Source organism: Lepidochelys kempii, chromosome 1, assembly GCF_965140285.1.
Source record: "Lepidochelys kempii isolate rLepKem1 chromosome 1, rLepKem1.hap1, whole genome shotgun sequence".
Classification (NCBI taxonomy): Eukaryota; Metazoa; Chordata; order Testudines; family Cheloniidae; genus Lepidochelys; species Lepidochelys kempii.
The window spans coordinates 105,497,609-105,569,697 of record NC_136380.1 but is presented as its reverse complement, the minus strand read 5'-3'; positions in this window follow the sequence as shown (position 1 = coordinate 105,569,697).

The window sequence follows — 72,089 nt, the reverse complement described above, 5'->3', positions numbered from 1 at the left end:
CAATAGACCATCCTTAATGTTTCATTAGGTTAAGCAGCCGTGGCAGGAAGAGCGGCGGAATTGCTGCTGCGGGACACGGACTGCTGCCCCATTCTAAATGCTGCCCCAAGCACCTGCACACCGCACCCTAGTAACTCTAACTCAGGAACCAATCCATGCAACAGACCTCGATGCCAACTCTACCCACATATCTACCCCAGCAACACCATCACAGGACCTAACCAGAGCAGCCACACCATCACCGGTTCATTCACCTGCACATTCACCAATGTGATATATGCCATCATGTGCCAGCAATGTCCCTCTGCCATGTACATTGGCCAAACTGGACAGTCCCTATGTAAAAGGATAAATGGACACAAATCAGGTATTAGGAATGGCAATATACAAAAATCTGTAGGAGAACACTTCAACCTCCCTGGACACACAATAGCAGATTTAAAGGTAGCCATCCTGCAGCAAAAAACCTTCAGGACAAGACTTCAAACAGAAACTGCTGAGCTTCAGTTCATTTGCAAATTTTACACCATCAGCTCAGGTTTAGTCATGCGTGACTAATCTAATTGCCTTCTTTGATGAGATAACTGGCTCTGTGGATGAGGGGAAAGCAGTGGACATGTTGTTCCTTGACTTTAGCAAAGCTTTTGATACTGTCTCCCACAGTATTCTTGCCAGCAAGTTAAAGAATTTGGGATGGATGAATGGACTATAAGGTGGATAGAAAGCTGGCTAGATTGTCGGGCTCAACGTGTAGTGATCAATGGCTCCATGTCTAGTTGGCAGCCAGTATCAAGTGGAGTGGCCCAAGGGTTGGTCCTCGGGCCGGTTTTGTTCAATATCTTCATAAATGATCTGGAAGATGGTGTGGATTGCACCCTCAGCAAGTTTGCAGATGACACTAAACTGGGAGGAGAGGTAGATACGCTGGAGGGTAGGGATAGGATACAGAGGGCCCTAGACAAATGAGAGGATTGGGCCAAAAGAAATCTGATGAGGTTCAACAAGGACAAGTGCAGAGTCCTGCACTTAGGACGGAAGAATCCCATGCACAGCTACAGACTACACTACAGTTCTGGGTGTATATAAATCTCCTCACTGTATTTTCCCCTGAATGCATCCGATGAAGTGAGCTGTAGCTCACAAAAGCTTATGCTCAAATAAATTGGTTAGTCTCTAAGGTGCCGCAAGTACTCCTTTTCTTTTTGCGAATACAGACTAACACGGCTGCTACTCTGAAACACTACAGACTAGGGACCAAATGATTAGGCAGCAGTTCTGCAGAAAAGGATCTTGGGATTACAGTGGACGAGAAGCTGGATATGAGTCAACTGTGTGCCCTTGTTGCCAAGAAGGCCAATGGCATTTGGGGATGTATAAGTAGGGGCATTGCCAGCAGATCAAGGGATGTGATCGTTCCCCTCTATTCAACATTGGTGAGATCTCATCTGAAGTATTGTGTTCAGTTTTGGGCCCCACACTACAAGAAGGATGTGGAAAAATTGGAAAACATCCAGTGGAGGGCAACAAAAATGATTAGGGGACTGGAACACATGACTTATGAGGAGAGGCTGAGGGAACTGGGATTGTTTAGTCTGCGGAAGAGAAGAATGAGGGGGGATTTGATAGCTGCTTTCAACTACCTGAAAGGGGGATCCAAAGAGGATGGCTCTAGACTGTTCTCAGTGGTAGCTGATGACAGAACAAGGAGTAATGGTCTCAAGTTGCAGTGGGGGAGGTTTAGGTTGGATATTAGGAAAAGCTTTTTCACTAGGAGGGTGGTGAAACACTGGAATGCTAGGGAGGTGGTGGAATCTCCTTCCTTAGAAGTTTTTAAGGTCAGGCTTGACAAAGCCCTGGCTGGGATGATTTAGTTGGGGATTGGTCCTGCTTTGAACAGGGGGTTGGACTAGATGACCTCCTGAGGTCCCTTCCAACCCTGATATTCTATGCTTCTATGATTAAACAAAGACTGTGAATGGCTAGCCAACTACAAAAGCAGTTTCTCCTCCCTTAGTGTTCACACGTCAACTGCTAGAAGAGGGCCTCATCTTCCCTGATTGACCTAACCTCATTATCCCTAGCCTGATTCTTGCTTGCATATTTATACCTGCCTCTGGAAATTTCCACTACATGCATCCGACAGAGTGGGTATTCACCCATGAAAGCTTATGCTCCAATACATCTGTTATTTTATAAGGTGCCACAGGACTCTTTGCCGCTTTTGTTGGATCATTGGCACCAGCCTAATTCTGTAGCAAAGCCTAGCTAAAAAGCTCCAATCACAAATCTTTAACCATCACTGAAGTATGCGCTCTGCAGACAGAGATAATTCATGTGTGTGTCTCTAGGAGTGTACATATATACTCTGAGGTATGACGCAATTTTTTTCTGCACACAAAGACAATGCAATATCCAAACATTTATGATGGTTTTAATTTTGTACTAGTTGAGTCCAAACTAGACCTCGGGGAATATGTCAGCCAGAACTTTTATTCCAGCTAAAAATGCAAATTGGGGTCAACTGAAACATTTAGTGATTTCATGTCAATTTTTATTTAACAAAAACCCTGAACAAATTTTTAAAAAATTAAATATTTTGAATGATTTTTTTTTGATTTTCTGATTTGCCAAAAATTCTGAAAAAAACAAAACAATTTTTTAAATTTTTATTTTATTTTTCAGAACTGCCCCTACTGAAAAATCCATTACTTGCCCAGATGTAGTTCAAACATGGTTATGAACAAATATAATATTCACTGAGGAGTATTCACATAAAAGATACACGTTTCAGCCATTTTTTGAGTTAAAAAAAAGAGTGGCAGCTTTATATAGCAGGAACTGTGTAATTTCCCCCCTTCCCCCATGCACAAAATTCAAATATGTCTGAACGGGTTTTCTTCAGAAATTTCAAAATTTATCTTTGGTCATAGACTAGGTGTAATGAATCATGGTTGTGTACACCCAAGTCCCAGGGTCATCTTCATGTATTTTTAAGCACCTAAAATGCAGGTCTTTATCACTGGAACTAAAGGAGATAAGTACTGGAGACTGGAAAGATTTCTTTTGGATGACTGTATAGTTGTACACACCAGTTCATTACAAAATGATACCCAAGATGGTGACTTGAACTCCTATGTATCTCAGACACTCAAGATTATTTTGTCTAGCAGGGGGACTATAGTAATGAAGTATAAAAAGTACTTGCTTAAGGCGTGTGATCATGTCTCTCTCTAGTGGCAGGCCTTGGAGAGGTTAGTTCCCACTACTTATTGATAGACCATGGAGATGCTTCTATATCGCAAATGGCACAAGATCCCAAATTCAATCCCCATTCATCACTGAGGTGCCTGCATATAATGCAAATGGCCACCATGCACAGCTCAAGCCTGGGCATCCATCAGCACAAGAAGAGAATTTTACAGCAAGTTAAAAGAAATGAAACTGAGTTAAAATGGAAAGTATTCTAACCTTATAGTATTTACTATCTAGTGAATGCTCTAACGGTGGATACTGGCTCACATAGATTACATTAAGAGAAGAACAAGAAGAGCGAGAGAGGCAGAGACTAGAAAGCCTAGGCAGTGCTACCAAAATAACAGCAGCATGCTTCCTGAATATAGCAGCAACAGCAATATCAAATGTTATACCTATTAAGGGACTGTGCCCAGGTCCAGCCCCTAGAGTTGCCTCTGGGAGACAGAGTACTGCTCCAACATGTTATTAGAACTTCTAATTTATCACATGAGTCACTGGAGTCTTTGGAGACAGACACCCATAAGGGCAAGGCCAGTGGGTGAAAGTGACATTATGTGAAAGTGACACTGATGACTTTGAGAGAATAATGCTAAGATTAGTTTGAAATGAAAATAACTCCCTGGCAGACTAAAAATGTAAGGGTACAAGTCAGGCAGAGGATGAATCATTCTGTGTCCACTTTTAACTATGAACTGTGTCACTTCTCCACCCTTAGGCACCAGGGCAAGGGGAAAAGAGCAGCACTGCTCATTGCTATGATTTTAACTTTAACATGAAGCTGTGCAGCAGTCTGAAATAGCGCTGAATAAAGTTATTGGTAACAACTAACCAGCGTCATAGTTCTTTCAGTGTGAAATTATATACAATCCTCACTAAATTCCTGACTACAGTGGGGACTCTTATTCTGAAGCTCGATTCTGCACCTTGAACTCCATTGAACTTTGCCCACTGAGTTAAGTGGGAGCTGAATCAGGCCCATCATCTTTGTTTCACAGCTCTGCAATCCCTCTAAAATTTATTTTTAAGAAAAGGAAGCATCATTCATCCGCAGCAATAGAAGCAGTAGAAGACCCTAATTCAGTAAAAAGTGTGAGAATTTTCAAAGGGTCATTGTAGCCTGTGGGAAACAGAGGTAAAGGCATCATATAATCCTCAGCACCATGCACCTTCAAAATGGATAATCTAAGTAGCCTCCCTGCACCCCTATTAAAATATCTGGGAGCTGTTGCTTTAAAATGTCATTAAAATGTCTGAATTCCCATAGTAAATTCACTCCGAGGGAGGCAGACAACAGATCAACACAGATTATGCTCATTCTGAGTTTGGTAACAGATAAGCTATTGCAGTGTCACCTAATGAATATGATGAGACTGAAGTTGATGTGTTGGAGAGATGGAGAGTAACAGTGGGGTGATTAGGAGGGTGATTGGGATACATTACAATTTGAGAAAATGAACGTGCAAAATATTACTGCCCAAGAGGAACCACCTTTGTCCTGTGGTTTTCTATGTATTGAGGTAGAGGGGAGCCTGCCTTTCCCTGTACCCTGAAGATTGGAGGAATGAGGAGAAGGCTGGTGTTAAAGATAATTCCTATTGTGTAATATATCAGTTTTCACAAGACTATGGGGACCATCAGTTTTGGTCTCCCTTCAGTATGGTCAGCTGGAGAGCTCAATGGAAAAAAAAATCCAAAAAAATCCAAATTCCACAGACAGAAGTAATCTAATAAAAATAAGAGTGTCGAGACTCAGTGTATAGTATTGTAGGGATGTAGTGCAAGAAAGTGGAATGTAGACAGAAAAACTTAGCAGTACCTAGGAGGAAATATTTAATCTGCAAAACATTTTTGTATTTAAATTGAAAATAATTGACTGAAAACTTAGTTATTTTCTTTTAAAAAAAAATTCATCTTTGAAGTCATTACAGCCTAATTGCAGATGCAGACCTGTATGTGTTCTAGAGACATGATCCTGCAAGGTGCCAAACATTCTCAATTCCCACTGGCTTTGGTGGGAGCTCCTGGTGCTGAGAACCCCTCAGGATTGGGCCCTACATTTGTGCACTTTGTCTGCACTCAACAATGATGTAAAATTAAATTAGTTGTCAAAAATTACAGCTTAATCATTAATTAAGAAACCTTAATGTCTTTAGCTTGCCAGAGGATAATAATCTAGTTAGTTTAGGTAAGTAGGTATCTCAAATGCTAAAGGGTCTGTTCCTAGGAAAGCTATACAGTCTTATGAAATGTATTATGAGGAAAATTAATATAACAAACAAGTTTAAAATCATCTTGGTAATCTCATTTATTTATGTATTGTGCTGTCGTAGCAGCATGAAAGGCAACTTAATCTGTATTTTTGAAATGAGTAATGGCTCTGTATTTCTCTGCTCTGTTTATTACAGAAATGACCCTAAATAGTTTAAATAGCCCGTCATTTATGCTTCATTTAGCTTCAGGTGGAATATGTGTGCAGATAGGAGAACAATTTACATTATTTTCAAATGTTATTCCTAAGGATCCATTTCAGGGTTGTGCAACATGAAGCCACTATGCCTGATTACAAAAATTGCTAAAAGGCCAAAGTAACTTACTTCTCTGTAAAGTGAAAAGTTTTCTGCTCCCAATCAGTACAACATATATATTTCTTCTTGCACAAGTTTTACTCCTTGGCAATGTCGTTCTCTGGAATATGAAGCTCAGTACTATGGAAACTTTCCTCATGGGCTGGGAAGAGATGTGATCCATGTGAGAACCTGTTAAGAAGCAGTCCACACTATTAAAAAGTTGGAGGATCCCTGACTTATAATATAAAAGAAAAGTTACCTCACACCTAGTTTCTTTTCCATGTGTGGTATGAGGTTGTGCTATTTGGCATTGACTCCATTTTGTCTGAGTTGGCATGCAAATTAGTTTCTCAGAGCCCAAAATATCCCTGACTTAAAAGGTTGTTCTAGTTCATCCTGGCACAGTAAAGTGGTAGAGCAGGACAGAATTTAGCCCGTGAGGATAGTAAAAATTAGAAGAAAAGCAGGGCATAGCAGAAGAGTCAATATACAAAGTTACTGAAGAGACCTGCAAACAGAAAAAAATATACCGAACTGTATAACGGGAGGTGTTTTTTTAAAAGAACTATCACAGTAGCAACCAGATCAAATGGCTCTGTGTGGTACCAAATGAGACCATCACAGTTACTGTTTAAGTAATGATGGAAACAGAAGTGCATTTGCCGTAAAGTGTCTGTTATCATGGTCCCAAAGTATGCAGAGGCTTACGAATGTTTAGCATATCTGGCACATAAATACCTTGCAATGCCTGTTACAAAAGAGCCATGCAAATGCCTGTTCTCACATGCAGATGACATTGTAAATAAGAAGAGGGCAGCATTATCTCCCGTAAATGTAAACAAACTTGTTTGGCTGAATAAGAAGTAGGACTGAGTGGACTTGTAGGCTCTGAAGTTTTACATTGTTTTGTTTTTGACTGCAGTTATGTAACAAAAAAAAATCTACATTTGTAAATTGCAGTTTCACAACAAAGAGATTGAACTACAGTACTTGCATGAGGTAAAATGAAAAATATTATTTATTTTGTTTTTCATATTTACAGTGCAACTATTTGTAATAAAAAATAATATACACTTTGATTTCAACTACAACACAGAATGCAATATATATGAAAATGTAGAAAAAACATCCAAAGTATTTAATACATTTCAATTAGTATTCTATTGTTTAACAGTGTGATTAAAATGGTGATTAAGCGTGAATAATTTTTCAGCCGCGATTAATTTTTTTTAGTTAATCATGTGAGTTAACTGCGATTAATCGACAGACCTAATTAAAATTAATGTAGATTTTTTACATCCTTAGGGACAAGTAAAAGTTAGTGGTGATGCAAATCAACCTGATTGCCTCAGGGCTTCTATCACTTAGGAATGTATTACAAAGCAGTGCAACTGAAGTCAGAGGTAAAAAGAAGAGAGGTTCCATGCATGCCTTCATGCCAATAAGGCTGCTACAATTAGCTACTGATTAACCTATTTGTGAGAGGGCCTCAAGTGCTGGGATTCTTCACAGAGAAGCAGAGTTGTTTCTGCTGATTCACCTGACAGCCAAATCAGGAAGGTCCTGTTAATTCTGCTGAGGTTGAAATTTATGGGCTGAAATCTTGAATTAGTATAAAAGTTTTTGTGCCTTTAACATTTTTTAAAATTGTTTTTGTGGGCAGTAAGCAAAATCAAGACAGTGGCCGTGAAATGCTAAACCCAAATCACTGTTAATGTTATGCCATTACTAAACAAGGTAACTGAAAAATGATAACCTAAAAACACCAGCTGATCCTCACAACACTGCAGCCTAGCAGTACAAAAGCAGTATTAAAAAGCCTGTATTAGGGAAATTTGTGAATATTTTCACTGGTGTAGTTACAGTACTGCAAATTTCTCTGGTGCCCTTAAAGTATCTCTCTAAGGCAGAGTCAGATAGGGACAGGGACATATGGGTAGAACCATAGGAAGAAGCTAAGTTCTGGAGGAAAGTTTTATTTTCTTTTTAGGGATAAATAAAAGCCCCAGGAGAAGGGGAGAATTTTGATCACAACACATTCACAATGGGTTAATTTGGAGAGTTCTGTCATAGATTCATAGATTTCAAGGCCAGAAGGGACCATTGTGATCATCGAGTCTGATCTCCTATATAACACAAGACATAGAACAGGGATTCTCAAACTGGGGGTGGTGACCCCTCAGGGGTTTGCAAGGTTATTACTTGGGGGCTCACGAGCTGTCAGACTCCACCCCAAACCCTGCTTCACCTCCAGGATTTATAGTAGTGTTAACTAGTTAAATTTTTTTTTTCTAATTTATAAGGGGGGGGCACACTCATAGGCGTGCTGTGTGAAAGGGGTCACAAAAACAAAAGTTTGAGAATCACTGCCATAGAACTTCCCCAAAAGAATTCCTAGAACATATTTTTAGAACAACAGTAAATCTTGATCTAAAAATGGTCAGTCATGGAGAATCCACTTTCTTTCTGTATACAATATCCCTTTCAATGGTGGATTGTGAGATGAATCAAGTTTTTCATTTTCTAATTGTGGGTGTATTTTGTATAATATTCTTTGTTCCTAAAGCTTTACAGCATGTTTCAAAGTCCTCTGATGCTGTTTCAAAACTTAGGCATAAATCATATAACTCTAGAAAGTCAGTCAGGGAATGCTGCATGAGGACAACAGGTTTTTCTATTGTACAAGTGTAAATTTGAAGAAGAGGATACAGAGAGTAGCAAACTGAACAATGAAAGTGAAACACATGCAAATAACAGAGCAAAACAAACAAACTGGACATTAACATCTGTGATTCAAACTAATGTAATTTGCGAAATATAGCCTGAAAAAGTGTGATATTTCTAAAATGAATGGATATAATTATGAATATACTGATTAGCTGTAGAGAATATAGTCTGGTTGAAATAAGATAGGATGCTTTGTTTCTGGTCGGTTAGCCAACAAAGCTATATATTGCCACATAGCATTTCCAATTTTTTATTTTGGCTCGAATAGAATGATGCTGTTTGACCTACTGGCAAAGGCACCTAGTTACACTGCCAATATCCTTGCTATTCTTTCTCAGCCATTCAGTTCCATCATGGCAGGTGGGCTCGCTTTATAACAGGAATTAATGTTCAGTCATTATCTTGCTTTTGTTACAAATTCTCAGGGTATTCAGGCAACTCCCGTTTTTCAAATGCAGTCCTGATGTTACAAAGCTCAGTCTATGGTACAGTCAAAGCAGCTAGGGAAGGAAGGGATGCTGCAAAACACCATGGTATTGATTCAAATTAAGCAGCTGGAGGTGATTAATGTTAACTAAATATGCAGGTAGGCCAAAAAAAAGTAGTTTCCACTGTAAGTTTATTTCTTGGTGTAATGAACTCACGTTTCAGCCTGCCTACAGAGGACTTGAGGGACTTCAGCTTGAATGTTATTAAATTGGTACTGGATGGGAAATGTAAAATAAATTGACACAAAGAATGTGGTTTATTTTGGCTCTAAAATTCTCTGATGTTCTGGCGCCAACGGCATTTAGAAGAACATCATTAAGCTAGCACAAAGGCACAAACAAGTGACCTGCTCAGAAGTGTCTATGAAACAACCCTATAGGTATAACTTGACCATTTCCATCCCACCATCAACCTCAGCCTGGACCAGTCCACACAAGAGATCCACTTCCTGGACACTACAGTGCTAATAAGCAATGGTCACATAAACACCACCCTATACCGGAAACCTACTGACTGCTATACTTATCTACATGCCTCCAGCTTTCATCCAGACCACACCACATGATCCATTATCTACAGCCAAGCTCTACAATACAACCGCATTTGCTCCAACCCCTCAGACAGAGACAAACACCTACAAGAGCTCTATCAAGCATTCTTACAACTACAATACCCACCTGGTGTAGTGAAGAAACAGATCGACAGAGCCAGAAGAGTACCCAGAAGTCACCTACTACAGGACATGCCCAACAAAGAAAATAACAGAACGCCACTAGCCATCACCTTCAGCCCCCAACTAAAACCTCTCCAACGCATCATCAAGGATCTACAACCTATCCTGAAGGATGACCCATCACTCTCACAGATCCTGGGAAACAGGCCAGTCCTTGCTTACAGACAGTCCCCCAACCTGAAGGAAATACTCACCAGCAACCACACACCACACAACAGAGCCACTAACCCAGGAACCTATCCTTGCAACAAAGCCCGTTGCCAACTGTGTCCACATATCTTATTAGGGGACACCATCATAGGGCCTAATCACATCAGCCAGTAGTGATCAGCCAAGGACACTTTGTTGGTGAAAATAAATGTCAGCATCGGACACATCAAAATACAAATGCCAAAAAATAATTAAGGGCAGAATTCTGCTCCCTTTTCTATATATGCCATCTCTAAAAATTGGAATGGGTTATGCATTTGAAGAAGTGACAAGAAGCCTCTATACTCAAACAGGGTGAACTACTATTCAAACATTTCCGCAAAAGTGCAAATATTCAGATCAGCATATGCTGAGGTGTTTACAATGATGAAATGCTCAGTGCTATATACTGCTCTTCAGTGGGTTTTGCTTTCATGCTATCATCTGAAACAAAGAGACCTTGAGTTAATTTTACAAGCATGAGTTGTGTGGTGTTTAGATGTTGCTTGTAATTATTAGAATTGGGAGCACTGGCTGTTGGGAGTCTCAAAGGACAGGAAACAGGAAGGAGGGGGGAGGAGTTGAGAGGCTGGGAGAGATTTACAGAGGGTAAATCTGGGGGGGATTTGGGGGAGAGGGATAGCTCAGTGGTTTGAGCATTGGCCTGCTAAACCCAGGGTTGTGAGTTCAATCCTTGAGGGGGCCATTTAGGGATCTAGGGCAAAAATTGGGGATTGGTCCTGCTTTGAGCAGGGGGTTGGACTAGATGACCTCCTGAGGTCCCTTCCAACCCTGATGGTCTATGGTCTATGATAGGGTGAAGTAGCAGCTTTGTAAAGAGGTTTCCACTTTGGAAATAAAGTCCTGTTGAAGCTTGTTAGTACCTTGCCTGGTTGATACAACATTTTGGCGACGAGGATGGATCTTCTGCTTCTGAACCCACCTGCACCCTTTCTGCAAAGCCCAGGTGAGCCTCCAATTGCTTTTACTACCTGGGTCCATATGTTTGAGACTTATCTGCTTGCAATAAGTGCTACAGAGATTTCTGAAGTGAGAAAGTGTGCTGTGCTAATCCGCTGCCTTGGAGCAGAAGGGCAGCATAGATTTTACACTTTTCCCCTTGCAGATGATAAATATGAGACTGCACGCACTGCATAAAAGAATTTTTTTGTGCCAAAAGTGAATGTAGTAGTTAATCGCTACAGATTTCGCCAGAGTGAGCAGAAACCAGGGGAAACTATAATGCAGTATATTGCTTCCCTGAGGAGTCTGATTGTAATTTGTGATTTTGGGAATATGGCAGATGAGATGATTAGAGACCAGCTCATTGAGAAAACAACCATGCTTCATGTAAGAGAATGCTTACTTCTAGAACCACAACTTACACTAGAAAAAGCAATAACCATTGCTACTCAGATTGAGTCAGCTACAGCTGAAGCCAAAATAATGAGCATGGATACAGGAGGCACAGTCCAGGCTGTGACTCCTTTGCAGAAAAGTTCACTACCACTGCAGACACACAATTGCAAGAGAAAAACTAATGAAAAACCACCAAATCAGCAAATTCAAAATACAGTAAAAGCATGTTTTCGCTGTGGATCCCCACAACACCTTGCAAGCTACACATGATGTCCAGTAAAAGTAGCTCAGTGCAATCATTGCAAAAAGATTGGACATTTTGCTAAAGTATGTCACAGTAGCCAGTTCAATCAACAGGTGCATCCAGTTACAATATCAGATGTTACTGTGCTGAGAGTGGACAAAATCACTACTGCACGTATTCCAGAACAGATAAAGTGCACTGTAAATGTTTCTGCCATACCCTCAGGCAAACCAAACTCTATTCAGCTAATTTTGGACTCTGGCTCAGCAGTATCTATACTACCTGATTCCATCTATCTGCGTTACTTTAAAGATGTTCCTCTCACTGAACCCAAACTTCACTTGGTATGCTATTTGAAAAACCATATTCCAGTACATGGCTGCTAGTAATAGTTTTGGTGATAGCTGTGTAACTGCAGAGTTCTACATTGTCCACAAAGGCACTCCTATCCTTGGCAGAGATTTATTGGCTGCTTTAAATCTCAGGGTAGTTAATGGATTAATTGATTTTCCTCAGCAAAGCACTCTTGTGGTACACACACCAGTTTCAGCTGGGACCCAACACCAGGTTGAGGAGAAATTCTGCTGTGCTTATGGGTTTCTGCATAAAGTTAAAATGCAGAATAATGTGTTGCCTGTACGACAGAAGTTACGGCGCTTACCATTTTCAGTCAGGGAAGCTGTTTCAGAGGAACTTAGAAAACTTGTTCAAAAGGACATTATTGAAGAGTTCAACTCCTCGGAATGGGTTTCACCTATAGTAGTGATGCAGAAGAAGGGTGGAAGCATTTGTCTTTGTGTGGACTTAAGGGAGCCAAATAAAGCTATTGTGATTGACAACCATCCTCTTCCTCACATAGAAGAAGTATTTGCAGAATCCTGTGGAGCAAAGATGTTTTCTACTCTTGATTTGCAGAGCGCATACCACCAGGTTATGTTACATGAAGATAGCAGAGCATTTATTACACATGAGGGACTATTTCGTTTTAAATGTGTTCCATACGGTCTCGCATCTGCCCCAAGTTCCTTTCAAAAAATTATGTCATTGATTCTGAAGAATCAACATGGAGTTCAGTGCTATCTGGATGATAATATCATGTTTGGAAATACTTCTGAGGAGCATGACAATAACCTGCAGTCTGTACTAAACTGCATCAGCACAGCAGGCCTCCGGCTCAATAGGTCCAAATGCAAATTTAGACAAACTGAACTCTCCTTTCTGGAGCATACAATTTCACAGGCTGGACTAAAACCTGATCCAGATCATATCCTGGCAATTTCAAATGCTCCTCCTCCAACAGATTTTCAAACCTTCGTTCCTTCTTGGGTCTTACCTCCTGGTATGCAAAATTCATTCCCAATTATGCTTCTGTCATTGAACCGTTATGGGAATTACTACGGAGAAGTTCAACCTTAGTGTGGACAACTGTGAAAGACTTGATTGTACATAGCCCAGTACTTGCATTATTTGGTCCTGCATTGCCCACAATTGTAACTACTGATGCTTCTGATTATGGACTTGGGGCTGTTCTCACACAACTGCATGAGGACAACACAGAGAGGACTGTTGCATTTGCTTCAAGGACACTAAGTAATGTTGAGAGAAACTATTCTACAGTCGGAAAAGAAGCACTTGCTTGTGTCTGGGCTACTGAAAAATGGAGAACTTACCTGTGGGGCTGCACATTCAAGTTGCACACAGACCACAGCCCTTTGACGACGTTGCTCACTATGAAAGGATTGGGAAGAGCAGGATACCGTATTGCTCAGTGGTCTGGAAGACTACTCTCTTTCAATTATGAACTGGAATATAAGCCTGGAAACCAAAATGTGGTTGCTGATTGCCTTTCTTGCCTGCCTTTGCCTTCACCAGATGGTCCACCGGAAGATGAGGATGTAGTGGTTGCACTTATTACAAACACTCCCACTGCAGTTACAAGAGAACAATTTCAAGCTGCTTGTTCAGCGTGTCCAGTTCAACAAAAACTACAGGAATTTTTGACAAAGAGATGGCCCAGTCACCCTAAAAACCTTGACCCAGTTTTGCTGCCTTATTTTAGAGTTCGGGATGAACTTTCTTTGTTTGATGGCTGTGTGCTACGAGGTACACACCAGCTCCTTGTGCCAGAAGAATTACAGTCAAAAGTCATACACCTGGCACACAATACTCATCAAGGAATTGTCCGAATCAAACAACGACTACGGGATCTGTATTGGTGGCCAGGGATGGACTCTCAAACTGAAGCACTCATAAAATCCGGTGTCACTTGCCGAATGCATGAAAAGACAGCAGTGACATTTACCCCTCCATTACAGCCTGTTCCTCTTCCTGAATCTGCATGGGAAAAAGTGGAGATTGACCTTGTAGGACCCTTTGATACTGCTCCAATTGACTGCTGTTATGACATCACTTTAATAGACTTTCAGTAAATGGCCTGAGGTAGCGTTTACATCGCAAATCTCTTCTGCTCCAGTAATTAACTTCCTCTCTTCAGTTTTTAGCAGGGAAGGTAACTCCAAAGAACTGGTTTCAGATAATGTTAGTCAATTTACTTCCCTGGAGTTTGAAACTCTTCTAGCACAGAGGAACATTTTACACAGAAGGTCATCCCTATACTACCGTCAAACCAATGGGGAAATCGAAAGGTTTAACAGAAGTTTGAAAGAGAGTTTGCAAATGGCTAAACTGGAAGGGCGACTGTGGATACCCTTCACTACTGATTTCTTTCAAGCATACCAGGCTACACGACATGCCACAATGCAAAGATCACCTGCAGAGTTACTGCATGGGAAACAGATGAATACTAAACTGAACATTGCTGGATTGTTAAAGGCATGACCTAATGCCTCAACCGAGGAGGATGTGAGAAAAACAGTTGAACAGAACCAAGCAAAGTCTAAGGCTTTCACAGACAAGCGGTGGGGTGCTATGGAACCAAAGTCTGAGTGTGGTTCCTTCGTTAGAATATGAAAACCTGGAATTTTACGCAAAGGGGACCATAAATTCACAGCTCCTCTTAAAATCATAGAGAAGAAGGGACCTTACACCTATTGACTTTCTGATGGGTGGGTATGGAATGCTTCTTATCTTGCACCTGCCTATGCACCAAGAGGAGATTATGCCAACACCCAGTCTGCATTCGATGACTTCACCATAGTACCAACACAACAAGACATTGCACTGGAACCGGGGCTTGAGAGATGGCCTGTCAGACCCAGACAACCATCTGTCTGGACTAGAGACTATGTTATGTAGTATCTACAATGTTTTCAGTGTAATATTTCTGCCAACAGTATAGTGTCTTGTTTCATATTTGTTCCCGTGGGATAGTTTCTTAAGAGAGGAGGGAATGTGGTGTTCAGATGTTGCTTGTAATTATTAGAATTGGGAGCATTGGCTGTTGGGAGTCTCAAAGGACAGAAAACAGGAAGGAGGGGGGAGGAGTTGAGAGGCTGGGAGAGAGCTACAGAGGGTGCAGCAGCAGCTTGGTAAAGAGGTTTCCACTTTGAAAATAAAGTCCTGATGAAGCTTATTAGTACCTTGCCTGGTTGATACAACAAGTTGCCACTGACCTCAGCTGGAATAACATATGCAAGTGAGACCACTAAGATGTACAGCCAGTGGGGAGCTTTCTGTGAGATTTTTGCCAGGTTTCAGCTGAATCAAAAATCCAAAGGTCAGATCTAGTTCTTGGGGACATCATATGGATTTGTGACTCTCCCTGGGAGACTTTTGGTCTGTAAGACAAAGAATAGATTAGACTCATCCACATATTCTATGTAGCTTTTTCATTTCTGAAGGATATTGTAAAACTGAAATTTTAACACTTACTGCTCATCCCACATTTTCCCTGGGCTCCTCAGGCTTTACAGCACAAATTAAGTTTCTCACCAGCCAGCCTAAAATGTCAGCACATAGTTTGGATCTCAGGTACAAAAGTGGATTTTAAGAGCAGCTACATTTAAACAAAGTCCATTATATCATCTATGTTTGCAGTTAGGCTGTGCCCAAATATAGTGAAAATGCAGCTGTGCTTTTTTAGATTCCCACTATGAACTTCACGTTGACATTTAATGGTTTTCTGAAGAATAATTCAAAAACAATTTAAAACAATTTATGACCAGAAGACAAAACTGTTTGTTTTATATATAGTTTTCCAAATACTGTGAGAACAGAATGTAACTCTTTATAGAAAAAGACTAAAGCTATGCAATTAACTATTACTAATTTATTGTACAGTATCTATAGTCTGCAATGCTGTAGTGCCTCCATTTGCGAATCTCACATTTTGCAAACGTTAATGAACTAAACCTTACATTACTGATGTGTTAGATATGGGGAAACTGAGGCAGGTAAATTCAGTCAAAATATTTAAACCTGAGCACCTAATGGTAGGCAGCTACAGGCAACATTTTCCCACTGCCTTCAATGGGAACTGTGGATTCTGAGCATGTCTGAAATTCAGGCCACTTATTTCAGTGTTTGATTTAGAGACTCAAGTTTCAAAGATAGATTTCAGAGTAACAGCCGTGTTAGTCTGTATTCGCAAAAAGAAAAGGAGGACTTGTGGCACCTTAGAGACTAACCAATATATTTGAGCACAAGCTTTCGTGACCTAGAGCTCACTTCATCGGAGTGACCACAGAGAATTGGTAGCAAATCCAAGAATAGAACCCAAAATTTTGGACACCTAGTACCCTGTTCTCATCATTAGACTACTAGAACCAAGGTTTGCATGCACCACAGTGTCCAAATCAAAAAGCAGCAGTTTGAATAAATGGTGTTCTCTTACAGCATACAGAACTTTTTCTCTTACATACTTTTTTACTTCAAGAGGTCAGAATTTCACTTTTGAGGTGAAGCCTGCCAGCTGTCTACACGTGGGACTCTCATTGAAGTCATAGAGTTCCTCTCCTGGAGGGCTTGCTAATTCAAGGGCTAGGAAAACAGAAGGCACACTTGCGAACAGATCTCCACAAATTGAAATCTGGATCCGGATTTCAAGTGCTCCAAAATTCTGATTTGTTCCAATTTGGAGTTTTGTTTTAACCTGTTAGAGAAAGACAAGCAAGGTATGAAACTGGGATCTCTGTTTTGAATTCTGAACAGTCTCTCTGCAACACCACCTTTTTTTAAGGGTGGGGGATAAATGGGATATACAATATATTAAACAATAGCAAAAACTATGCATATATTACTGTATATGCACATTGTGAGGACTATAAGAAGTTTTTAGCAACTTTAACAACTTCTTAGTAGCCATCCGAGTCATACACATCTCCATTGTTAAGTGTGTATATTTAGAAGTTCTTCTGAGCCAGCAGCAGCTGCTACATAGGAGGCAACAAAAATAGAATACTGAAAGCCTAAATCACTTCATTAAGGTTATTGAAGGCATAAGCAGGACTTAATAGTATGGCTGATTTCCCACAATATAATGGGGAAAGTGTTTGGCAGCAATCAACAACTATAAAGTTTATGCTGTTTGTTCATGAAGTTCACAGAGAGTTAAATCCTTCAATCATTACTCAGGCAAAATTCCCATGGAAGCAAGTTGGAGTTTCCCCTGAGGATTAAGGATTGCAGTATTTTGCCCAAAGCAAACAAAAGCTTTGAACCTAAGGGGGGATTGTTGTGAGTGACCAGAGTCCCCTAAGGTAGGGATACAGCTACTTTAAATTTAGCACATTTTTGTATTCTTTCCAATAGCAGCAGATACAGCAATTTTGGGGAGCAGCTCAAGATCACATGGACATTTATTTTGACTAACAATGAAAATCAGTTGGTTCATTTTCTTATGTGCTTTGATTTTAGCTCTTTGCTGTTGGAAATATCAGACATCTGCCTGAGATTAATAACTAAATTACTGATAACTTTCGAGCTGGTTCCTATTTTTGGCCTTTGAAACCAGAGGGACTAGAACACTGCTGGATTCTCAGGGAGACTTGGAAACTGAAAAGAGCCAAGCTGTAGAAGATCAATTGCTCCTGGCGCTTGAAGGGCTAGTAAAAACAGGTTATAATGTTTACATGACTTTTTATGGGTCAGAGTTTATTACAGCTCTATTCTATGGCCTACAGCAGATGAACATTTTACAAGGTTTTTGGTGTGTTTGACAGTTATGTTTCAGTGTATTTGGCAAGAAAGGTTTTTCAACTGAGCTCTTAAAGTTCCCTAATTTCAGAGATTACCTTTTCATCTGAACTTTCTGGAGATTTGGATTTAGCAAGTTTGAGTAGATTACAGATAATTCATAACAATAAATAAAACCAATGGCTTTTAATCCACACAACATGCATATATGTTCCATACAAAACCACTATGTTAAAAAAAATCATTATGGTTGCAAAGTCAAGAAATCACAAGTTAGGAAATGCCCAAATTGAGGTTCCATGTGCAACTTTAATTCGGTCCCTTTGTCTGAATTAATTATGAACCTGTGTTTAATTATATGATCACTTACTGTTTTTTCCAGAGGACCCCCAGCTCAATCAGTGCACAGAACGGACAGTGCTCACTTCATAAGCAGTTATTTAATATTTTGTTTTCTGCTTATTGGTGTGTGGATCCATGCCTTTTTTCATGCACACTATTCAACCCTTGCTTTGAAGACAGGTTTATTAATTTTATCCTGAGCTTTTCTATGGTGCTCATCACTACAGTATTTGAATGCTTCTCAATTAATTTAATTAATTTAATTAATTTATGATATTTCAGAGTACAGTACTTAATGTAATACAGCACTTTGTATGTTCAAATACAACTCCCACTGACATCAGCTCCAGATGTGAGTTCTCAGCACTTCTGCAAATCAGACCATAAGGCCTCCAGTTGGCCACCAAGAAAATGAGGAACACACAACTAGTGATTATCTGGGAAAAGTTTGGGTTAAGTGATTTGACTAGTATCACATAGGAATTTTGTGGCACAGGGAGGGATAGAATCCAGTTGCTTCAGGGTGACATTCAATTGTTTTAAGAATGAGACCATCCTTTCCAATCCTGCAGTTCCCTGCCTCATTCACTACACAGCATCCAACTTCTGCAACAAATGAGGCAGAAGTCCTACAGACAACAGCCTCTCTTCACCACATATCCCTGATCCATCAGCGGAGCAGGTCCATCCTATGCACCAAATGAGTTCTTGTATGTATATACAAATATAGTATGTGATCACGTAATTTAAAATGGTATCATAATGAAAAACAAGGTTACACAATTTGGCATTTCTGACTTTTTAAGTGCTTGACTTTGTGACCATAATGTTCTTTTAATGTGGTATTTTTATGAGTGAAATTTCCTAGGTTTTTTTAAAAAAGCAATCTCAAAACAGAAATTCCCTCATTTGGCATCATATTGACACCCACATGGATCATCATCAGGTTTGGAATCTTTAGATCCACCACACAGATCTTTGCCATTTGACTCATAGATTCAGACTGTGTCAGTCCTGTCTCTTCTCCAGGCCTGACTCATTGTCTCAGTCCCATTTTCCTTGTCTATCTAGTCCCACTCTCCACTCCTCAGGCTTCTCCTTGCAGTCCCAGTCTACTTGTCCAGGCAGACTGATTCTTCCCATCCTGACTCCTGTTCAGTTCGGATCCCCTCCCCATCCCCAGTGGCTCCCAATTTTGGTCTCCCTTCCCAGGCTCCTCATCTAATCTCAGTTTTCCCACTCACCCTTTCCCTAGATCTTTGTCCCAGTCTCTTTACCCAACCAGTCCTAGTTCTCTCCTAACTGCCCAGCTCCTTGTCTGATCTGTATCTCCTCCTTTTGCCCCTGTCCCCCGCCCCCACTGGTTCCTAGTCCCTATCTCCTTGTCCAGCCAGTTCCAGTCTCTCCTTCTTTCCCCAGCTCCTTTTCCAATGCTCCTTCCAGCCAAATGGGTTCCAGTGCACCCATCAATTCCATTCTTAGTTTACTTGCCCAACCAGTTTCAGCCTTTCCTCCCCAGTTACAGTTGGTCTGGGGGTACAACGTCCTTTGCTTTGGAGTGTTATAGTGTGGACTATAGACATTTGCAGTTAATAGTCAATGGAATGTATCAGTCATTGTGTTTGTCACCTGTGCACATGGTGGTGTCACCCCCCATGAGAGCCTTCACCTCTCTTCATATATGACTGAGCTAAGTCCCTTAGACTAGGTCTTTCCTCACCCTGATGCTCCTTCCTAGCTATCCAGGAAACGTTGTGGTGGTATCATGAAAGGAGTGTTTCTGCTGCTCAGACCCTGGCCTTCCCCCAGCTTCCAGTACAAGGAAAACCTCATGGAAGGACCTGATACACTATTTCTTCTCCTTCATGGTGCCATGAGGGCTCCTTTCCTCCTGTTCACTTTCCCCGGTGAATGAGTTATGGAAGGGTGATGCTGATGGATAGACGTATCTGTCCCTTCCCACACAAAGCTGTCTATGAGGATGTAGCCTTATTTAGTGAAGCTATGGAAGGGAACATCTAACTCAGGATGAGCCCTTATGTGAAGATGGTATTTCTGGTTACTGGGGAAGTAATGGTGTTTAGCTCTCCCCTACTCTTCTACCTTGCAGAATGTGGGCATGGAGCTGCTTCTCTGTCTATTGCTGGGGCTGACTGCCTAGTGAGTATGATAACCACTGGGCTAAGAGTTTCAAGGTGGGCACCTCCTCCAGCCAGAATTTCTCAGTCCAGTAGGCAGTTTCCAAGCACACCTAATAGATCATGTTCTGAATGAAAATTAGGTGGCAAAATGCCTATCTTCCCTGGTCCATGAATTGCTCTGGGACTTAGGTGAGAGAAAGGTCTCCAGGCACCTAGAGCAAGGTGGAAGTGTGCATGCTCAGAGGCAGAAACTCAAAGCTCCAAGGGAACTTTCACTCTGAAAATTTAGGTGCTGAGTAAATTTAGGCACATATAGTGTTTGGTGCAGAAGAACTGTTAGAGTCCCCTGGGTGGGAAGGAAGTCAGAAGTGAGAGGCAAAAGGGAAACATCTCCTGGGAGTTATAGTCTAGGGCAGAGGTTCTTAAACTGTGGTCCGCGAGCTCCATTCAGGTGGTCCGCGGATAGTTGCCTCTAAGGTGCGTGCCTGGGAGAGAATGAAGGGCCACCCATTTAATTAGTGGAGCCATGCATAGCTCCACTAATTAGGTGCCTGGCCCTGGTGCGGTGGTGGCCTTGGGGGGAATAGGAGGTAGGTGGGAGAGGGCAGTGGGATGAGAAGAGTGGGTGGGGGGAATTTGGGACATGCAGGGCTGAGGCAGCCAGAGAAAGAAGTGACTTTCCCCAGCTCCAGGGCTGTGGCTGCCGGGGAGAGACACCCTCCTTCCCAGCCCCAGTTCCAGGGCTGCTGTTGCAGCGGAGAGAGAAGAGACTCCTCTCCTTCCCAGCTCCAGCTCAGGGGCTGTTGCAGAGTGGGGAGAGGGCACATCCATCACATTAGAAAGGTAAGACAACTGATATTAAAATATGAGTTATGTGCTTTTATTTGTAGAACAAAAACATTAATGATTATTGTTTTCTTTATATAGCGCTTTTATCCAAAGTGCTTTACAATAGTTAGCTAACGGTACAAAAAAATGTGGAAAGATCATTAAGTGGTCCTCCGAGACCCTCAGCAATTGTCAAGTCATTCTTGAACAAAAAAGTTTGAGAACCATTGGAATAGGATGAGCTGAAGACTTATTTTTTTGTTTGTTTTGAGTATCTTTTGCCTATGTTTGAGAAATAAAGCTGCCCAAGAGAGAATGTGGGTATGGGAGTGGATCCTTTGCAAGTTGAAGAGAAGCCCTGGCCTATTACAATGTGATATGGTATGACATGAGTTTTATTGATATGAGTATTATTGATATGAGTTTGGAATGGCTGTATTATTCGTGACAGTACGCGGTAGCTGGGATCCTTTAATCTATCACTGGTCCAGGTCTTAAATATTATTATTTATATTACCATAAAATGCTTTTTCTGCCGTTCAAGTATAATTTGTGCAGAAAGGAAATCATTCTACATTAGGGAGGGAAAAAAGGAAACATTTTTCTAGCCATTTTAAAAAATGTCAGTTAGCAGCTGCTCATAAATCTGAATATTAACAGTATTACCGGGCAGATGGATTAATGGGCAGAGTGCTGGTGAGATGGTCAAACAAAATCACCTCCTATTTATGGTGGTGATATTCCAGCATTATTCTGGCTGAACTAACACTGTGTGCTAAACTGCCTTTTGCTGTTCTGTGGTCGCCTCTCTGTTCTCCTCCCCCAAGCTTTCATGCTACTCCAAGCCACAGTGTGTTAGGCCTGTACAGCAGGCTTCAAAGTGAAATTTACTAGCCTGGCAATTTTCACTTTATAGTTAAGCTGCAGGTTAGTAATGTGAAATTTACCAGACTTGTGCAATTCACTTTGTTGTGCTGCCTGCAGAGCCTACTTCAGATGCTGGATCTGACCTGCTCAGCATGGCTTGGACAGGTGGATCTGGAGGGCTGGTGAAGAACAGAGGCTGAATCTCTAATACAGGATATTTCTGTTGCAGATGGGAGGCTTGACAGGTCTGGTTAACTTTTGAAAACGATTGTAATTTATATCAGATCTTGATGTGTATAAATATATATATAAAACATTTCACCCAAAGTGACTCAACATGCATTTTACCAGATTTCAAATAACAATGAATATGATCACCTAAAAACATTACTTGGCACAAATGTGCCTGAGAAAAACTAAGTTCATAGAGAGTTTTTAATTATTAAATGTAACCTAAAAATATGTGCTTAGTTTCTTCACCAGCATTGAAGTGAGTATTAACATTTCAGTGGTTTTATGGAAGTTCTGATAGTATAAATTGTTTGCAGCTGGAAAGCTGACTTTCATTTAAAAACAAACTGCCATAACATACTGTAGCTTTTTATTGGGATTGAAGTGTCTGGCTTGTTAACTCTATTTAAGTAGCTGCTATCTCACTTTGGTCTGATCACAAGACTGTTTGAAATGAAGGATGATCCTGCTTTGTTTGCAGACCTCTTTTAACTAGTATGGATCAAGAATTGTTTGGTCTTTTCTGACAGCCATAACAGCCCTTTTGTTAAATTTTATTTTCACCATCATAGATGTTGCTAATCTTCTACTCGCTTTTTTTTCGTCTCTAACAGCCAGACTACCACAGTGAATGTATAAATAAGACTGTTCTTTCCTAATCCACCAACGTGTACCATATGCGCATTGGGAATCAGCCTGTTTTCATATCATAGTAGTCTACATTACGCTGTTTATCAAACTGTTTCCTTTAATGTTTTTACATCTAAAGAAAATAAAAAATTATGTCCATGTGTAGACAACTGTACTTTCTGTCAGCCTGACTGTGTTGGTACCACCTCAAAGAGCAACTTTAACTGGCCAAGGAATCTTTGCTGCATATGTGACACTTTCTCAGACATGATGTCATCTCCTAAAATTCCTTGGCTGAATAAAGTACATAGGAACCATAGTGACGTTATCCTGAAGATTAATTAGGTTCAAATTTTTAATTGTAGAAACTCTTTTTTGTAGTTGAGAGTGACATCTCAGTTTAAGATTGAGTTTATATTGAAATAATTACTCTTGAGAATGAATCAATAAATTAAAAATATTAAAAAAGATGTAATACAGGCTCAAGCTGGTAAATTTATTACAACTATTACACAGTTTGTAAGAAACATTTCTGACTGTTTCTACCTTTGGACTTAACCATGATTATTATGTAAAACTTAACAACACCAGAGTTTAAGCAAACAGAGGAATTTTTACTATGGAATCAAAAATTACAGGAAGATGTTAGAAAATGTCTGAGTCCCCTAATTTCAGGATCAGGATGGAATTGTGTGCCTCCCAAATAAAAAAACAGTGATTATATGATTACATAAAAATTTGAATTTCTTTTAGATGTATTTATGTCTTTTATTTCTTTGCTTCTCACAAATATTCTAGTAGATGTGTTGGCACAAACATTCACAGCAACAGGCAGATCTTTCTCAGAAAGCAAAATTTGAACTAATAACTCACACTCAAAAATTCACCAGAAATATTACCAGAAACTTAAATAATATTTGTTATTTTCATAGAGTTTAATGCCAGAAGGGATCATTAGGTCCTCCAGTCTCATCTCCTGCATATCACAGACCAGTAAAACTCACCGAGATGCTGCTATAGTGGGCCTAATCACTTGACTTAGACTAAAGCATTTCAGTCCTCAGGTGAATAAACTCCTACATAGTCTCTGCTAATCTGATCTGGAGAAAAGTTGTTCCCAACTTTAAATCTGGTGATCAGTTTGACCCTGAATATGTAAACAAGATGCAGAAGCCAAGCTTCTAGAAAAGAGGATGCTCTGTATTGCCTTGGAGCACTAGTCTTCCAATTATGGCCATCCCTAGGTGCTTCAGAGGAAGGCAAGAAGAGAAATACATCTGGCCACTTGTGCATCAGAGAAAAAAATCCTTCCTGGCACTTGCAGGTGACCATCTGAAGTCTTGAAGGGTGAGGTTTGATTATAGTCACTGTCATAATCCAGAGCTGAAACTGTTATGACATGTTGAGTGCAATATAGAGCTTAGTGCACTCTCCATGACCCAGGAAGGAAGACAATGAATAGGGGGATTCAGAAGGGATGACCATGACCATCTAGCATCGTGTTTCTCAAATGCAGCCACTGTGACCATATGCAGCCACCAGGGATTTTCCCTGTGGCCACGACTGCCTCCTGGGAGGAGATAGGGGAAAGGCAAAGCAGCAGGCCCTCCCTGCAGCACCCAGTGGCTCTGAAGGAGGGCTTCAGCCCCCGTATCCCGGCTTTACCTTCAGGATGTCAGGGGTAGGCTTCAGCCCCCATCTCCTGATTCAGTCAGAGGATCTGGTGGCAGGCTTCAGCTGAGGGACTCTGGGGGCGGGGGATTCAGCCCTGGAGCTCTGGCCGCATGTTCTGGGGTCCCGCCCTCGGGGTGGTGGGGCTCTAGGCTTCAGCCTTCCCCACTGCTTCAGCCGGACTTCAGGAGGACTGGCCTTACCAGGTGCCATGGTCAAGAGGCAAGGAGCAGGTTAAGCCTGGGGGGTGACGCTGTGGAAAGGAGCTCAGGGCATTGTAGGGGAAGCAGCAGTGCCCGGGGGAGCAATGGGAAGCCCCAAGGGGGGGAGGTGCAGGAGGAGACAGGGGCACCAAAATACAACTGTACATTATTTTTATTATTGAGTCCGCAAAAAAAATACCCTACATAAATTAATTATAATGATTTGGACATGTATATGTGCGTATTTATTTGTTTTTCCTAAAGTTAATCAAGTATTTTTGGAAAATTTGTTAGAGCAGCCACCAGCGAAATCTTGTCCGATCAGGAAACAAAACCACAACATGTGATTGTATCCTATCAAAACTGATCAACAGACCTCGGATTTTTAATATCTGTTATTGAATTCTTACAACACATTGCTCACATAGTCTATAGACCAAAATATCCTGAAATGTACATTCTTCTGTCTCTCTGAGTGTTGTACAGCACTTACTCTAGTTTCCACAACGTGCTAATACAAATAATAAATAGAAGCATTATAACAATAGATAATTCATTATATAACTATTATATGGAATAATTATTAGGGTCTCAGTTGTACCTTCTTGGCAGTGCTGTGTCAGGGAAATGGGCAGAGCCAACCCCTCCAGGAGAAGCATCAGGAGTCATTCTGCCATGTCATGAATAGTTCTTGAGAAACTTCAAAACAAAATGGTGGAAATCGTATGAGATTGGATGATCTCATAACGATTATACTATACTGAATGGTGGAAATCTAAGGGCATGCCTACATTCAAATCTTGTGGGGGTGGGGGGGAAGGGTTTTCTTTTTGTGTGTTCTCTTGGGAAGCAGAGAAGCATCAGGTCAGAAAACTCCTTCTCCTATAAACCATCCTAAAAGTCTCTCATATTACAAAAATTGTAAGTAAAAGCCAGGCAAAGTATGTTAGATTATCTTTTCTTTTGCTTGTGAATTTTTCCTTTGCTAGAAAAAGGTTTATTCCTGTTTTTTGTAACTTTGAAACTTAGCCTAGAGGAAGTTCTGCTGTGTTTTTGAATCTTTTGTTACCCTGTAAAGTTATTTTCCATCCTGATTTTACAGAGGTGATTTTTAACTCTTTTAAAAAATAAAATCCTTCTCTTAAGAACCTGACTGATTTCTCTATTAATCTAAGACCCAGGGTTTGGGTCTCTGATCACTTTGTAACCAATTGGTTAGGATATTATTCCCAAGCCTCCCCAGGAAAGGGGGTGTAAGGGCTTGGGGGCATATTTTGGGGGAATAGGAACTCCAAGTGGTCCTTTCCCTGATTCTTTGTTAAGTCACTTGGTGGTGGCAACGTACCTTCCAAGGGCGAAGAATTTGTGCCTTGGGGAAGTTTTAACCTAAGCTGGCAGAAATAAGCTTAGGGGGTCTTTCATGCGGGTCCCCACATCTGTACCCTAGAGTTTAGGGTGGGGAGGGAACCCTGACAGCATGAAAAAACCACTCCCGTGAGTGGCCGAAGCAATGTTGGCAGGAGAAGCTCTCCTGCCGACATAGTGCTATGCACACTAGCGCTTATGCTGTCATAACTTATGTTGCTCGGGGGGTAGAATATTAACACCCTTGAGTGACATAAATTTTGCTGAAAGTGTGCCCTTTCTGTATTTGGAAACAAGCTAGAATTAAAACTGTAGGGTCAGTTTGGACCAGCAGATTCCCCATTGGAACCCCTTCAGCATCGGACACTTCTATGGATTCAGATTTGAGATTCCAGTTTTGGATCATCTCTCGTTTAGAGGACAAGGAAGCTAATATGCAGTCATATGGTAGGGATGGAGCAGAAGTTTGTCCGCTGTAGTATACTACAGCTGGCCCTCCAGAGCCCTTAAGTTAGACTGACAACCCAGTTCTTTTAATGGTGGCTGAGGGGCATAATTAATTAGGAACATGGCTTTATAGGGGAAAGACTCCATTCATAATGTTAGTAGACCTGGTTGATTCTCTACTGTAATGACAGCAGAATAACTTATTCATTGAGACCATGGAACTTAATCAGGAAAAAGAATCAATGTTCAAATGATTCCCATAATAGTGTCTCCAGAAATTATTTTTAATTTTGCTTGTTCCCTTAAGTAGATGATAAAATTGGGCATAGTGAAATGAGATAAAGATTAAACTCCCACCTAACTGATTTTGCCAGGTAGAAACACTGTCTATGTTGTGTTACTCAGTGTGGGAGTACTATTACGTTCTGATATTTGATTCTCCCTTACGCCGTAATACTGATATTCAGTTGTGTTGAAATGCTTATTCAATTGCAGTTTTTATTTTGTGGTTTTTTCCTAAGATATTCAGACTCCAACATCACATCCAGCTCTTTTTAAAATTATCTGTAAAACCAAAAAATAAAATGAAATTTTACTATTCATGCTGATCGTTAACAGGTGTTTGCATTACTGCACAGCCTGACTAAGCTTCTGCTGTATTTTAGGGCCTTCTCTGGCCACAGAATAGTAGAACAGGACTTCTCCCTATAAACAGACAATGCTGTAATTAGGCAAAGATGGTGTGTTGTGAATACAAAGAAAATGGGAAGTAATTCCTGTAATAGCAAGATTGGATGAAAGTGACAAAAATGTATTTCTTGTTGGCATTGAAAGTTTAAATTTTCAATCCTAGTGAGTAGTGAATCATGTGCCTAAGGAGTGGTATATATGCCAGCCAACATGTCGGATGTTGTTCGCTTTAATTAAGGGATAATGTTCCTGGCTCAGGATTATATATGTGGCAATAAATGGCTTTTGCAGGTAATTAAATGCCTCAGTGAAACTAGGCATTTGATAATGGCAAAAGCTATTCAGATTGAATAGTAAAGGATAGGTTTAAAAAGTGAATAATTGTGTAAGGGAAAAGAAGTATAAATAAGAAATCAGTCATGGAATGTGGACTAAAACAGCAGCTGTGTCATCTTTGTCTGTAAAGTGCCATGCACACCTGTGGCTATGGCCATAACAAAGAATAACGCTAGATATTTGTCAGAGTGAATAGAAACAAACAGTTTTATTCATAAATTTGTATTTTGCAGGAGAATAGCTCCTTACAATGTAAGAGCCTGATCCTGAAAACACTGCCAGGTGTGGTGCCTTCTACCAGACAATATCCTATTGCAAACCTAACAACTCCACAGGTATGCCGCACAGACTACAGACTTTGCAACCCTTTTAGGTGTCTATGGTGGGAAAATGCTAGTGCACAGAGAAATCCCCTTCCTGCTTGGCTGCCCTCCTGCATTTCCATGCCTTCAAGGATCCAAATGTAGATGTCTTTCTCAGGCATGGGACATATGTATGATGAGCCCATGGTGCTGGCTCAGGAGAAAACAAAATGTCTATCATCAATAGATACCACCCTTCAAAGAGACATGTTGGAAGGCAAGAATTGGTTTATGTGTTTGAGGTGTGGGAGGTTCTAATTCAAGTGCTGGGGAGACAGAACTAAATAACATAGTGGGTTTTTTTGCGGGCGGGGAACAGGGGAAGCCTCCCCCCACATCAAGGGAGAGGAGTTAGAATCCACTGCACCATCAGGAGGGCCTTAAAAATATGTACATTTAAGTTTTGCTGTTTTATTTTAAGAAGTTGGCAGGTAAGCATTGATTTCTGGTAATACACGCGATGCATGACAGTGTTCATAGGATCAACCCTTATTAACCATTATCAGTAACATGAGATGAGTATCACTAAAGAGGTTGACATAAAATTCATCACTGACATCTACCCTAGAAAGAAGCCCTTTATGACTGATTGAAAGCAAGAGCCATTGCTAATCTGATAAAAGCCTTCTTTAAGAAGAAAAGAAAAAAATTAAGATCTACAGGAAAATTTCTAAGGAAGTTGGTGTCCTCTGTCTGATAGAAGAAGACTCCTAAGGGCAAGGAAATAATTTTACTAGTTCAATACTGATGCAGTTTATTCCTAATGATATACAGAAGTGGATATTTAAGTGTCTCCTCAATATATTCCCCCTTTAATCTGGAATTTAAATGTTATAAAGTAATATGCTTTTCCTCAGTCAGTGATAATTTTTGCAATTTGTGGACTGGGCAGAATATTAAGAAAACAAAACAAAAACATAGTCTCCATCACAAGACTTGTTTGGAACTCCATACTGTAAATCTTGGTGAAAGTTGGTTTTGGTCTGGTTGTATTTCTTGTTGAATAGATAAAATGAGTGTGAAACCTTCTGGGGCTTCTGCAGTGTAGAAGGCAGTATATATTTTCTGCTATAAAGACCCCTAAATGATTTAGGACTTCATCCATGTGTTTTACAATTTTATTAAAAGAAACATGTATTCCTTATCTTTTCTTTTCTCCTTTTCAGGTTCTTACACCCATTACCATGGTATCACTATCCATCAATCAGAACTCAATGGCAAACTGACTTTAAAATGAATAATTTGTTTCATTTGTTCAAACCATAGCTGTGAGTAATCTATTTTTGGAAAAGTGAACCACATAATGCTACTCCTAGTACATTTTAATGCAAGGTGCAGGTTTCAATAATAACATATAAAAAGATAAGCAACATTTTGTACTGAATATAGTTTAAGCAGGGATATGGACATACACAGTCACATGTTTTCCCTGTGCTCCTGGCCCTGCATACCTACATTCAACCCCTTTCTCAAGGCAATATGTAAAGTCTCAATCGTGCTCTGAATTAACGTTTTTTCTAAGTTCCTCACTCTCTTTCTCCCTCTAATTTGGATGTTCCCCCATTTATACTTAATATAACATTCACTTTGGTTGACTGATGATTTGTTTGTACAACTTGATGAGATTATATTATCTTGGGCTAGAGTAAAATTTATGTGCAGTGTCTGAAATAGCTGACAAACCAAACATTAAGGATTTGCATAAATAAATAGTTCTAGAAAAAAGGATACTCTTATTTGCCCTTAAGCTGTTACAGAGCTGAAAATGAGAATTAATGAATAAAAAAAAATTGTAGAAAGGAAAAGAAATGTTGTCTCCCTAATCAGCAGTGACTTTTGTCAGACTTTCCTAGATAATTACAGAAGCTTTGGCCATCTAGGATCCAGATGACTGCAACCTTTTCCACCTCAGAAAGTCACTTTCTCTACCACATGCCTTTATATGCTAGACCCCACCCAAGATTTCACCCCTTCCCTCAGACTATCCAGTAACTGCCAAAATACTGTCTCCCCAAAAGCATCTTTCAGCCTCTCTAGCTCCCTAAGACAAAACTTTGAAAGGCCCTGGTATTGGGCCTTAAATCAATTGTGTACTACATCTCCCCCCTAAAACCACCATCACTATTGTTTTATTAGTCTTATGTTTACCGATGAGATCACTCAACTTTTTGATCTTCTGCACACTTGTAGGTTGCTGGCTGATAGGGAAGCAGTGCAATGTTCAAGTTCAAATTGACTTTTTCTCTCATTCTGCATTCCCAGATTGCGAACTCATGGATTACAGGAGAGGTCCCAGAAGACTGGAAAAAGGCTAACATAGTGCCCATCTTTAAAAAGGGGGAAATGGAGAAGCTGAGGAACTATAGACCAGTCAGCCTGACCTTAGTACCTGGGAAGCTACTAGGGCAAGATATAAAATAATCAATTGGCAAATACCTGGTGCCAGCATGGATTTACTAAGAACAAATTGTGCCAACACAGGTTGGTTGGTGGATAGGGGGAGTGTGATGGACATAATATACCTGAACTTTAGCAAGGCTTTTGACACAGTCCCACATGATATTCTGATAAGTAAACTGGAGAAATGAGGGTTCGACAGAACTACCATTAAGTGGATACATAATTAGATAAATAACCGGAAACAAAGAGTAGCTGTTAATGGAATGATGTCAGATTGGAAGGACATCTCAAGTGGGGTTCCACAGGGATCTGTTCTGGGTCTGGTGTTGTTTAACCTCTTTATCAATGACCTGAATGTAGGTATAGGGAGCATACTGATCAAAGATGACACAAAGCTAGATGTGGTTGCCAATACTTTGGAGGATAGACCTAAAATTCAAAGGGATTTTGATAAATTGGAGAACTGGGATCCAATTGGAGAATAAAATGAAATTCAACAAAGACAAATGTAAGGGGCTACACTTAGGAAAGAAATACCAAATGCACAAATACAGAATGGGGGCAGCAGCACTGCTGAGAAAGAGCTGGGAGCTGTGGTGGATCACAACATTAAAATGAGTCAATAATGTGATGCTGTTGCAAACAAAATATGCAATTTTAGTTGCATTAACAGAGGCATAGCATGCAAGTCACAGGAAGTGATAGTACTGCTCTACTCGGCACTGGTTAGGCCTCAGCGCTGGTGTACTGTATCCAGTTTTGGTCACCAATGTATAGAAAGGATGTAGAGAAACTGGAAAGCATCCAGCGTCAAGTGACAAAGATGTTCAAAGGGATGGAATTCAAGCCATATGTGCAAAGGCTGAAGTAAAGGGGTTTAGTTTGAAAAAAGAGGAGATTAAGGGGGAACATGATAGCAGTCTTCAAATATTTGAAAGTCTGCCATAAAAATATGAAGAAAAGTTGTTCTCTTTTGCCACAGAGAGCAGGACAAGAGGCAATGGATTCAAACTACAGCGTAACAGATTTAGATTAAATCTCAGGACAAACTTTCTAACTGTAAAAACTATAGGACAATGGAACAGACTGTTTAGGGAGGTCATGGAAGCTCCTTCACTGGTGGTTTTCAAAAGGAGGCTGTTTAGACACAACAAATCCTGCATCTTGGCAAGGGGTTAGACTAGATGACACTTGTGATCCCCGCTAAGCCTATGGTTCTATTATTTTATGATTAAAAGAACATAAACATAAGAATATAATGATGGCCATACTGGATCAGACAATGGTCTATCTAGCCCAGTATCCTTTCTTCCAACAGTGGCCAATGCCAGATGTTTGAAATGGAAACAACAGAACAAGGCAATCATCAAGCAATCCATACCTGTTGTCTAGTCCCAGAATCTGGCAGTCAGAAGCTTAGGGACACCCAGAACATGAGGTTGCATCCCTGACCATCTTGGCTCATAGCCATTGATGGACCTAACCTCCATGAACTTATCTAATTCTTTTTTTTAACCCATTTATAGTTGTGGGCTTTACAACATACTGTGGCAATGAGTTCCACAGGTTGACTCTGTGTTGTGTGAAGAAGTATTACCTTTTGTTTGTTTTAAACCTGCTGTCTATTAATTTCATTGGGTGACATTTGGATGATTTTTCATTTGGATGATTTAGTTGGGGATTGGTCCTGCTTTGAGAAGGGGGTTGGACTAGATGACCTCCTAAGGTCCCTTCCAACCCTGATAGTCTATGATTCTATGACACCTGATTCTTGTGTTGTGTGAAGGGGTAAATAACATTTCTTATGCACTTTCTCCACCTCATTCATGATTTCATATACCTTTATCATATCCCCCCTTGTCATCTTTTTTCCAAGCTGAATAGAGATCCATGATCACAGCAAATTCCAATCTGTAAATCCTGAGCTGCAGTTTGCTCAGTATCCATACTGTGATTCAACTTCTCTTTTTCACTAGAGGGAAAGTGAAAGGGAGCAGACTGAGTCAGGGTAAATACAAATAAGATGGTCTGATAGGAAGGTGGAAATATCTGTATAAGGGTGTTGAGTGTATATCTTGTTATATGACCTAGCTTTGCCAATATGGTTGGTTAACTGACGGTCCTATTGGATCCATCACTATTCCTTGATTTTTCTATATCACGGTAGCACAGTACCTTTCTTTATCTGTTTATACAGGCTATGAGTTTGTACAGTTAGCTTGGAGATCACCTTTCTCCCTATGTTTCTAAGGGAATTAGGATCTACTGTGGCATTCATCTTGTTGATTCTTTAAGTTAAACTTTCTGTGGTTGTTCTCAGGAGAGGCCTTATCACTCTAAAATTTCCTTCTGCCAATGGTTCACCAGAATCCAAGTTTAATTAACTTCAGAACAATCTAGGACTTATGTTTGTTTGAGCTTTTGGCAGAAAGAAATTTGGCTTAGCTTAATAGAAATTAAGTACGTTTGTGTTATGAGGAGTTTGTATGTATGTGCATTGGTAGAGGAGCATTGCTATTAAAAGTCCACTTAGCTATTTTGTAACTTGATTGGGGAAAACAATGCAGGATATGGAGATGGTGGATCTGGGCACCATTTGAAATTTAAAATAATTTAATTGTATTGCTCTCATGCCAATGGAAGTTTTCAACAACTTTTTATATAAGAGACCACTCTCCTGGGGCAGCTGCAGTTCTCCAATTTTTCTCCTCTCTCTATATTTATAAACTCGTATATGAAGTCATGTCTTAAAATGTTGTGTTTAGAAACAGCTGATTCTTCATGTCTAGAATTCAATTTTTCTACTATGCACAATTTAGTTTAGTTACCAAGAACCTAAAATTGTCCCTTCTAAGTTCTCAAGCTATTCTAAGCAAAGCTACTGTGTATACATGCAACTCCCCATAGATTTAAAAGTATGTTTTTATATATTGAGTCACTCTCAGCACTATTTATATATGCATGTATGTGCGCTGTCTTGGATTTAAAATCAAAATGAACCACACTGCAAAAAGTTTCATTAGTTTGTGGTGAATTGAGACTCGAACTGCAGTATAACTCTGAGCATATTAAATCACTTTTACTGTAGCTAGCAATTTTCTTTAATAATTAGAGGCACACATAGAGATGTTCTGTCTGGAGTGCATATGTTAGTACTGTGGAATAATTAGGCCTGATTTTTCATTCCTGCACCAGTGCAAGTAAGGAATAACTCTAAAGTCAGTAGAGTTAGACTAGCATTAAATTTGCTGGGGTAGAATCAGGGCTTAAATATTTGTTTAAATTAGATTAACTGACATTTCCTGATGTATTACATTTGTAACTTTGAAACAGGATGCTACTGTATATTGAAGTTTAAGTATTGTCTAAGGTCGATTAGCAAAGAAATCACAGCTCATTAGTTTGTGCTCATTACAAAGTGACGTGGTTTCCACTGGAAATTATGATGGAGCGTTTAACAGAAGATCACATTGGGATAAATGGATCTTCTGGAGAGAGAAGTCATAATCAAAACCTGAAACATTAACATGTTTCATTCTCTATTTTTAATTGGGTATTTTAAACCCTTACTTTTTCTCCATCACAGAATTTAATGAAAAAATGGTTATATTCAGCTCACACTACATTTCATGAATATTGCTAGAAATTTTCTGGGTAAGTAAGAATACATGGCAGGGGAGGAAAGAAACTACCCCTTTATGCTAAAATGATTTTGAAACACAGTTTGCTCATATGTCATGAGCCTTCACTATCTGGGCATCTCATTAGCAGAATTTCATGCTCCTCCCAGCACATGAAGTCACATCTGCTTGTGGATAAAATGATTAATGCTTCCTGCACTGGAATATTCTTTTCATTATTCTTTGAATTTTTTTTAAAAAAATGTAGGCATCCTTCCTCTCCTTTTTTGACAGAGGGAGAATGTTGGGAGAATTTTGCCATTGGTCTTCTCAAAGCTTTGGCCCAACAGAGCTTTAGCAACCTTAGAAAGAGGAAATGTCAAAGGATTTCAGCCTAGCTGCTCTTTCTGAGTATGCAACTTTCTGCATATGCTTCTAGAGTATTTAACTTCTTTCATACACATGTGAGACAATCTATCAGTAGGGGAGAAAGATGATTGACTCTACAGGTACAAACCCAATTTTTCCATTTTCACAAGGATTGTCTTTTTGCCCATAATTGACAAGACCAAAAATATGCTAAGTAGATTGGACTAGTCATAACTAATTATGTGAATTTTAAAACACTTCAACCAAAACCCCTATAACATTTCTCCATCCCATGTTAATTAGCCTTAGTTTTTGCAGTCATGTAAATCTTGTTATGCTGCAGGCTTTCTCGTCCCTTTCCTGTAACTTTTCACTCTCCCATATATCTTACTTGAGGTTAATTGGCCAAAATGGACCTAGTAATCTGATGTGATTGCATAATAACATTATAGTTACAGCTGAAGGCACCCTACAGGTTTGTTTATGCTACATGAACAGGAACCTGCAAGGACACAGAACCAACAACAAACAACACACAGACAAACAAACAACAAACCAACAACAAACAACACACAGAATCAACAACAAACCAGTCAACCAGTGACTTCTAGGCCTTGTTCTTTAGCTCTTGTGTTCAGAATCCATCACCCTATTTTAAAGGTTTCAATTACTTTTGCCAAGAACCAAAATTTTACTTCAGCAAGCTATTCTACACATTCTCGTCAATATGTTGGGTGATGCAAAATGTATTGCACATCCCACTGCCTACGGATCTTTCTTCTACATAAAAGTTTATCTTTTAATGGATTAATTTTATGTTTTTCTCTTGAATTTTAATTTTCTATTAATTTTAAATCTAGGGAAACTATGATCTCTGTTTCCCATTTTGCATATGTACATATAGGAATGCATAAACCTGTAAATTTCCTAAAAGATAAAAGTTTTCTTAACTTTATAAATGGGAAGACCAAAGCACAGAGAGGTTAAATGACCAAGGAATCTGTGATAAATTAAGAACCTTACCAAGGTGGCATAATAAGGCAAACCTTCATCTTTGTGATGTACAGCCATGGAAGAATGAAGAAATATTTTTGGTAATGGTGTTTATTGTAATCTATAGTGCTATTCATTTCCTAGGATCATATTTAAGACAATGTTACAATGAGAGTCTTGTTCCAAGAGAAAGTTAAAATGGGAGATATAGTTTCAACCTGGAATATTGTGGGAGCTGTTTAAGTGGCTCCCAACTGGCAGATCAATAGTGCCTCTCTGAGAAGTAAGGAGGTGGAGGCAGGAAAAGCTAACCTGGGTATTAAAAAAGGATATACAGAGGCTAGTGAAGATGTGGGGAGATGACTAGCCTTTCAAAATAACTGTGGGACTTTCCTGCTTTACTGGGGAATCTGTTACACTGACCTAGAAGTAATAACCCAAAGGGAGTTTAGGGAAAATCAAACTCTGAAGATCTCTGTATAGAAAGATGAACTCTGCCCAGGATATTTACAGAGCATCAGAAGTTACTATAAGTGACTGTCCTATTACAATAAAATTCTATTCCATTTCTCAAGAGTGTGTGCATGTGAATATTCCTCCCAACTGTCCTTTCTGCTCTGCTCAGATGGAAGCATCTGTCATTGACTGTGTATTATCACTATATCTCCACTAAAAAAGTTTTCTTCCTCTTCAGCTGATGTAAACAAATACAAGACTATATTCTGCCCCATACCTCAATGGCACAAAACACTTTCAGAAGAGAAACTTTAAATCTTTGCCAAACAGGATGGTGATAGATGTTTTGTGATAATTGGCCTACAAATTTACCCTAATTGTAAGCTCAGCTGTACAAAGTAAGTGAAAATTCATAAGATGTTACAATAACCTATAATAACAAATGTTGATGGGAAAAGGTATGAAAGGGACTGAATTAATCCAAACAAACAAACAAACAAAAGCCTACTGGTATAACTCAAGGATCATGCTTGGTAAACAAGAGAAATGTGTAACCAGAAATCAGTGAACCAAAATGGGCATGTTGGAAACTAGGCCTAATTTGTGGACTAAATAATGAGAGAACAGGCTATTCCATCCATTGTTCCCTTTTGGGGTCCTTAAAGAAAAAGACTTTGGGAGAAACAGTGACTACTGGAGTGAGCTTCACCATCATGGCTGCCACCCCCTCCATCACTCGAGATCCCAGGCCTTTATGATCATCATCCTGAAAGATGTCTTGACCAGATTAGGCCAGAGAGAAGGAGCCAGATGACATTAGCACCTCCACCAGTTTTGGCTACATCCCAAACTCCACGTGGGATATGAGACTTTGTCTCTGTCCACCCCCCATCCTTCACTACCTTATTTCTTCTCTCTCTTCTTTTTCCTTCTGTCTAGCCAAGACTATTTATTTGGCAATACTGCTGTAAGCCTGTGACCAGAATGAGGCAACTAATAGCAGTGCTCTAAACTGCCCAATGCTGGTACAAGTGTGCCAGGTCTCAAAGTGGCTGATCATACTATGTGCTTTGCCTATATTTTTCCAGCAGTGAGGTTGCACATGAGTCAGCTCCATAGACAGAAAGTCCATTTTCTATCTTTGTTATCCCGCTTCCTTTGTGTGTGTGTGTGTGTGTGTGTTTGTGTTGCTTTGTCTTCTAGGAAATTGGATCAGACTTCAGCAACTGCTCCAGCCCAGTTCAACTAACTTCTTCTCTTTTCCCCAAAAAGGACAACTTTAATACCATCTCAGAGACTGTCAAAGGGCTTTTCCATCTAAAAACTTTCAAGCTAAAGGAAAAGGGAACAAGGGATGTTGTTAAAATGAAAGCCTTACTTAATACTTTTCACTTCAAATGCTTTAACCATCTTTCCTTTTCTGTATTTTTAATAAAATATTAAAATGATGTTTAATGGTGTGTTTGCCATGGTACTAACTAGGTCTCTGTACAGCAAACCCTGAATCTTGTTTAACTCTGTTTAATGTTGGACAGTGACAGGATCTTGTTAACACTTTTGACTCTTTGGGCCCAAATAGGCCATCTAAATACAACATTTTTCTTTATCAAACTGAACTTTGTTCAAGCTCTAATTTGCTGTCTTTTGCTACTCCACTCCTCAAATACAATCAATGAATTATTCACCTTTATCTCTAATAGTACCTTCCAATGTCTTGTCTCCTGTCATGCTTCTGTCCACAGTGTTTTCTGGTGTCCTATAACAGTATCTCCCCAGGATCCTTTTAAGTCAATGTATTCAGGTTTCAAAGCTATTTTGCCCCATCAGATACTTTCCCAGAAACTAATAAACCCAAAGCAGAAATTGACATTCCACAGCTTGAATTATGATTCAGATCTCAAATGTAATTATAAAAATGGCATCTTGGGAACCCATGTATGTAATCATAGGTAAATAAAGAGATTTTAATATCCCAGTTAGGGGCTGCATAGATATCAGTGAGAATATAATTTGTCCTGCAGGAACTTTATTACTGATGATGATACATTGAAGAAAAGAGAATTCAGCTTGACTTTAAAATTCCAAGGTTAGTTCACAGACTTTGTACTTAGATAGAATATTGTTTCACTGTGAACTGAGCAAAGTTTGTATGGAAGACATTGAGGCACAGTAAAAAAAGATCCAGATAGTGCCATTTTTTCAGACTCTTTTTTCAGTGTAGTATATTAATTGGATTCTAAGTGTAATCTCCATCACTTTAAATCAAGACTTGATATCTTTCTAAAATACAGAGTGATCACATATAGTATAAGACTGAGGTATAGCTCAAATGCAAGTTATGGGCTTAAAGCAGAAATTAAATTACTTGTATTTTATGTGTTTTTTTAAATTTTCTATTTCTGAGTTTTTCTCTTTATTTTGAGGTTTTACTTTTCCCCTAACTTTTAGATTTCCATAAGAATTTCAAGCAATTTCTGCCTTGAAAGTGTCATTCACATCACAGTAAATCAATGGCTCTTTGTGGCTCAGATACTTGACAGCAGGTGGGAATATACCTCTCAGTCCAAAACAAGGTGGATCACCTTTGCCCTAGAGCTTGGATTTTTGAGTCTTTAATTTCTTGGTGTTTTAAATCTATTCTACAGTAACTTGAATCACTTTTTCTCAGTAATAGAGCTGTACGATCCAGTTTGTATTAAATAAGGTATTGAGAAAGGTTGATATTTGTTCATGTTTATTATAGAACTGAGCTGTATAAGTTAATATAAGTCAATTTATGATGATTCAAGAGAAAACAAACATTGTCAGGGACATTGTTATAAATACTCATTGAAAAGGTTTAAAATTCTATAGGTACCATGGTGGGAGATAAAACAGTCCTATCCCAACATTTGTACTAGGGTACCATGGTTCATGGAAATGTACACTGAGCCTTTCCAAACTACTTGCCGTTTAAAATTAAGGTCACATTTCCAACTTTTTGCAATTTGACTTTTATACTTAGCACGCTCTGAAAAGTATATAGTCACCCACATCAGAATATAGTTTTCTGTTTCTAATTTATGTTTTTTCCCAAAGTAGGGTATGTGGCTCCTCCCTATCCTGACTTTAGATCATACTGTCTTTTTAGTGTTTGCTAAAAGGGCTATTGTTTTGTAAATGAGTAAGGTAGTGTACCAAGTAGGGCATTTTAGTTCGGCACAGATAGTGGAGTCAGGGTTTGTAGCTGCTACATTCTCCAGCACATAACCTTCAGAATCATGTGGTTCATTGCCAAAATAAACCTTAGTGGATCATCTATCATCAGCTTGCCTGACTCAGGTAAGAAAACATATGACTCAGAACCATGACTATACACACCCTGCTGTCTATTAATCCGAACAATGAACAATCTGTGCCACCTATACATTACACTGTACTTTCTACAATTAGATATCTTGTACTCATTCTCACATGAGTCACTGTACTATATTGCAAAGACAATTAATAATATCTTTTAAAAGTGTGCATAGTCATAAAGTGGTATAGGATAGATTTAAGCCGAGGATCTTACTGAAAGCAAGCATGAATTCTACCTAAATAGACATGGGATAACATGGCCTGGAAATCTGGAGTTCAAACCTTCTCCTTGGTGTGTATTGGTCCAATCCTGTTCTTGTTGTTAAGGCATAATTTTCAATTGTGGCCCATCACAAGAGTTCAGGATCAATGCCTCTTTTTGCAAGTACCAGAGATAACTGCTCTATAAAGGTAGGTTTCAGAGTAGCAGCCGTGTTAGTCTGTATTCGCAAAAAGAAAAGGAGTACTTGTGGCACCTTGGAGACTAACAAATTTATCTGAGCATAAGCTTTCGTGAGCTACAGCTCACTTCATCGAATTGCATTGCATAAATTTGTTAGTCTCTAAGGTGCCACAAGTACTCCTTTTCTTTTTTCCATAAAGATAATGATTCTGATTTCCCTTAATGTGTTTTTTAAACTAAAGTTATTTCCCTTTTCTTCAAGAATGTGTATTTTTCAGCAATGCAATTCATTGGAAACAGTTTGTAAAATGGTACAACATATGCATACATATATTTCTATTTCAAAGAAAATGACGTGCCAGCTATAACCATAGCTAGTCTAATTTATAAATAAAAAGAAAAAGCTTTTTCATAGCTCTAGAGTTTTCCTACAATCTTGAAGTAACCTCACTGAAAACCCAACATGCAACTGAATCCGTCATTATTCATTTTATTCTGTAGCAGAAAAAATGCATTTGTTATTGCTTCAACACATATATTTTTAGAACTCCATTTTTTCTGGGGGTAGGGGGATGAGAAGGATTATTTCACAGTACGGAAGTGCCTAGAAATGGAATTGGACCTGACTTTCTTTTTCTGATTTGTGGTGCACTTATCCCATTTCTCTAAGTGGACATAAAACAAGCTAAGAAATTATAGGTATTTTTTTTCAAAAATAGGAAACTAAGCTGGATGCTTTTTACGCTTGAACATCAAGCCACTTATTTAGATGGCTAAATATACACTTAGACTCCTAAAGTTAGGCACCCATTAAAAAAGATCTTGGCCAATGTTAATAATATAAATTTAATGTAATACAGTAAAAATATCCAAATCCACTAAGGTCCTCCCCATCCACTCCACTGCCTAAGTAAAACCTTAAGAAAATATATAGGCCTTACAAAATGTTCAGCAGTCCAAGAAACTGGGACTCGGTCAATCCTAGATGGGGAGAAGAACATGCAAGAGAAAAGTGATCTTCCATGAGAATAACCTGGTTCCAGACATGCACATGACTAAGAGCTGTCAGCTTGAGTATAGCTTTTGAATATTGGGAAAGAAATTGGATGGAAAAAATCTCAAACTTTTCATTTTTTCCCAAGATTCAAAAAATGTTCCATCAAGCTCTAGTTTTGAGCATCCCAGTTAAAACTAACACACACAGACAGAGGTGGCAGTCTCTAAGATAAGCAGGGCCCAAAACCACTAAGCAGCTTTATAGATAAAACTTTAAACTGCACCTGGAATCAACCTGGGAGTCAGTGTGTTTTCTAGAACACAGGCGTAGCATTTTCTGTGTGTGAATTACTGCTTGTGTAAGAGGGCAGCTGCATTCTGCAAGCGCATAAAGTTCCCAAATGGCCCTTAAGGGTTGTTCTGTATAGACAACATAGTAACAACCCTCTCTGGAGGTGGCAAATGTTTGGCTATCAGTAGTGAGCTCTATATGTGGTAGGAAAGATCGTAGCTCTACAAAAAATGTTCTTAAAAAGCAGTCTTGGCCATTGCTGCTATTTAAACATGAAGACACTTCCAAGAAGCCAGCTTAACCAGAGAGTGTGAAGGTAAGTGTCATAAATATAAAGGGAAGGGTAAACCCCTTTGAAATCCCTCCTGGCCAGGGGAAAGCTCCTCTCACCTGTAAAGGGTTAAGAAGCTAAAGGTAACCTCGCTGGCACCTGACCAAAATGACCAATGAGGAGACAAGATACTTTCAAAAGCTGGGAGGAGAGAGAGAAACAAAGGGTCTGTGTCTGTCTGTAGTCGTCTTGGCCGGGGACAGAACAGGAATGGAGTCTTAGAACTTTTAGTAAGTAATCTAGCTAGGTATGTGTTAGATTATGATTTCTTTAAATGGCTGAGAAAAGAATTGTGCTGAATAGAATAACTATTTCTGTCTGTGTATCTTTTTTGTAACTTAAGGTTTTGCCTAGAGGGGTTCTCTATGTTTTTGAATCTAATTACCCTGTAAGATATCTACCATCCTGATTTTACAGGGGGGATTTCTTTATTTCTATTTACTTCTATTTTTTATTAAAAGTCTTCTTGTAAAACACTGAATGCTTTTTCATTGTTCTCAGATCCAAGGGTTTGGGTCTGTGGTCACCTATGCAAATTGGTGAGGCTTTTTATCCAACATTTCGCAGGAAAGGGGGGTGCAAGTGTTGGGAGGATTGTTCATTGTTCTTAAGATCCAAGGGTCTGGGTCTGTAGTCACCTAGGCAAATTGGTGAGGCTTTTTACCAAACCTTGTCCAGGAAGTGGGGTGCAAGGTTTTGGGAAGTATTTTGGGGGGAAGGACGCATCCAAACAGCTCTTCCCCAGTAACCAGTATTAGTTTGGTGGTGGTAGCGGCCAGTCCAAGGATAACGGGGGTAATATTTTGTACCTTGGGGAAGTTTTGACCTAAGCTGGTAAAGATAAGCTTAGGAGGTTTTTCATGCAGGTCCCCACATCTGTACCCTAGAGGTCAGAGTGGGGGAGGAACCGTGACATGGTGGCACAGTGGTGGGATTAACCTGAAATCATTTTGAGATCCAGTTGAGATTTTTTGAACTAGAAATACAGATTTTAAAAAGGAATTTTTAGGAAGTCCAGAAAGCAGCTTTGAAACTGAAAGCAGCTTGGTTTCTCTCTGCTTTGTGGCCAAGCAGAGACAAAAGGGGATTATCTTGTGAATTGCAGGTTTTCTTTGCCTGGAGGCAGGGTACTTAACTCCTGCAGGGAAATTCACAGTCTTCCAACCCAGAGGTTTTTTTTTTCTTTTCTTCCTAAAAGTAAATAGGGGGTGTGTGCTCTACCCATTTGCCTGGAGACAAAAGTGGCAGGGTTTTTTTTTTAGGATTTTGATTTTTTTTTGTTTTACAAGGAGCACAGGTTTGAAAAGAAATTTTTTTTTCTTTGGGCTGGGTAAGCAGGTTTCCAAGTAGTTGGAGGTTTTTTGCTTTAATTTGGGCCCAGAGCAGAGACAAGGGAATTGTCTTTTTCTGTAGGCTGACAATCACTATCAGAGAATAGGTATTCTATTCCAACACAGCAAAATTTTACAGCCAAGTTTTGTTTGTTTATTTCTAAACCTCGGGTGTAAAGTTAGTTAAAAACAGAGAGGTTAGAATGGCCAAATCCTCGGCTCGACTACAGCTGGAATTAGCCAAATTTCAGGCTGAGGAAAAACAAAGGGAACATGAAAGACAGATAGAACTCATGCGGCTGGAGAAGGAGGTACAGGAGGCTGCCCACAAGAGGGAAATGGAGGCAAGGAAGCATGTGGAGGAGATGGAGAGGATAAAGGCCCAGCAGAATATACCAACAAACCCTAGCAATCCTTCTCCAGGTACCACTTCCCATCCCAGAAAGTTCCCCACCTACAAGGCAGGTGATGATACTGAGGCCTTCTTAGAAAACTTCGAAAGGGCCTGCCTTGGGTACAACATCTCTACTGACCAATACATGGTAGAGCTGAGGCCGCAGCTCAGTGGACCCTTAGCTGAGGTGGCAGCTGAAATGCCTAAAGAACATATGAACAAGTATGAACTGTTTAAACCCAAAGCGAGAGTCAGAATGGGGATAACACCCGAGCAGTCTTGTCGGAGGTTCCGAGCCCTAAGGTGGAAACCAGACATGTCATTTACCCGACATGCCTACCACATTGTGAAACATTGGGATGCCTGGATATCAGGAGCAAGTGTTGAATCTCCAGTAAATTTGCCCTTCCTAATGCAAATGGAACAATTCTTAGAGGGTGTTCCTGAGGAAATAGAAAGATACATCCTAGATGGGAAACCCAAAACTGTAATCGAGGCAGGAGAGATTGGAGCCAGATGGGTGGAGGTGGCAGAGAAGAAGAAAACTGGTCGCAGTTGGAGCGGAGACCAGAAGGGACCACCCCAGACCACACCCTATTACCGGGGGCCGCCCAAAGCCCCACCTACCTCCCAAAGAACCCTCCAGACCCCTTATCGTCCCACCACCCCGTTCTCCAGCAACCCACCTCGCCCCGGTGACCCGTCAGCTGGACGATGTTTTAAATGTAACGAGCTGGGGCATGTAAAGGCCAACTGCCCCAAGAACCCCAACAGATTACAGTTCATTGCACCGGAATCACACCAGAGGTCCACAGGCCCAGATACCTCCCAGATACCCTTGGAGCGGAGGGAAACTGTGAGTGTGGGCGGGAAGAAGGTCACCGCGTGGAGGGACACCGGAGCACAAGTGTCAGCTATCCATGCTTCCTTAGTGGACCCCAATTTAATCAACCCAGAGATCCAAGTGACGATTCAACCCTTCAAGTCCAACTCTTTCAATTTGCCTACAGCCAAGTTGCCTGTCCAGTACAAGGGCTGGTCAGGAATGTGGACTTTTGCAGTCTATGATGATTATCCCATCCCCATGCTGTTGGGGGAAGACTTGGCCAATCACGTGAAGCAGGCCAAGAGGGTGGGAACGGTCACCCGCAGCCAGGCTAAACAAGCCGTGGGGCCTAGCTCTGTTCCGGAAACTTCTATCAGGGCCCGGTCAGAGGTGATGGACCCGGACCCCAGGCCAATGTCTGCAACAGCAGTAGTGGATCCAGTCCCAGAGACCCAGACGGAACCAGTCCCAGAACCGGAACCAGCCAAACAACCAACACCAGACCCCGTGCCAGCACTGAATCCAGTACTTGCAACCTCAACACCAGAGGGCCCCACCGAACCTGAACTGGCAGCAGCCGATAACCCTACACAAGAGGCTCAGCCGGAGCCTGAATCCCAACATAGTGCACCAGCGGAGAGCGGTTCACAGTCAACAGAAACAGCTCCATCCCCTATATCGCTTCCAGAGGGACCAAGCCTATGTCCCCAATCCAATGAGGAACTGATGTCTCCAGCATCAAGGGAACAGTTCCAGACCGAACAGGAAGCAGATGAAAGCCTCCAGAGAGCGTGGACGGCGGCACGGAGCAACCCACCGCCTCTCAGCTCTTCTAATTGATCCAGGTTTGTTGTAGAAAGAGGACTTTTATACAAGGAAACTCTTTCTGGGGGACACCAGGAAGACTGGCATCCTCAGAGACAGTTGGTAGTTCCAACTAAATACTGGGCCAAGCTCTTGAGCTTAGCCCATGATCACCCTAGTGGCCATGCTGGGGTGAACAGGACCAAAGACCGTTTGGGGGGGTCATTCCACTGGGAGGGAATGGGCAAGGATGTTTCTACCTATGTCCAGTCTTGTGAGGTGTGCCAAAGAGTGGGAAAACCCCAAGACCAGGTCAAAGCTCCTCTCCAGCCACTCCCCATCATTGAAGTTCCATTTCAGCGAGTAGCTGTGGATATTCTGGGTCCTTTTCCGAAAAAGACACCCAGAGGAAAGCAGTACATACTGACTTTCATGGATTTTGCCACCCGATGGCCGGAAGCAGTAGCTCTAAGCAACACCAGGGCTAAAAGTGTGTGCCAGGCACTAGCAGACATTTTTGCCAGGGTAGGTTGGCCCTCCGACATCCTCACAGATGCAGGGACTAATTTCCTGGCAGGAACTATGAAAAACCTTTGGGAAGCTCATGGGGTAAATCACTTGGTTGCCACTCCTTACCATCATCAAACAAATGGCATGGTGGAGAAGTTTAATGGAACTTTGGGGGCCATGATACGTAAATTCGTAAATGAGCACTCCAATGATTGGGACCTAGTATTGCAGCAGTTGCTCTTTGCCTACAGAGCTGTACCACATCCCAGTTTAGGGTTTTCCCCATTTGAACTTGTATATGGCCGTGAGGTTAAGGGGCCATTGCAGTTGGTGAAGCAGCAATGGGAGGGATTTACACCTTCTCCAGGAACTAACATTCTGGACTTTGTAACCAACCTACAAAACACCCTCCGAACCTCTTTAGCCCTTGCTAGAGAAAACTTACAGGATGCTCAAAAAGAGCAAAAAGCCTGGTATGATAAACATACCAGACAGCGTTCCTTCAAAGTAGGAGACCAGGTCATGGTCTTAAAGGCGCTCCAGGCCCATAAAATGGAAGCATCGTGGGAAGGGCCATTCGTGGTCCAGGAGCACCTGGGAGCTGTTAATTATCTCCTAGCATTCCCCACCTCCAACCGAAAGCCTAAGGTGTATCATATTAATTCTCTAAAGCCCTTTTATTCCAGAGAATTAAAGGTTTGTCAGTTTACAGCCCAGGGAGGAGACGACGCTGAGTGGCCTGAAGGTGTCTATTACGAAGGGAAATGTGCTGGTGGTGTGGAAGAGGTGAACCTCTCCATGACCCTTGGGCGTATGCAGCGACAGCAGATCCAGGAGCTGTGCACTAGCTACGCGCCAACGTTCTCAGCCACCCCAGGACTGACTGAACGGGCATACCACTCCATTGACACAGGTAATGCTCACCCAATTAGGGTCCACCCTTACCGGGTGTCTCCTCAAGCTAAAACTGCTATAGAACGGGAGATCCAGGATATGTTACAGATGGGTGTAATCCGCCCCTCTGAAAGTGCATGGGCATCTCCAGTGGTTCTAGTTCCCAAACCAGATGGGGAAATACGTTTTTGCGTGGACTACCGTAAGCTAAATGCTGTAACTCGCCCAGACAACTATCCAATGCCACGCACTGATGAACTATTAGAGAAACTGGGACGGGCCCAGTTCATCTCTACCTTGGACTTAACCAAGGGGTACTGGCAGGTACCGCTAGATGAATCTGCCAAGGAAAGGTCAGCCTTCATCACACATCTCGGGCTGTATGAATTTAATGTACTCCCTTTCGGGCTGCGAAATGCACCCGCCACTTTCCAAAGACTTGTAGATGGTCTCCTAGCGGGATTAGGAGAATATGCAGTCGCCTACCTTGACGATGTGGCCATATTTTCGGATTCCTGGGCAGACCACCTGGAACATCTACAAAAAGTCCTTGAGCGCATAAGGGAGGCAGGACTAACTGTTAAGGCTAAGAAGTGTCAAATAGGCCTAAACAGAGTGACTTACCTTGGACACCAGGTGGGTCAAGGAACTATCAGCCCCCTACAGGCCAAAGTGGATGCTATCCAAAAGTGGCCTGTCCCAAAGTCAAAGAAACAGGTTCAATCCTTCTTAGGCTTGGCCGGTTATTACAGACGATTTGTACCGCAATACAGCCAAATCGCTGCCCCACTGACAGACCTAACCAAAAAGAAACAGCCAAATGCTGTTCAGTGGACCGGAAAGTGTCAGAAGGCCTTTTACAAGCTTAAAGCGACACTCATGTCTGACCCTGTACTAAGGGCCCCAGACTTTGACAAACCGTTCCTAGTAACCACAGATGCATCCGAGCTTGGTGTGGGAGCAGTTTTAATGCAGAAAGGACCTGATCAAGAATTCCACCCTGTAGTGTTTCTCAGCAAAAAGCTGTCTGAGAGGGAAAGCAACTGGTCAGTCACTGAAAAAGAATGTTATGCCATTGTCTACGCTCTGGAAAAGCTACGCCCATATGTTTGGGGACGGCGTTTCCACCTGCAAACCGACCATGCTGCACTAAAGTGGCTTCACACCGTCAAAGAAACTAACAAAAAACTTCTTCGGTGGAGTTTAGCTCTCCAAGATTTTGATTTCGACATCCAACACATCTCAGGAGCTTCTAACAAAGTGGCTGATGCACTCTCCCGTGAAAGTTTCCCAGAATCAACTGGTTAAAATCGTCCTTGAGATGTGGAAAATATTGTTAGTCTTTATGTACTTGGTAGTATATTTAGAGATGCATGTGTCTTATTAACTCTGTTTTCCTAGAGCTCCAGGAAGAAATCCCAGCCAGTGTTTCACCCTAGCTGAGATTTGGGGGGCGTGTCATAAATATAAAGGGAAGGGTAAACCCCTTTGAAATCCCTCCTGGCCAGGGGGAAGCTCCTCTCACCTGTAAAGGGTTAAGAAGCTAAAGGTAACCTCGCTGGCACCTGACCAAAATGACCAATGAGGAGACAAGATACTTTCAAAAGCTGGGAGGAGGGAGAGAAACAAAGGGTCTGTGTCTGTCTGTAGTCGTCTTGGCCGGGGACAGAACAGGAATGGAGTCTTAGAACTTTTAGTAAGTAATCTAGCTAGGTATGTGTTAGATTATGATTTCTTTAAATGGCTGAGAAAAGAATTGTGCTGAATAGAATAACTATTTCTGTCTGTGTATCTTTTTTGTAACTTAAGGTTTTGCCTAGAGGGGTTCTCTATGTTTTTGAATCTAATTACCCTGTAAGATATCTACCATCCTGATTTTACAGGGGGGATTTCTTTATTTCTATTTACTTCTATTTTTTATTAAAAGTCTTCTTGTAAAACACTGAATGCTTTTTCATTGTTCTCAGATCCAAGGGTTTGGGTCTGTGGTCACCTATGCAAATTGGTGAGGCTTTTTATCCAACATTTCGCAGGAAAGGGGGGTGCAAGTGTTGGGAGGATTGTTCATTGTTCTTAAGATCCAAGGGTCTGGGTCTGTAGTCACCTAGGCAAATTGGTGAGGCTTTTTACCAAACCTTGTCCAGGAAGTGGGGTGCAAGGTTTTGGGAAGTATTTTGGGGGGAAGGACGCGTCCAAACAGCTCTTCCCCAGTAACCAGTATTAGTTTGGTGGTGGTAGCGGCCAGTCCAAGGATAACGGGGGTAATATTTTGTACCTTGGGGAAGTTTTGACCTAAGCTGGTAAAGATAAGCTTAGGAGGTTTTTCATGCAGGTCCCCACATCTGTACCCTAGAGTTCAGAGTGGGGGAGGAACCGTGACAGTAAGTAACAATAGCACCCCTGCTATTTTCTTTGTATGTTTCTTCTAATCTTCCAGTATTATGATAGATAAGTTTAGATTGAGCTTAATCCATTTAGCTCTCATCCCAGCTGCAATCTTGGCCAGGACCAGGGAAAATAGAGTGACTACACAATTTAGGTCAGAAGAGACAGTGATAGCACTTCACTTCATCCAGCCTCACATATAATACATTGAATAGCAGGAATTACAGAAGAGAAGTCAGCAGAACTCCATACAAGCGAGGCTTCAGGAGCCTCTTGGTCTTCCCCAGAATAAAATAACATCCATAATTTGTATAAGAATGGTAGAACAGCTTAAATGGAATTAGTTATAGCTATTAGAAATGTTCAACATGTAACTCAAAATCTTGTAAAATGTGCCTGGTTTCATGTTTCAGTACTAACTTGGGTCATGTTAAAAATAATCACTAAAATCCACAAACCTTTGGACAAATATAGGCCCTTTTGCGTGAACCCTGACCCAATTTCAAATAATATAAGTCCAGTTCATCAATTTGAAGTAAAATACCATGAACTTCAATTTTGATGTGGAATCACAGTGAATCTTTGATTGTATCTCATTCTGAGATTTTTGAATCCATTCAAGAACAAAGCAAACTCCAGGGGCTCTGCAAATCCATTTAGATTAAAAAAAAAAGCAGCTCCTGAGAACCTGTTGTGAACCAAAACTGTAGAGTATTACAGAGCGCTTTCTAATCTAGGGACACTGCAGCCCTGAATCTGAGTAATTCCTCTGAAATCAGTTGAATTGCATTAGTTTTGCTCTGGTGTTAGTGCGGTCAGAATCAGGCCATGGAAGTGTAGAACAAGATAGGTATGGAGTATTGTATAGCAGACAAAAGGCTTTCTGGCCCTGACAAGAAAAAAGTGTGAATTAACATTATAAGGAAGCCATTGTTGAAACTGAAAAGCTGTAGTAGAGGCTACCCAAAACAATTTGGGGAGATGTAGCCTTTGAGTGGCCAAGCAAATATAGTCAGACATGGACTAACTGCAGGAAATGCCAATGGGAGAGAACAAAGGCTATTGGAAACTGAAATGTCCTTTACATTTTATTCTCAGGGAAGATGAGTTTGAAATCTCACCGAGGGTCTGGCCTGAAACAGGTTTCACAAAGAAACCAGGTTATACCCTCATGATAAAAGTGTACAAAATGACAAGCATTACAAAGAAGGAAGTTCAGAGCTTTTGTTCTCCCTGCATCACAACATAAGAATAAGGAAGAGTCAATGAAATTGACAGGGAGCAAATTCAAAACTGCTAAAAAGAAGTACTTTACACAGTGAGTGTTTAGACAACCACAACTCGTTGGAATAGGTTGCTATTAAGAGCAAGAATTTAGCAAGATTCAAAGAGGGTTTGGATGCAAATATGGATATCCAGAGTTATAATTAGAGCTCGGTGAATGATTTATTTTTTTCTCATTTGCTGGCAGTCCCAGAAAAAAATTAGTTCAGGTTGATCCAAATGGTATTGGATGATATTCAGCCAAGTGTTCTGAAGGAACTCAGAAATGAAATGGCAGAACTACTAACTTTGGTATGTAACCTATCATTTAAATCAGGCTCTATACCGGATGACTAGAGGATAGCTAATGTGATTCCAATTTTTAAGAAAGGCTCCAGAGGTAATCTTGGCAATTACAGGCCGGTAAGCCTAAATTCAGTACAAAGCAAAATAGTTTAAACTATAATAAGTAACAGAATTATCAGACATATAGAAGAACATGATTTCTTTGTGGAAGAATTAACACGGCTTTTGTAAAGGGAAATCATGTCTCACCAGTCTATTAGAATTCTTTAAGGGGATCAACAACCATGTGGATGAGGGACATAGTGTACTTGGTCTTTCAGAATGCCTTTGACAAGGTCTCTGACCAAATGCTCTTAAGCAGAATAAATAGTCATGGGATAAGAGGGAAGGTCCTCTCATGGATCTCATGGTTAAAAGAAAGGAAACAAAGGATAGAAATAAATTATCAGTTTTCACAGAGGAAAGAAGTAAATAGTGGGATCCTCCAAGGATCTGAACTGGGGCCAATCTGTTCAACATATTCATAAATGATAAGGGAAAAGGAGTAAACAGTGAGGTGGCAAAGTTAGCAGATAATATAAAATTACTCAAGACAGTTAAGTCCAAGCAGACTATGAGAGTTACAAAGGGATCTGAGAAAATTAAATTGAGCAACCAGACAACAAAATGGCAGATGGAATTCAATGTTGGTAAATGCAAAGTAAGGCACATTGGAAAACTTAATCCCAACTACACATACAAAATGTCGGGGTCTAAATTAGCTGTTACCCCTCAAGAAAGAGATCTTAGAGTCATCATGGACAATTCTCTGAAAACATCTGCTCTATGTGCAGTAGAAGCAGTCAAAAAAGTTAACAGAATGCTAGGAACTATTAGGAAAGGGCTAGATAACATGACAGAAAATATCATAATGCTACTATACAAATCCATGGTACACCCACACCTTGAATACTGGGTGCAGTTCTGATCACCCCATCTCAAAAAAGATATATTAGAATTGGAAAAAGTACAGAGAAGGATAACAAAAATGAGTAGGGGGATGGAACAACTACCGTATAAGGGGAGATTAAAAAAACTGGGACTGTTTAACCTGGAAAAGAGATGACTAAGGGAGGATATGATAGAAGTCTATAAAATCATGAGTGTTGTACAGAAAGTGAATAAGGAAGAGTTTTTTTACTTCTTCACTTAACACATGAATCAGGAACCACCCAATGAAATTAATAGGCAGCAGGTTTAAAACAAACAAAAGGAAGTACTACTTCACTTAATGCAGAGTCAAACTGTGGAAATCTTTGCCAGAGGTTATTATGAATGCCAAAAGAATAACTGGGTTAAAAAAAGAATTAGAAAAGTTCATGGAGGATAGCCACTGATGAACATATTAGCCAAGATGGTCAGGGGTGCAATCCCATGCTCTTGAGCACAGGTGCTGCCTTCTAATTTTCCCTGGAGGTGCTCAGCCCCTGCTCATTCCCAGGCCCTGCCCCAACTCCAACCCTTCCCCCAAGACTGCACCCTGCTCTTCCTCTTCCCATCTCTGCCTTGCCCCACCTCTTTCTGCCCCCTCCTCGGAGTGCACCCCATTCCTGCTCTTCCCCCTGCCTCCCAGCACCCCTTGCACACCGTGGAACATCTGTTCCGCGGCATGCAGGAGGCACTGGGCAGGGGGGGAGGAGTTGATCAGCGGGGGCTGCCTATGCTCTTGAGTGTTGGTGCCTATGCTCTTGAGTGTCCCTAAACCTCTGACTGCTAGAAGCTGGGACTGGGTGACAGGGGTGGATCACTCAATAAATTGACCTATTCTGTTAACTTCCTCTGAAACACCTGGCACTGGGCACTGTAGGAAAGCAGGATACTGGGCTAGATGGAACATTGGTCTGACCCAGTTTGTCTGTTCATATGTTCTTAAATTCAAAAATTGTGGGGGGAGGGGGTAAGAGAAGAGAACTGAGAAGAGCTGTTTCTGGTTGAAGAAAACATGTTTAGTTTGACATGAAATGTTGCTATGGCAGAGGAGGGAGACAGGGCCTCCCTTATAACCTTTAACCCAGTAGGGCACTCTCCTGGCAGGTAGGAGACCAGAGTTCAATTTTCCTGATGTGGAGGAGGGATTTAAACATGGGTTTCCCACATTGCAGAAGATTGTATGGCCACTGGGCTATGGGTTATTTTGGAGCAGGTCTCTCTTTACATAATTAAACATTCATTGAAGAAGGGACTTGAACTCACATCCCAGATGGTGAGTGCCTAAATACCAGACTATAGAGTCCGTCTTTCCCTGACCCAGTTACTATTCACTGTTATTATGAATGACTATGAATTGCCACAATGAACATCAGTGAATAGTCACACCAGACTCAAAATCTGGGCATGCCGTTTACCAATGGCTGGTTCTTACTCTTTTACACAGGAACGTAATCTACATCACAAATTAAATGAGATTTTCAAAGGTGCAGAAGAAATTTAGGCACCCAAAAGTGCCTAAGTAATTTAGGAGCACAAATCTCTGTGAAAATCAATGGGACCTTGTGCTCCTAAATTGCTTAGAGGCATTTGAAAAGCTAACCCGCAATGTTTATTGACTTTCAGTGGTAGTTTGGCACTTAACTCTCTTAGATCCCTTTGAAAATCTCTGCCCTGGAATTTAGCAAGTAATTTACAAAGAGACAACTATGGATTGCAGTGGCAAAGGGAGCTAGCACACAAACCTTTCAGAATAATAATTTCGATACAAGGAGTGGTTGGAATGAGAGTCACACTACCAAGTTTGGAGGGAGATTTAAATCTGTATTGTCTACTACTTTCAAAAAGAAACTGTACAGAATTTTCTCTCTTATATTTATTTACCTATTTAGATTTAAAATAACGTTTAAAAGCTTCAGGTGCCCTAACAATCAATTGAATTTACAAGTGCAAACGTAAGCACCACCCAACACCAAAAAGTAATCAAAAAATGAATTGACTTAACCAGCCAATACATCAAAGCAGCAAAACAGCCCCTTAAATCCCCCTCTTCAGAAACATATCCTCAACTTTCCCCAAAGAACCTATCAAATAAATATCTTTTACAACACGCTCAGAACTTCAGTCTGTATCAGATCAAAAGCTACTGTGTTAACTACTTTGATATCTACTAAATTTATCTATATAGAAGTCCATTAAATGTATCTTTATAATATTAGAAATATTATATTATAAAGTATTATAAAGATAAAGGGCCAAATCCTCATCTGGTGTAACATCATAGATATTTATATGGCCCCCATTAGCTGCACTGTATGGCATAATTCCCTGAACTTTCATTTCTTCAGTGAAGCTGTGCTTATTTTCACCGATGAGGAGCTGATCCAGTATTTCAACTTTACCTTCTTAACACAGTGAATCACAATTAGAAACAAAAAGAGGCTATTTCCATACATGTTTATATTGAATGAAACTATATTTCTTAAATCAGATGTCTAAGCTGATTTGGTCATTTTCTATCTAAGACGTGACTGATGATGTCCATGTAAAAAAAAAAAACATTTTTTGGGGTGGGTGGGGGGGAGACAAAAAAATCCCATGTGATCACCTACCTGGGCTTCTGGAATTTGTGTGTCTCCAGAAGGAAACTGCCTGCTCAGGAGATGCATATTTCCATGAATAAGACAACTTCCCCATCATTGCTCCCACTTGTCAAACATACTTTAAGTATAACATCCAATTATACTGGACTGGTTAGCTCTGCAGGCTGTTTCTAAGTTATAAATCAAAATATATGTCTGTGCTAAGCTTTCATAGAGTGGGCATAAAAGCCTGAAATATGCCTCTTGTGTGTTTGAATGTATATGTTTCGTAAATCATTGCATTTATTTTATTCCAGGTGTTGGTTTCCATATGTACCAAACAGAAGAGGAGCATAAAATTGAACAAAGCTAAAACATTGAAGCCGAAAGTAAGGAGAGTCTAAGATTAAAGGGAAACTTTGTTATGGGAGTGAAATGGTGATTGCATCCAAGAGATTTCCAGATTTCCATGACTTTTGAAAGTCAGGTTGCCACATGTACATTCTGACAGTGCACATAATTTTTCTTACTTCAGCCCAGGTGCTTGGAGTTCTATAGATGTGTATATTTCATATTATATCAGAGAAGACTATCAACCCACAGTTTTCTTCTCTGCTTGGATTTCAGGAAAGAATCTGAGAATGTCATTCCCTCTGTAATTTAGAAAGCTTCAAAACACAAACATATTTGTTTCTGAGGCAAAACATTTTCTCTCTCATATATCAGTGAATAGCAGAGAATTTTTATAAACTGTACTAAGTTATTGCCTTGAAAAGAAGGGATTTAATGTGGCTCATCCTGGTATGCAGAGTCCAAGAAGCTGCAGTTCTTACTTCGCAGAAGCGCTCAGTTAAAAAAAAAAAAAGTCCCCACAATGAGCTCCCGTGAAATTGTTGAAATCAATGATGGGAAAAAATTCTATACTTCCTACTGATAGCTAGATTTTCATAAAACAGTCAAGATTATCCATTGACTAAAGTAAAACACGTGACAGAGACAAAAAGAAAAGGAGTACTTGTGGCACCTTAGAGACTAACACATTTATTTGAGCATAAGCTTTCGTGAGCTACAGCTCACTTCATCGGATGCATTCAGAGATAGACAGACAGACTGGCTCAGTGCCAGTCTCAAAAAGTAAAGTCAAGACAGAATCAGTTAGAGCTACTACTTTAAGAGATAATTACCTTCCCTTCTTTCCTAAGGCCAGAATTCCAATCTACTGTAACAACAGACATCTGGCTAACTTCCTAGGAGAGCATTCCAAGATAAGTAATATTCATATGCTTCTTTTTTTAATGCTTCATATCATCTCATATTATAAATGGTGTCCAGACATGGAACTCCATTGCATTACTTGACTTCTTGATATTCATCAGGCAATTCCATCATCATTAACAGAAATGAAAAGCAGTAAAAGAACTGAAAGCCAGAAATGTATCTGGATTTCTGTGCGTAGGCTGGGATGTTCAGAGTTAGACATTCAAGCCCCATTGAAACTCAGTGCAAGGTGGACATCTGATGTCCTCAAGTGCCTTTGAAAATCCGGCTGCTACTCTGAAACCTAATATTTAATGACTGCTAAGGAAAAACTGCATACTAAAAGTTCCCTGATTATGTACAGGATCAGTGAAATGTGATATGAGGTCTTTTAAATATCTGATTCGCCACTATACTTAGCCTACACATTCTCAAATAACTTGATATATAACTTAAGATATAGAGAGCCTCTGATTTAGGATGCATGTATCCGTTTACATGTGCAAAACTCATATTTTTTGTGCCAAAAGGATTACTAGCATAGGCAAATAAGGAAGTTAGGTATATAGTTACCCATTTATCATATGCAACTTGGGTACTTGTGGTTATGTGAAAAACATATTCAAACTGTGTGCTCTGTATTGTGGATGCAAAAAAATTGGAAGTGCTTTTTAAACTTTCCCATTAAGTGGAAGTTCCAGTAATGCAAATACTCCTCTAACTAAGAATGGATATATAATTTCCTAACTATACAAGGATTGCATCCGATGAAGTGAGCTGTAGCTCACGAAAGCTTATGCTCAAATAAATTGGTTAGTCTCTAAGGTGCCACAAGTCCTCCTTTTCCTTTTGTAAATACAGACTAACACGGCTGCTACTCTGAAACCTGTCAAAATTCATATCTTCATCTGTACTGTATTGTACAGGTAATGTCTCTCTTTCAAATTTTAAACTTGCGTGCTTTTACTTAGTGGGAATTTTGTCTAAGAAAGTTTTGTAGGGGTTTTGTAGGGGTTGGCTTAATGCACGGAGTATTGTTTTTAAGAAAATAAAGCTGTTTTATTTTCCTTTTATATATTGGCTGACAGTACATAAGCCTAAATAATTGATTTATTTAAAAAAAATCCTATCACCTGTTTTGAGGGGGGAGGGGAGATATTGCATATGGTATTACATTTATGGTGTTTTTCTATAATAATTATTATTGAAGTTCTGTAAAAAAAAAACCTGAATAAAGAAAGAAAGGAGCAAATTAGTTTTCCTTTAAACTCAATTGATTGATTCAAACACTGTCAGAGCAAAACCATTATGCCATCGCACAATATGATATTTTATCTTCCTTTGACTCTAGTTGTGGTCAGTTGAACAACAGTGGGAACTGGAATAGTTGTCTATAGCAGTGTATAGCAGGAATAACAGTTGTTCTCAAACCCCAGTAATAATCTTGTGACCACCCTGAGGGGTCATGACCCCCAGTTTGAGAACCCCTGGTCTATAGATATGATTGTCACATGATCAGTAGTGTTTTTATCAGTATATGTTTTTAATTATTAATGTGTGGTTTAATCTTCTAGTGCCATAATATATGAAGATAGATATAGGTATTTTTGTTAGAAATGGCAGAACCTCATATTTTTTAATGGTCAGGGATTTTTTGCCTTTGAATGTATGAAGGGGGGAAGGTGGGGGAGAGAGAGAGAGCTACAACGTAAATGAAACCTTCAGCTCAGTTGTCCTAGCTGGGTGATTTATCAACTCATTTAACAAGTATGATTTAGTTTTATCTGCTGAGAGTTCCCCACCCTAGCCCAAAGGCATTACTGTCAGCTTTAAAAATCTGTCAGAATATAAACTATATGGATATAGTCACAACTTGTTGTCCCAGACTTTATTAATCCTCAAGCTGTTTAAATTTAAAAGCTGCTTTTTGACATGAAATCCACTGTAAATCTGTACTCCCTGAATTTCTTCTGACACTTCTTGGTGACATTTTGATTTTTTGTTTCAAGGAAGTCCCTGTGTTCTTGGTTAATCTCATTACCTGTTACACAGACATTCATTTTTCCTCATACCAGGAGATAGCTTGCTACAAATTATTGTGTCATTGTTCTGCCAAAGCCATAATCTAAAAGGGATTTGCCTAGCAAACCAACATCAAAATATAGACAATATTACCATATTTTAGAGTTGGCATTTCAACAGCCTCAGGGGTCCTTTGTATTAAACTTCTTTGTTTTGCAAAGCAACCAGCAGCATGAAGTTATGACTGACATTAACAATTTGTATCCATGGTTGTTTTGTTTTTTAAAAAAAATACTTTCACTGGATTGTTTTCAGACCAGACTTGTTGCATTTCAAGCAGTGGCTTTTTTAATAAAAAGAAATGCACATGCTAAATAATGCTAGATGCTGACAAGAAAATATGTTGGTTATTTTAGAAGTACTTTAGAAAAACTAAAACTGCTTTTAAATATACCCAGCAAAATCAATAATAGAATGTGTTATGTTCCGGGAATATCCTGTTATCCAGAAGCACATTAAAGCATGTGCATAACTTTAAGCACATGAGTAGGCCTATTGTCTTCAGCGAGCCTACTCACATGCATAAAGTTATGTTTAAGTGCTTTGCTGGACTGAGGCCACAGACAGACAGATAATATAGCATATCCTTAGGTGAAAATAGATATCTGCTTTCACAGTTCAGGTCAACTGCAGCTGTCCAGAAATGGCATCCACTTTTAGTCTCTCAGCTCCTCAGCCATCACCTTGCTTGGGAGAAGACCCACGTCTCTCTCCCTTCTGACCAGGGGTTTTTCAGGCTGCACAGTTCCCTGCCTATACTGTGAGTTTCCCAGCAAGTCAGACTGCCTAAGCAGGTTAGCTTTTCTCTCTGCTCAAAAAGCTATAAAATGTAACTCCCCAGTTAAGTTACCAGACCGCCCATTCTCAGCCAGCGCATTTATTTTTAAGGTGAAAGCATTACATACATGCTAATAAGCTTACCAGAGATCACCCCCCCCAGCTTCTACAAGGGTTCTGGGGGTGATCAGTCCTTCAAATGGCACAAAGGGTTTTTTCTGTGGTTACAAGTTCATAACAGCTGTAGCTCAGAACAAGCACCCCATGAATCTGTGAGTCCATCCTTTATATAGTTTGGACCTTTGAGCTTGGGAACAGGTAATCAGCAGACAATTACCCTCTCCTCAGGGCATAGCTTCAAGGGGCTGGGCTGTTGCATAATAGGAGGTGATAGGGCATGGGGAATCTACATATCCCCCTAGATATTTCCCAGGAAACCACTTCACACATATTGTCCCAAAAGTTCATTCTTGTTTGCCACATTGTTCAGTATAGTCTTTGTTCATCTAGGCCCAAAATAATACATAAACTTTTCATTTAATACAATGGACTCCTTAAAACTAATTCAGTAACATCTCCTGAATATATTGCAGGAAATTGCTGTATTTGTCACATCTGCTTTTACAGCTGATATGCACTGATTACATCTATGATCGCTGACAAAGTAACTTGACATATGATGTTATGCATCACAAAGAAACACAGGTGTCTTTTTAAATTAAAAAGCAGAGAAGGGAACTGTAGGAATAGGAGTGTTTGCTACCTGATATATCCATAGAGATTGAATAGTAAAGAACATTTCCCTGATGAAAGATGATCTGGGAAGGGAAGAACAACATTATATGTATAAAGAGATTAATAACAGGAGGAAAAAAGGGCACAGAGAATAGTTATGGGAGATTCTAAGATGATTAGTTCATAGCATTTAAAAAGGTTCTACAGGGACATGTATTGTATGGCAGCAGATGAAAGCCAGGTTAAAAAAAAAGTACAAAAAGATACCCAGTCAATCAGTTTTCAAGCAATATCTAGCCTCTTGTCTCCATTATATTTGTTGCACTCCAACTATCACTGAGTAGTGGCAAATAATATTACACCTACTCCTACCATACTGCAATAGAGACAAATGGATTACCAGACAATAACGTCTGCAACTATCTAATAGGGGCAATGTGATTACTGGTAATGACTCGTATGTTATACTTCAGTAGACACCTTGCGGAAAGGGAGAGAATAAAATGTATCGGTATTTGTGGGTGAGTGAAGCATGGAGGAAAAGAGGTACATTTTTCAGCGTTAGTCTTTATAAGCACTCACCAAACAGTGAGAAGACTGATTTAGTTATGGTTCTTAACTCTACTATGAAGACATGTGAGAATGACAGGAAGGGAGAGAGAGAGAGATCGCTAGTCTTCTAGCCAGTGGCAATTGTAGTTTTCAGTCTAAAGAAGAAAGAAACCAAATAAATATAGACTGCCTTTGTTTGCCAGGAGAAATAATTGCCCCACCTCCAGCTATACAAACACTGTGCTGAGAATAAGCCAGCAAGAGCATGTTCTAAGCAATCCAAACAATCCCTTCCCTCCCACAGAGTGAACTCTTTAAATGTCACACGGGCTGCAGTATCCACCAGACTGACAAATGTGAGTCCCGAATCTCTTCCAAGCCTGTGTGCACTGAAGTGCATATGCAGCTTCTGTTAACTTTGGATGTGATAATAAAATAAGAGTTCTCAGTAAAAAGACAGGTCAAACACCAAATACAACTGGTTTGCATTTGGTTGTCTTGGAGCTGTCAGCCGGTGACAAAAAACTTGTTTTCTTTAATTCTATCCAGGAATAAATATAACTTTGAAAAGGTTCCAAGATCCTCTATAATTCTGAGGCATTTATTGGATCAAACAATATCTGTTTGCACCCATTTCTCATAAAAGCATAGATAATGGAGTCACTGTCATGTTCACTGCGTAGTTAAGGTTGAAAGACCCATGTCATTCTAAGACCATTTCTGATCCCTTTGTAGCCTGAAGATGAGCAAGGTATGTCTCAAATTAGAGCAAAGTAAACAAGCCAAGCCATTTCTGAATTACACTGAATGGGTCTGAACAATGATTTTTTTTTTTGGGGGGGGAGAGGTTGAAAAAAAGTCTACTTTTTATGTCACATCTTAAAATCAGCTGGCTATTAAAATTTCACATTTCACAAATTAAGTCCCAAGCAGACTGCCAAGAGGTACAAAAGGATCTCACAAAACTGGGTTACTGGGCAACAAAATGGCAGATGAAATTCAGTGTTGATAAATGCAAAATAATTCACATTGGAAAACATAATCCCAACTATACATATAAAATGATGGGTTATAAATTAGCTGCTCCACTCAAGAAAGAGATCTTGGAGTCATTGTGGATAGTTCTCTGAAAATATCCACTCAGCATGCAGCAGCAGTCAAAAAAGAGCTAATTAGACAGAAAATATAATATTTCCTCTATAGAAATCCATGGTACGCCCGCATCTTGAATACTGCATGCAAATGTGGTCGTCCCATCTCAAAAAAGATATATTGGAATTGGAAAAGGTTCAGAAAAGAGCAACAAAAATGATTAGGGGTATGGAACGGCTGCCATATGAAGAGAGATTAATAAGACTGGGACTTTTCAGTTTGGAAAAGAGATGACTAAGTGGGGATATGATAGATATCTATAAATTCATGACTGGTGTGGAGAAAGTAAATAAGGAAGTGTTATTTACTCCTTCTCATAACGCAAGAACTAGGGGTCACCAAATGAAATTAATAGGCAGCAGGTTTAAAACAAACAAAAGTAAGTATTTCTTTACACAACACACAATCAATCTATGGAACTCCTTGCCAGAGGATGTTGTGACGGCCAAGACTACAAGAGGGTTCAAAAAAGAACTAGATAATTAATGGACGATAGGTCCATCAATGGCTATTAGCCAGGATGGGCAGGAATGGTGTCCCTAGCCTCTGTTTGGCAGAAGCTAGGAATGGGTGGCAGGGGATGGATCACTTGATGATTACCTGTTCTGTTCATTCCCTCTGGGGTCCCTAGCATTGGCCACTGTCAGAAGACAAGACACTTAGCTAGATGGTCTGACCCAATATGACCGTTTTTATGTTCTTATGTGCTTATTTCCTTCTTCAGAAGCAGATTTAGATTAAAAAATAAATAAGGCTTATTTAAATTTGACTAGAAATAAGTTATTTGGATAAACTGGATTTGAATCATTGTGAGATCCAGCTTTTTTAAAGGATAAGCATTCAACAAATATAATTATTTTTCATATCAATAAAATGGATAAATTAAAACAACTTCAGGGATTTATTGATTCTAGTATTAGAAATGAATCCGCAGAATGTGCTGCTGGAAATAAAAATCTAGGATGTGATTTGCTGAACCAGGTTATTGTTCCAGTATAAGTGAGAGGCAACATTGATTTAGTTGGAACAAAGCACTGGCAAACAGGAGATTTGGCATGAAATTCTGGACCCAGGTATAAAAAAGGCAAAACTCCAGTTTGAGTTTGCCCTATGCTGAACCCTGAGATGGGTTCAACAGTGTGGCCTTGTAACCTCTTTGTATCTTGACTTCCCTATCTGTGAAGTGGGGTGAATAAACACACATTTCTGTAATGTATGGTGTGCTCCTTGGACGAGAGGTGCTAGACAATCACAAAGTATTTAATGAAAGTTTCACTGCAAACCGATTAGTTACACATAACAAACAGGCTGTTTGCCATCCATTCTCCAGAGAAATGTTTATGGTTCAGCAAAAATGAAAAGGTCATGGTATGTGACAGTGAGCCTGAATAATTACTGGCTATGCAGTAGAACTACCATGTAAGAGAAGTAGATCTTCACTGCTGAATCTGCAATAACACAGTGCACTTTGGCAAGAGTGTCAAAGAGTACTGCAAATGTATCACTGAGTCTGTGGAGCAAAGCCTCACTGTAATACAACCACTGTACTACACAAGCACATGAAAGTGTTCTTTCTTTATGTACCTGGCATGGTGCAGCATGATCTTAAAACAAAACAAGGTAAGCAACAATGGAAAATTTTTGATTCAAAGTTAAGGTTTAGAATTTAAAAACAAAATAGTCTGGAAATTCTCCAGTACAGTTTCCACACCAACCTTGATACAAGGAGTATATCCTCTCCTTTTCTGAGATATATCATAGGTGGTAGAGCCAGAAGAGACCACTTAAGTCAGACAGTCAGATCCCCTGCATTTCACAAGGCTACTTTTCTTGAATAGCCTATTTAGCCTGCTCTTTGACATTGATAGAATTGGGTCAAAATTTCCTGATTTTGTGTGTGTGTGGGGAGGTATTTTAAGAAAAGGACTTTTCAATGAAAATAAACTCCAGAAAATGTTTATCAAAATTTTTCATCTATCTATTGAGCTGGTAAAAAAATGTTGACAACAAACAGTTCACAACATTGTAAAATCTTCACATTTTTAGAAATTTTAAACAAAGAGTAACATTTTTGCAAAATGTTGTACAGTTCTTCAACAAACTCTATTTTTCAATAATAGTATCTCAGCCACCTCCTTTAAGAGTATATTCTGCCATTTTTATTTATGTTGAGTTAAAATACTACTCTAAGGGTGGGCAAAATTGTCCCTTGGTGATTATGTCCAATGCTCATTTGCTTTAATTGTTAAGCACTTTTCTCTTTCATTTACAACACAGTGTTCCTTCCTTAGCTTCTGGTCATTGTTCCTTAGAATCATAGAATCATAGAATATCAAGGTTGGAAGGGACCTCAGGAAGTCATCTAGTCCAACCCCCTGCTCAAAGCAGGACCAATCCCCAACTAAATCATCCCAGCCAGGGCTTTGTCAAGCCTGACCTTAAAAACCTCTAAGGAAGGAGATTCCACCACCTCCCTAGGTAACCCATTCCAGTGCTTGTCATATAGTTTTCTCAGACTGTGCAAGACTCAGTTCCTTTATTTGTATTGTTACCATGAAAGTATAATGTGATCATGTCCCCCTCTTTATTATGATATACATTTAATTTACTCCAATTTTCATAAAACATGTTATGTCCTCAAATCCTCTTCCAGGCCAGTCAAAACTTGGGATGTGTAAAGTTTCCATTACTCTTGTACATGGGATGTATATCCAGGAATATCATTAGTTTCATTTTACATAGTGCATCACATTGCAAGTTTATGTATTGTTTTCTGTCTATGCCACCCATAAGTTTTTTCTTATTTGCTTTCCCTGTCGCTGTCTTCCAAATTGTATCAATGTTTTTAAAGTTCTTCACTCCTTTGATGGTTTCTAGGTTATGATCAGCAACAGAGAAGGACTCAAACCTTCACCTGAGCTCACTCACTACTACACTTCTGTCTCTAGGTCAGATCCAAAACCAGACAGACCCGATTGCCTTGTTCTAGTTCAAATGTAGCTCTAATCTTGTGAGAATAATCTTGCAAGATTTCAACTCCCAATGGTGGAGATTTCACAAGAACAGCTCGGAAGACTTCAGTTCTGTCAAATCCAATCTGAATCCTAACTGTGATTTGGACTCACAAGTGCAAAATCTAATTCACATGTAAATCTGGCCACCACATGCTCAGTCTACCTGTAATAATTAAAGCAAAGAAAGAGACTGAGATGGATTTCCACACAGTAGTTTTCCTTATTCTTAATTCCAACAATTTAGGTAGACAGTGTGCTGAGGGAACCTGTTACCTTTTACCCTACAAGAATAAACTCTCCTGGAAAATATCCAAAGTAATGTAGATTGCCTGTTCTTTATACAAGGGTTAAACTACAAACTACAAAGCCCCAATAACTTTAGTACCCATTTCTCTTAGGACATGTGTATTGCTCACTCCACCTCTGATGAAAAGTTCATTACCTAAAAAGAGCAAGGGGGTTCCAGGTAGAGTGCCTAACTACCCTTTCTAGCCCTTACAAAGCATTCATTACACATTTCCCAGTAATCTGTTTTTTACGTCTTTCTTGAAAGACCAAGCTTATTTAAGGAGGTGGAGTCGGGAAGAGAGGAAATTAACTGTATCAGCTTGTGCTGACCAGCAGGAAATCCTAAACTCTGGTGTCAAAGGATACTGTATCTTTGACTATCAAGTAACTGTCACCTGGCAGTGTTGAAATGTATTATCCGGCAATGCAGAACTTTGTATTATTCCTTTCTGAAGAGCTGGTAACAGGTGAGTTGGATGCTGTAGTTACAGCTAACATAAGACTTTTCTTTTGAATGTTTTTAGGAGGCAGGGAATATTTTTAATATTTATTTTTTCCACTTGGAAATATATTTATTAGCACTTTTATAGGCAATTTAGTTGTTCTGCTGCTTTTGGAAGCAACTGTTCTTTGTTGTGTATATAATAATTGGAATTGGTGACAGAATCCATGTGTTCCTGCTTTTATGGCATGTAGTGCTGTTTATCTCTGTTACTTGTTATGGTTCTTTAAATCAGTAACAAATTCTCTGCCACCTTCAGAATTTCCTTGTGATGAGATAAGCACAGGTGAAATATGACATGATTAAGGTAGAAAATATGTGTAAGGTTACTTAGGGATTTTATAGATTCATGGATTCCCATGCTAGAAGGCATCGTTGTGATCATCTAGTCTGACCTCCTGTATAACACAGGCCATAGAACCTTCCCCCAAATAATTCCTATAACATATCTTTTAAAAAAATCCACTATTGATTTAAAAAAGGAGAATCAACCATGACCCTTGGTAAATTGTTCCAATGGTTAATTACTCTGACAATTAAAAATGTACACCTTATTTACAGTTTGAATTTTCTAGCTGCAAATTCCAGCCATTGGAGCGTGTCATATCTTTCTCTGCTAGATTGAAGAGCCATTATTAAATATGTGTTCCCCAAGTAGCTACTTTTAGATTGTAATGAAGTCAACCCTTAACCTAGGGACCGAATGGCTAAGCAGCTGTTCTGCAGAAAAGAACCTAGGGGTTACAGTGGACGAGAAGCTGGATATGAGTCAACAGTGAGCCCTTGTTGCCAAGAAGGCCAATGGCATTTTCGGCTGTATAAGTAGGTGCATTGCCAGAAAATCGAGGGACGTGATCCTTCCATTCTATTCGACATTGGTGAGGCCTCATCTGAAGTACTGTGTCCAGTTTTGGACCCCACACTACAAGAAGGATGTGAAAACTTGGAAAGCATCCAGTGGAGGGCAACAAAAATAATTAGGGGGCTCGGGCCCACAACTGATGAGGAGAGGCTGAGGGAACTGGGATTGTTTAGTCTGCAGAAGAGAAGAATAAGTGGGGATTTGATAGCTGCTTTCAACTACCTGAAAGGGGGTCCAAAGAGGATGGATCTAGACTATTCTCAGTGGTAGTTGATGACAGAACAAGGAGTAATGGTCTCAAGTTGCAGTGGGGGAGGTTAGGTTGGATGTTTAATCAATTCAGTTTAAGGAACAGAATCATAGATTTATAGAATATCAGGGTTGGAAGGGACCTCATCTAGTCCAACCCCCTGCTCAAAGCAGGACCAATCCCCAACTAAATCATCCCAGACAGGGCTTTGTCAAGCCTCACCTTGAAAACCTCTAAGGAAGGAGATTCCACCACCCTCCTAGTGAAAAGGTTTTTCCTAATATCCAACCTAAATCTCCCCCACTGCAACTTGATACCATTACTCCTCGTTCTGCCATCTGCTACCACTGAGGACAGTCTAGATCCATCCTCTTTGGAACTCCCCTTCAGGTAGTTGAAAGCAGCTCTCAAATCCCCCCTCATTCTTCTCTTACACAGACTAAACAATCCCAGTTCCCTCAGCCTCTCCTCATAAGTCATGTTTTCCAGTCCCCTAATCATTTTTGTTGTCCTCCGCTGGACGCTTTCCAATTTTTCCACATCTTTCTTGTAGTGTGGGGCCAGAAACTGGACACAGTACACCAGATGAGGCCTCACCAATGTCAAATAGAGTGGGAATGATCACGTCCCTCAATCTGCTGGCATTGCCCCTATTTATACATCCCAAAATGCCATTGGCCTTCTTGGCAACAAGGGCACACTGTTGACTCATATACAACTTCTCATCCACTGTAACCCCTAGGTCCTTTTCTGCAGAACTTCTGCCTAGCCATTCGGTCCTTAGTCTGTAGCGGTGCATGGGATTCTTCCATCCTATGTGCAGGACTCTGCACTTGTCCTTGTTGAACCTCATCAGATTTCTTTTGGCCCAATCCTCTAATTTGTCTAAGTCCCTCTTTATCCTATCCCTACCCTCCAGCGTATCTACCTCTCCTCCCAGTTTAGTGTCATCTCCAAACTTGCTGAGGGTGCAATCCACAGCATCCTCCAGATCATTAATGACGATATTGAACAAAACTGGCCCGAGGACTGACCCTGGGGGCACTCCACTTGATACCGGCTGCCAACTAGACATGGAGCCATTGATCACTACCCATTGAGCCCGACAATCTAGTCAGCTTTCTATCCACCTTATAGTCCATTCATCCAGCCCATACTTCTTTAACTTGCTGGCAAGAGTACTGTGGGAGACCGTGTCAAAAGCTTTGCTAAAGTCAAGGAACAACATGTCCACCACTTTCCCCTCATCCACAGAGCCAGTTATCTCATCAAAGAAGGCAATTAGATTAGTCAGGCATGACTTGGCCTTGGTGAATCCATGCTGACTGTTGCTGATCACTTTCCTCTCCTCTAAGTGCTTCAGAATTGATTCCTTGAGGACCTGCTCCATGATTTTTCCAGGGACTGAGGTGAGGCTGACTGGCCTGTAGTTCCCAGGAACCTCCCTCTTCCCTTTTTTAAAGATGGGCACTACATTAGCCTTTTTCCAGTTGTTCAGGACTCCCCCCGATCACCATGAGTTTTCAAAGATAATGGCCAATGGCTCTGCAATCACATCTGCCAACTCCTTTAGCACTCTCGGATGCAGCGCATCCGGCCCCATGGACTTGTGCTCATCCAGCTTTTCTAAATAGTCCCGAACCACTTCTTTCTCCACAGAGGGCTGGTCACCTCCTCCCCATGCTGTGCTGTCCAGTGCAGTAGTCCGGGAGCTGACCTTGTTCGTGAAGACAGAGGCAAAAAAAGCATTGAATACATTGGCTTTTTCCACATCCTCTGTCACTAGGTTGCCTCCCTCATTCAGTAAGGGCCCACACTTTCCTTGACTTTCTTCTTGTTGCTAACATACCTGAAGAAACCCTTCTTGTTACTCTTAACATCTCTTGCTAGCTGCAACTCCAGATGTGATTTGGCCTTCCTGATTTCACTCCTGCATGCCTGAGCAATATTTTTATACTCCTCCCTGGGCATTTGTCCCATCTTCCACTTCTTGTAAGCTTCTTTTTTGTGTTTAAGATCAGCAAGGGTTTCACTGTTAAGCCAAGCTGGTCGCCTGCCATATTTACTATTCTTTCTACACATTGGGATGGTTTGTTCCTGTAACCTCAATAAGGATTCTTTAAAATGCAGCCAGCTCTCCTGGACTCCTTTCCCCCTCATGTTATTCTCCCAGGGGATCCTGCCCATCAGTTCCCTGAGGTTGTTAAAGTCTGCTTTTCTGAAGTCCAGGGTCCGTATTCTGCTACTCTCCTTTCTTTCCTGTGTCAGGATCCTGAACTCAACCATCTCATGGTCACTGCCTCCCAGGTTCCCATCCACTTTAGCTTCCCCTACTAATTCTTCCTGGTTTGTGAGCAGCAGGTCAAGAAGAGCTCTGCCCCTAGTTGGTTCCTCCAGCACTTGCACCAGGAAATTGTCCCCTACACTTTCCAAAAACTTCTATGGCCATTCTGTTCTCACATCATAAAAGCCCAGGACTCTACCTGTTTATTAACAGAAAACACTATCATTCCACAGTGATGCAAGACTCTGTGTCTCATCATGGACAATTCTGAGATGTTGTCCCTGGCTGTCCAGGCAAAGGCATAATGCAAGAATTTTTCCAAAAAGGAGGGGACAGAAAAACAAATTCTTCCCAGCCCACAATATTGAGAGTAATGGATTCTGCATTTCTCCCATAGTTTTTGGTGAGTTTTACTCACTCTTCCTCCATTTTATGAAGCCACACCCTGACAATGCAAATGCAGACAAATTCAGCAGGTTTGTGATGGTAGTAGGAGTGTGCACTTGGACGGCTTAAAGGAATGGAACCATGGTACAGTCAAGAGTGGTGAATATTGTATCTTTGTGTAAGACATGGTAAAGTGTCTAATACACTGTGAATTGAAGAGGCTGTAGGCCTTGTAGGAAGTCATACACAGCTGGACAAACAGTGCCATTTGAAGTTGGGACTTACATGAAGTTGGGACTTACTGCCTGTGCTGGGCCTGGAAACCAAATGATATATTTTTTATGAATATGGGGAGGGAATGATGTTAATTCATGAAATATACAACATAATATTAGCATATTAGTAGTAGCTTTTACTTAACAGTGTAGGCCATTAAATTATTTTTATTTTTGAGTCTGGTAAGGAAGGTTGTTGAGTCGTGGTATGCTGACAGTTAATTGAAATATACTTGATGGACATTTAAATCCTGCAAATCAACATTATTAAATGACCAGACATGCAGGTCAGCTGCGTAAAATAACAAATCATTAAAAATATGGTTTACAGCATTTCTTGCCTCTGACAGCAGTGAGAAAGAACTATATATAGGGACAGGATATCAAAGTGCAGCTTAACGAAGGCTTTCATGTCATAGACTCCTATTATAGAATCAAACCACTTCTCCTTTGGCCTTGCAATTTTGAACCCCTCAGTAAAATTACCAGATTGTAATGTTCCCTCAGGTATATTTAATACATAGTTTCTTTAATTTTGCTTCTTAAGCTGAATACCTGTCTAGCCTTCTTAGGAGTTAGTTAAACGCCCCTGAGAACTACAGAATAATTTACTGAGATAATATTTTTGTGCTATTACATAAATAATAATAGTAAAGCCAGACTGGATATGTGAAAGGAAAAGAAGTTCAGATGCTACTGACAGATATTAAGCTGCAGGTGTCCCCTGAGTTTTAGCAAGAAGTTCAGTCTGTGGCTGCAAGTTTGTGCTTCACTTTCTGGATAAATGTAAACATTGTCATATGCAGTATCATTTCAAAGTCCTGAGTACAAAATAAAAAAGTGCACTCATTAAAACTTTCCTGCATGGCGATTAAGGGAGTGTAATTTGTCAGAGAACCAGAAATCAGTGCAGGGGTTGTGGTTCAAGCTGATAAGGAGTTGGAGGAAATTCCCTCCCACTGTTAGTAAAACTGGAAAGCGGAAACCTGAAGTAAGACTGCTTTAGCTGATAACAGACAAATAAAATTATCTTTAACTTAAGTATTTTTTTCTTTCTATTAGATTTATTGAGAGGAAATATTAATACAATTTATTATTAAGCTGAAAGTAAAGTATGTGTGAAACTTCAATATTTTATTTTTGCATGACAGCTGTATTAATTGGCTTTTTAGATTATAATGTGTAACTCAATAACGTGACCAAATTAGTAAGTGGCGTCAGTTTAGGTATCCTGAGTAAGTTTTCAGTTTGCTTTTTAGGGTCCTATTTAAAATTATTGCAAATTGCTCAATTGATGTTAATTTGGTCCTTTTATCTAAAGTAGAATCATTAAATAAATTAAAAAAAGAAAAGGAGTACTTGTGGCACCTTAGAGACTAACCAATTTATTTGAGCATAAGCTTTCGTGAGCTACAGCTCACTTCATCGGATGCATGCAGTGGAAAATACAGTGGGGAGATTTTATATACACAGAGAACATTAAACAATGGGTCTTACCATACACACTGTAAGGAGAGTGATCAGGTAAGGTGAGCTAATACCAGCAGGAGAGCGGGGGAGGGGGGAACCTTTTGCTGTGATAATCAAGGTGGGCCATTTCCAGCAGTCTCCAAGGTGCCACAAGTAATCCTTTTCTTTTTGCGGATACAGACTAACACGGCTCTCTACTCTGAAACCTGTCATTAAATAAATTGACTTTATGAGCTGTGCTGTACTTTGGAGGGTTTGGAACATATGGTGCAAGAGTCTTAATCAAAATGAAGAAGAAAATCTCCTCAACTTTTTAGAGCCAACTCCTGCAGTTTTCACTTGTTTCACACTCAGGGAAAGCTAAAAATGAAGTGGGAGTTTTGGCTGCATAAGGACTTCTTTAGGGTCAGGTCTATACTAGTCACATTACAGAACATATTGGTCTCCTCAAACATATATAAAGTAAGAGATCAGGAGGTAACAATAAGTGAATCTCAGTGCATACTCCAGTTTTTGGCTTTTTTCCCATGTTTTAAGTTTGAACGAGGAATCGGAAGAGAGGCAGGTTTGGTGATCTTGGTTCCTAACAGATGCCAGTCTGGAGTCCCTTACAGAAAAGGCTGAAGAATTTCAGTGAAGTTGAACATTTTCTATTGGCTTGTGGAGCCATCGTATAGAAGTGAATAGGAAATTATATCCCTGATATATAACGGTTTAACAACAAAATAAAAACTATGGAAAGGACATCATTCTCTATTAAATGCTTTGAGTTTGTATAGTAATTAAATTTCTATAGAACCCTTTTGGTTTACGCCCTATTACATTCTAATGAATGACATTATACATTAGATTTTCTCATAAGAGAGACATTTTAGAACTATAGTTCTGTCATGCTTGATAATACCTATTTAAGAAAAGATCTATCTATCTATCTGACTAAATTCTCTTCTCCAGTTACCCTTGTGTAATGCCACTGACGTCAGTGATGTTGCATCTAGTGCTACTGAAAGGAGAATTTGGCTTATAGGGCAATATTTTTTCTTCAGCTCTACAGCGTACTTCCATCCACAACAATAAATGTTCAACACGATGACTGAGGCAAGAATATAGTCTTATTATAACAACACTGAGATTGAATTGCATTTGTCTTCTACAGAGAGTGTGAGGGGCATGTTGCTATTCAGTAGATGGAATGATAATATTCCGTTTTGTCTTTACATGGTTTGGGTCAATTCCTACAGTCTTTGCTCAGGTCGCATTTTACCGTTGTTCAGTGTGCAGTGCTTCCAATGAAATCAAACGTAGACTTGCACTAGAGGGTGGAATATGGATTTCAGTCCTTACTCAGGCAAAATTCCACACTAGTCTTTAAAGGGAATTTGCCTGAAAAAGGGACTTTATATAGTAGCAAGATTAAGTCCTTTCCATGTAACATAAAATAAGGTAAAAAAAATCTAAAACAATGAAAGTAGTAAATCTGTATATCAGAAGCTCAGATAAAACCATATTTGTTTAAAATGTCTTTTCTGCCTCTATTGCCTGTCAACAATGAAAGAGACAGAGAGATAAAAATACAAAGAGTCTGAAAGACAAAATACCTATATTCTTGAATATACTTTTCAACTGGCATTAATTAGGAAGGTCACCTGCCATTTTAGACCAAAATAGACTTCCGTCCTACACCTGTTTCTTCATTGTGATTAATGTAGATTATTTAAATCATGAATGATGAATGGTGAAATGGAGGCCTTAGATAATATTTGTATTTATGTTATAGAAACTGACCCCAGTCATCATAAGTTTGCTGCCACTTTCTGCTCATGGTGGATCTTTGCTCACACCAAGTCCCATATTTGTGTTTTGGATGGTTGAGACACAATGAATGCTCCTGACACACATTCTTCTCTTCTTCATAGCGATACATAATATTTTTTTGGCTCCCGGTAGTGTTCTACCCCACACTGTTTAGCAGAAACAGACTGGGGACAGGAAGGAAGACAAGTTTGATGACCCACATTTGGAAATCTAGAAAAGTTATTTTCCCACTTTGGACAAATGGTTTGCTACATCTATTTTCTGTTTTGTTTCATTGGGACCTGCTGCCCATTTCAAAAGTCACCCTGGGTGAATAACAGGCTCTTTTACTAGGGTCAGATGGACAGAGATTGTAATGGTTAATGCTAACTTACGCTGATTCCCTCACCGCAGAGTATAACCACCCACTCCCATGCATGGGGTTTTGGAGACCGCAGCCATAAAACCAATTTGCTCATGTGGCTCATGGCAAAGTCCTATATAATTTAGTGAAGAATGATAAATGTTCTGTAGAATTTTTAAACAAACCTACAAAATTGTACAGCAAAGATTTCGTTGTCTATTGAATTCTAAATGTTTTTTGAGCAATTCCTTTTAGAAATCCATTTATTTTCCCTTACATTCCATATAACTTCCAATAACTTTCCAACATGCTAGCAAGGGTGCTAGAATCACCCAGGAAGTAGGGTGGAAGCACCGAGCCACTGCCAGGTCTCTTGACACATTCAGGAGATGAAGCTTCCTTAATTGTTCCATGGGATAATAAATCCACTACACAAAAAAAGAAATCATAAGTCACAAATGCAGTTTTGAGTTCTTTCATGGGAGAAATTCACCTGTGGCTCTTCCACATGGTTAAGCTCTACTTTGGGCTGCATGGGGGTGTCTGCTGGTGGAGTGACCACTATGGTGGTGTTGCCTGCCCCTTTAGGTCAGGGAAAGGATCCCAAAACTGACCTTAAATAAGCTGGTGCAAAAGGCCACAATAGGGTCAGCCAAACCAAGAGAAGGGGCTACAGGTCCATTTGCAATGATCAGGTGATCCCAGTGCCCCTCAAAGTTGGTGGGAGAATTTTATTCTAGTCAAGGACTATTCATGGCTTTAAATGGAGGGATGTGGTGCACTCGGAGGAGGGGGTGGAACTGGGTGGGAAGAAG